Source organism: Mustela lutreola, chromosome 8, assembly GCF_030435805.1.
Source record: "Mustela lutreola isolate mMusLut2 chromosome 8, mMusLut2.pri, whole genome shotgun sequence".
NCBI classification, from domain to species: domain Eukaryota; kingdom Metazoa; phylum Chordata; class Mammalia; order Carnivora; family Mustelidae; genus Mustela; species Mustela lutreola.
Genome location: NC_081297.1, coordinates 19,855,730 through 19,927,818, shown reverse-complemented (window position 1 = coordinate 19,927,818; position 72,089 = coordinate 19,855,730). Strand labels below are relative to the sequence as shown.

General features: G+C 44.2%; 1 long non-coding RNA gene across 1 annotated transcript; it reads right to left on the bottom strand.

Moving 5' to 3' along the window:
- Positions 1 to 13,507: 13,507 nt before the first annotated feature.
- LOC131839891 (uncharacterized) lies at positions 13,508 to 44,045 on the bottom strand. The gene is made up of 4 exons (XR_009357060.1): positions 43,949 to 44,045; positions 23,172 to 23,408; positions 14,197 to 14,329; positions 13,508 to 13,695 (listed from the first exon to the last, which is right to left on the bottom strand). It is a non-coding gene; the product is annotated as an uncharacterized LOC131839891 (long non-coding RNA).
- Between the last annotated feature and the right edge of the window lie 28,044 nt (positions 44,046 to 72,089).

The window sequence follows — 72,089 nt, the reverse complement described above, 5'->3', positions numbered from 1 at the left end:
CCATTATTTCAAACTTACCACAACTGTACGTGTATCCCCAAAGCCAAACTCTCTAGAATTCCACTGAATAGTGGCATCATCTGGTGGACATAAGTGATACTGCAACTCCCCCACAAGTTTTTGTCGTCTTTCTGTGAAAAATGTTAATTTTTTAATTGTGCCACATTGCTCAGGAATGATTGTAAGCTACTGAGATCCCCTCTATGCAGCATCTTCAATTAAGCCACACATCTTTAAACTACTACAGCTGTGACAGAGGTTATAGAAGCTTACAGTCTGAGAGAGTCTAAGCCTGCTTTCCATATTTTTTTAGTGGTTTGGTGTATAGGTTTTATCTCATTCCAAAAGGTCATCAACTCCTCAAGGGCAAGTCTTTCAACTCTGACATACCTTATACTTTCTGCTATCTTAGTAGGTTCTCAATAAAAACATGCAAGGACTGAAAAGTTTACAAGACCATGTCTATATCAAGGCGAGCAGAATCCTGCAATGACTAAGTGCAGAATTTGGAAGCAAAATACCAGGGGTCTTGTTCCAGATCTTCCATCGGGTAGCTATGTGGCATTGTGTCTCCAAAAGGTGGTTTCTATAGCCATAAATTGGGCACGTTAATCACTCCATCACAGCATTATTTTGAAGCCTAAATGAGGTCATCAGAGCAGAACAGCGGCGTAAATGGTTAAGTCATTGTTAGTTGCTATTAGTGTCCTTTATGTCCATCCTCCGTGGACAGTTGAGTGCGCATCTTTGCTCTAAGTTGTTGTTATTATGCCCATTAGGGTCATCTTACCATAAAATTGAGAGATCAATTCTTCCTTCAAGCCCTGGACCCCGCCAGCCATCTCTCTCCTTGAGAGTGCAAAATGGACACATCTCCTTTACCTTCCCTCGGACCAAAACAAAAGCACGCCCAGGTACCAGAGACTGAAGGTTTGACTCAGCAGCTGCTCGCTGAGAACAACCTGAGTCATTTATTGATTGGAGGTTTCAAGTGATGGAATGTGACAGCCAGCCAAAGGGGGTGGGGAGCCCCCATGTGGGCTCCTGGACAAGGTTAATAGAAGGGTGGTTTGTGGGGAGGTGGCCCTCCCACTCACCCTTCCAACATGTGCTCTGAACAGACCACACACAGAGCACCATGTTTAAAACTTCATCAGGATGAAGAATCCAAAGAAGCAGGTTTTTTCTTTGAGGGCTGGTCCTGGGAAAGAGGGAATTGATTTTCTCTGAAGGAGAATAAAGACCAAAAGGAGCTTCAGAGAAATAGATTTCATTTCTGTGTAATAGTGCCGGAGGGAGTGGGCGGGAGAGATTCCCAGCCTGGGGGGCCTCCCTCACACTGAGCTGAGCAGAGAGTGAAGCATCACAGGACTCCACAGCCCAGCTCTGCTGACTGTGAGGAGAAGACAATCCCTCCCTATGCCCAACAGCTTATACCAAGCGTTACTGTGCGGTCCCATGTTCACAATTCTGCAGGCAAACACAAGAAAGACCACCAGGCAGAGATAAGAGCACCCCTCAGAATTCAGACTCTGGTTGTACCCTTGGAGGCTGAGACCTAACAGCTAGGATGCTGCCGAGAGCTGCTCTGCCCAGCCAAGAGGGGGGTGGCCAGGGGAGTCCCCTCTTCTGGGATCAAAGACTCCCTGGGGTGCTTGGGCTACCCACACAGTGATTCACTCCTTCCCCGCCCTCATCAGTACCCCCTTTCCCTCTGCCAGAATGTGCTACCCTCCATAGCAGATGCTGTCAGTCTTCCACACTCCCTCTGCCCACCCTGGCTGTGGAAGGTAGGCTCTATAGCAGCGCCAGTGGTCCTCACCTTCTAATACGTGTGGCCCCATAAGAAACCTGCTTCTAACCAAAGGAATGTGGCAAGGCAGGAAATGTTACTTCCGTGATTAGGTCACAAAATATTCCAACTTCCATTTTGTTAGACGACTCTCTTGTGGCTTTAAAAGCAAGCTGCCATTTTGGAGAGGCTCATCGGGCAAAAAGCTGGGCAGAATCCAGCCAGCAGGTGGCAAGAAGCCAATCGTCTCAGTCCAACAGCCCTCGTGGGCATGAATCCTGCCCACAATCATGTCGGTGGTTTAGAAATGGATTCTTCCCCAGCTGAGCCTTCAGATGAGACCTGTACTCTGGTCCACACATTTACTGCAGCCTTATGAGAGACCAAGAGGCAGAGGGTCTTCAAACTAAGCTGCGTCCTGATTCCTGACTCATAGAAACGACGAGATCATAAATGGGTGTTGTTTTAAACCGTTTAACGAATATCCTGGCATCTTGCATCTCTCCACCTGAGGGTATCTCTGACCTCAGACACAGTCCTGCTCTTGACAGACAACACTGAAGGAGCAACCCTCAACCATGGCAGTTGGATCCATTTCCCCAGCTTCCTGACCTTAGACGGGATAATTCCAAATAAACAGTCTCCATGTGTCCCTAGCAGGTTGGGTCCCTGTTGAGAGGCAACTCACTCAGTAACATATCCTGTATTAGCTCTCTCCCTTTCTTTTCTCATTCCCCAACTCCTGGGATCCCTCTGACAAAACTACTTACACCCACAGGCCTGTCTGCTTTAAGTTAGAACCTAAACTAACATAGACCTTTTGGCTTACCTCCTTCCTGGGTTTATAAAAATCTAGACTTGGAGCACCTGGGTGGCTCAGTCAGTTAAGCATCTGACGCTTGATTTCGACTCAGGTTATGATCTCAGGGTCGTGGGTTCAAGCCCTGCATCAGGCTCCACACTCAGTGCTGAGGCTGCTTGTTGCTCTCTCTCCCCCTATGCTCCTGTTCCTACCCCTGCTCGCACTCTCTCTCAAATACGTAAAATCCTTAAGAAAAAATTTAAAAAACAAAACACCACAGGCCCCAGCCTACAGAGTGTCTGTGAGCAGCTTTCCAAGTCCTGACCTTAAGACCTGCACCCACTTTCTAGAATTTTCCACCGCTCCCTCAGGGAAGCCTTTTCTCACCAAAACTGAGCTGCAAGGAGTTTGGAGGCATGTCAGCAAAACTTAACTATCCATGTGCTGCAGGTACATGGCCCAGGGCCAATGTCCCTATTAGTTCACACAAATCTGAGTTCAAAACCAATCTGTCTACACTAAGCAGAATAAGCCCTACCTTTTTCTCATTTTTCTTCCAGTTCTGCTCATTCGATGATTTATTCAGCTGGGCATGTGTTCCACAGGCATCATGAAGGACCTCAGCACTGGGCGCCCAGCATCATTTCCAGATCCTTCTTTATATCTCACAAGCTGACTCCACGCATCTCAAAGTCTGCGGGAGGGAGGAGGAGGAGGGGGTGGGACCCACTGTCATCCATTCAGACATCTCATGAACCATTACAATGTCAGGCCCTGCCAGTCTCCACCTCCTTGCCTATCTCTTGCAACAGTGTCTCTGCCCCGACTAATGAATCAGCCTCTGATACTTACTTGAGTGCTGACAAATCCTTCTGGGCTCTCCTCAGCGCAAGATTCTCAACTACTCTCATTCTCTTCCTACTTGGACTTGTCACTGAGATCATCTTTTCCCACTGGCAGGTGGGAAGGTATTCTGGTGGTCACCAAATGTCTCATTCTCAGGGCCTCTCTCAAAGGCAGACTTGCTGAATTGGCGCCTTTCTTCTGGGAAATTGAGCCCTTCTTGAACTCTACGGTATCTGCTTATTGCCTCTGACCCTCATTTGGCAATCACACCCCCTCCTCCTTCAGACCGTTACTGCATGTGGTTTGTCACACGGCCCTACCAGGATGTGAGCACCTGTAGGGCAAGAACCAGGCAGCACCATACATTTCCTCTGAACTTCCAGAGCCCTGGCCTGAGGTCCTGAGTACATCCCACACACAAGGGGTATCCCATCTTCCAGCAGATGTTCAGTGCCTAGAGGGCAGGGCCTGCCTCTATCTTTACAGACCTCACTTAGTGATTAAAACTCAAGAAAAATCACAAGCTGATCTCAACCCTCCAGGGACAGATAGCACTATTGGTTGGGAGGCTGGAGACATACTCAAACTGAACTTGCCTCTTACACCCTCAGCTCCCAGTTGTTGAATTGGTTTTCAGAGAAAAACTATGGAGCACAAAACCCCATCATCGTAAGTGTAAAAAAGGGGGAAACAATTATAGGCAGGCTGCGCACAAGTTTTCAGATACCACCTCATTTAATGGCACAGTATCTTGTAAGAGAAGAATTACTGCTCCAGCTTTACAGAGGAGGTAAAAACACAGTTAATCAAGGGTAGGTGCAGAATTTAAGCCCTGATCTTTCAGATGAAAAAGCTGATGCTTTTTCTGTGGCCCTGTGTAGCCAATATCTGTCCCAGCACGGTGGGACTGGTAGTGGAGATGAAAAGGTAAGACACACACACAGAGAACAATCAAGGAACAAGAAGGTATTATTGATAGAGGTTCAATAAAACCAGATGCTACCTTGGCCATTAGGGCAAGTGAAAAGAGTTAGACCCCCTAAAGAAAGCAACCTTGAACTGGGTCTTTCAAAAATGACCTCCGTAAAATCAGTGGACATGACCTTAAAGATGGTCCAGGCAGACTGTGTTACCACAGAAAGGCTCTGAGCCTCGTGTTCAGAGGGACAGTTCACTGGGACTCAAAAAGAAGGCAAGAGGCAGCGGATGACGGTCCGTGATAATAAAAGAAGGTAATGGTTATTGAGCGCTGAGTAGCACCAGGCACTACCTCCGTGGTTTATCCCACTTATCCACACGGAATTATTGATCCTGTCACTATTCCCATTTGACCTACCAGGAAACTGAAGCTTAGCAAGGTTAAGTCTGTGCCCAAAGACACACAGCAAGTGAGTTATAAATAAATCCTCGTATCCATTGATTGAAAAGTAGCCTGAGAGTGGGGCACCTGGCTGGCTCAATCGGCGAGTGGGCAATGCTTGATTTGGGGGTCATGAGTTCAAGCCCCACCTTGGGTGTAGAGATTACTTAAATAAATAAAACTTAAAAAAAAAAAAAAATTAGCCTGAGAGGAATGAGGCCTCCTCTAAAGAGATGGGCTTTGATGTCAGATGGCCTGGGTGTATTCCCAGCCTCTGTACCCTCAATAGTGGAATGTCCTTGTGCAAGGCACTTCTCCAGGGCTGCCTTCTCATTTGCAACAGGGGAATAATTCAAGTACCTACTCACTGGATTGTCATCTGCATTAAATGACAAAAGGCACAACTTTGAGGGCTTAGCCACGTTGGACAGGTAGTAAGTACTCTGTAAATTTTAGCCGTTGTGATTATTAAGAACATCTGGGTGATGATCTTCCCCTGAGGGGAAGAACCCCTGAGGAGTCAGGGGGCTCCTGGACCCCACAGAAAATTCTGGTGGGTTGACCAGAACACGTGGTCTGGAGTGTGTGGGACTGGTCAGCGGGTCCCAACAGACTCTCTACAGACAACTAGTCTGATGAAGCTGTGGGCTTGGGCTGCTGTCGGGGAGAGGGCCTTAACTGGGAGGGCCAAGAGGACTTCTCGAGTTTCTTCTGGGCAGTGCTCCACGGAGGGACCCAGGCTGGTATCCTCCTCTAGTGGAGATGTTCCTCTCTTGGCTGATTCATGTATTAGGGGTCTATGTGAGAACTTAATTGAGTAGGAGATTCTGCTAAGAAGAAGGCATAGGAGGAGGCCAGGAGGGAGAGAGAAAGGAAGTTTGAGAACCTCTGAGAGTACAACACCCCTCCTTCTTTTTACAGATTTGGGGATCTGAAGCCCAGAGCAGTTAGGTGATGGGCCAGAGTTCCACAGCCATGTAGTCCTTAGAGGGCGGGGATCAAACACTCGGGCCTCTCCAGAGGGCAGGGGCCTTTCCACCACACGCAGCTGCTTCCGACCCGGCCTCCTCCAGGGGGCGCTATTCCCATTGTATTTCATTTGAACGGCCTCTCCCTGGGGTCAGGGGACCCCTGGGGTCAGGGGTGAGGGCCCAACAGTGAGAACACGCAACGTCCCAGGGGCGTTCGGGAACATCGCGGCAGTGATAAGAATGTCCTCCGCGTGTACTTGCCTGAGTGTTCATGTCCGAGGACGGCAGGCGTTCTTGTCAAGGCCGGAGAGTTAATATTCCGAATATTCCATTCAGTCTCACACCTTCAGGCTATGGTAGCAAAAAGCCTCCACAGGCAGAAAGGAAAGGAATCAGCATGACTGTGTCCCAATAAAACTTTATTTATGGACACTGAAGTTGAATTTCATTTAAGGTTCACATGTCCCAAAATGTTCTTTTTAAATTTTTTTCAACAGTTTAAAGATGTAAAAACCATTCTTGGCTTGTAGGCTATATGGCAACCATCTGTATCTGGCTCGTGGGCTATGCTATCACCAAGCCGCGGTTCATAGGATTTGTTCATAATCCTGTCTCTCCTGAGCCTTTTAAGAGTTATGAAGAGACTGGAGGGCAAATATAAAATGTACTTTCTGCAAACATATGCAGACCAAAAAAATCAGAGAGGTTAATTTTACACCATAGTGCCCAACCTCTAAAACACTCTGCCTCTCTGGAAAAGTCAGGAAACCCCCTAAAGACTCCAGAAGAAGCCAGTTTTGAATTAACCTTTTGAAATAAGATGCTTAAGCCTGCCTAGTACCAAAGCAGATCTTGCAAGTTCTCATGGGCCGGGTTTGTTCCAGACCAAGTATAATCCAAGTGTAATCCCCGCAATGACTGGTACTAACTACAGATCATTCTACTGTCTTCCTAGTTTGCTGGTCCCAAAATGTTTTTCTTTCTGACAAAGAAATTATCTTATTTTCCAGGAATACTTGCAGAGGTTCAACAATCCAAAGGCACAGTAAAAATAGCAAAAATAAATAAATAAATAAAAACGAAAGTCTCCCTCCTTCTACCAAGGTCTGTTCTTACCCGTTCACATGGACGGGATTCACGACATGTAATCCCAACTGTTGCTCCCTCAGCAAGCTGGCACCAGCCTGAGCTCCAGAACACATGGGCAGGAGGCACACGACTGTCTCTTCCAGATGTGCAGTTCTTGCCTCTATGTATAAAATTGATCCCCCACACACTCTCATAAACACCACACCACAGAGATCAAGAGTTCAGAGTTCAGCTTACAGCATAGCCCAAGGCACTAGAAAAACAAAACAAACCTAAGCCCATACAGAAGTGGAGCACGATGACTGGGGAAGAAGATTCTAGAATTTCCAGCCTGGAGAAGTGCCGGGACAGATAAGACTGGGTGGGGGGGTGCTGGAAAGAGAAACAGACAATTGGTAGGACGCAATGGATGGTGAACTGGGGTCTTCCAGAATCAATTAAAAAGCCCAAACTTGAGAAGGAAAGAAATGATATGAAGAAAGCAGACAAATGCATTTCAGTCAAACAAGAATTATATATAATTCTTACTATTAACATATTGTTATCTTATTATTAATATTTTATGTATTATAATATAAATTATATTATATATCTTATTAATTATTAATAATCTTATTGTTAATATATAATCCTGTATAGAATGATAGAGAAAGAGGCTGAAACATCCAGGAGAAATGTCTAGTTCTGGAAACAGTCTTCTAGAAGTGACCCGAAGGGAGCCTGACCCACAGGGATGGCCAAAGTCAGAGAGAAGGCAAGTACAAGTGCTCTTCCAAAGGAGGGTTGGGGAGGCCTGAGATTCCCCGGACCTGGAGGACTGAGCAGAGTCCGCAGGGACTCCTAAGGATCCAGACTGGGTGAGTGCACGGAGCTGAGCAGAAACAGACTATTTCTTCCTCATATGAATAATCAATCTGTCCACAACGACCGTAAAAACTATTAATGTAGTAAGCCTCCAGAACAAAATCCCAAGCACTCAAGCTCATTACATGCCCTTTTTCTTTTTTTTAACAGACTTCGTTTTTTTAGAGCAGCCTTAGGTCCACAGCAAAACTGAGCAGAAAGTACTGACTCTCCTACAGACCCCCACCCCCACACACACACCATCCCCCACTACCAACATCCCCCACCAGAGCAGTGCACTTGTTACAATCTCTGCATCTCCATCAACGCATCACTATCACCCAATGTCCACAGCTGACATTAGGATTTGCTCTTGGCGTTGTACTTTCTATGGGTCTGACAAATGTCTAATGACATGTACCCCCTCCATTCATGGTACCAGCCATTATCATTTCCTCCTGTGCCTCCCCCTCCGCTCCCCTCCCGCCCCGCCGCCCCAGCAATGACCGGTACTAACTACAGATCATTCTACTGTCTTCCTAGTTTGGCTGGTCCCAAAATGTTTTTCTTTCTGACAAAGAAATGATCTTATTTTCCAGGAATACTTGCAGAGATTCAACAATCCAAAAGCACAGTAAAAATAGCAAAAATACATACATAAATAAATAAATAAATAAAAACAAAAGTCTCCCTCCTTCTACCAAGGTCTGTTCCTACCCGTTCACATGGACACAAAGGTGTGCGTGACCTTGGAGGGGAGACTTTAAAAGGAGGTGCTATCCAGATAATTAAGTAGGTGAAGGGGTTAGTAACTGTCCACAACAGTTAGAAAAAGAATTCCAGTGACAAGTCAGACCAGAATGTGGAGAATCAGGAGCCTCTGCTCAGCTGACGGCTGGGAACAGAGAGTGGTGAGCGCAAGGGCAGAGATCCAAGTTTGGGGGCATTCTTTCTTTCATTACAGTCATTTCTCAGATCCTACTTTGAGGGAGGCCCTGTGGGGAGCACCATTGGCCTAAGGAAAGGTACAGACAAAACAATCCTGGTCAAGATGCTGCCGGAAATGTAAGTACTCAGGCCTCACAGAACGAAGTCAAGGTGAGAGCCAGAGCTGACGGGGATGCTTGGCCTTCTCCCCCGGATCTAGGAAAAGAGAGACAAAGACAAAGCTAGGGACTCTGGCAACGAGAGGCCTTGGTGAGAGCGATTTCGGCCGGGGCCTGGGAAGCAGAACCAGATATTGAATTGATAGGCAATACATAGTGAAGAAACGGAGGCTGGGGGAAAAAACATTTTATGACAGGTCGTAACCCTTTATCCAAGACTTTTGAAGTCTGATTTCAGAATTCAGACCGTTTGGGATTTGAGAAAGGAAATACAGCACACACACTGCATCAGATTAGATGCAATGCACCCAGCAGAGTGGAGGGTAAGACCCCGTCATCAGACATGCTAATACGGCTGCAGTGAATCATACAAACACTCACACTGTGGGAGAAAGTTCAAGATCATAACGTCTCAGCTAGCTCCATCTTCCAGTCTTCCCGGTTTTCAGAGCTGTTTGGTTTTCGGGGGCAGCTGGGGCAGAATGGGCCATTTTTGCCCTGGAATAAAATCATATCCTGCCACAAACAGTGACGGTCCCCCAGTGTGTTTCACACAGGCTTTCTTTCTTTCTGCTGGACTATGTAAGCGGCTTGACCACAGAAGTCCCATCTGATTATCTCTGGGTCCTCAGCGTAGGGCACAGGACCTGGCACGGGGTCCATGCCCGGGAACTTTAGCTGCACTGACGTTTCACTGCTTCTAAGAAGTCCCCTCTGCAGGCCTGATCACTGTCTTGACTTGGCTTTTCCGAACCCAACCTCCAGCCCCTGTCCCCCAAACTCCAGACTTGCTCCTCTATTGATATGCGACTGGCACATCCCATTTCTCTTCTTAAATCCAAACTCAATAGCCATCTGTTTGTTCTGGTATTCTAGCACTAATTGCCATTCCTGATTTTGTTTGATATGTTTGACCTGGTATTTTAGAACTAACTCTTAATTGTGTTTTTATTTAATATGGATAGCACATATAAAGTAGAGCATAAGGAGTGCTATATAAATGCAAATTTTATTGTATTTCACAAAGACCTCAGAGACTTGCCAAACTTGGTTCTTCTCAGAAGAAGTTTCCCTCTCAAGGGCTTAGGGAGATTTCCTGTCTTTCTCTCTCCCTCTTTCTCGCTCTCTCTTCCTCTCTCTCTCTCTCTCTTTCCCTCTCTCTCTCTCTCTTCCTCTCTCTCTCTCTCTCACCTTCCTCAAAGCTGGGTAAATAAAGAGACTGAACACCAATCACATACAAGCCAACATCTGACCAACACTAAGGGCTTTAAGAGTCTCCTGAGTCTGGCATAAAATTAACAAATCTCACACTGGGTTATAACATTTCTTACCCTCACTTTTGTGAACTGACTTTAAGAAGTCTCGTCCTAAATGGGTCACTGTGACCTTATTTAAAGTCTAAGTTTGCCACGTGAAAAGGGCTATTTTAATTTTCTGCTTCTTGAAGAGTAGATTCATCGTCACAAAAACGTGCCATTAACCAGTAGATAATTGGTACAGCTTGTATGGTTCCCCTGAAATTCTTCGAGACAAGCTATTCCACTTCTAAATTGTCTGAACTTATTATTTTAATGAGATTTCAGATCCTGAAAGAATTGAGGAGGGCAGCCACCGGCACAGAGGAGAGTAACTCTTGCCACTTGTGAAAAATCCCATTCAGGGGCCACAGATTCATCATGTTTGCCCTCCATGCTCTCAGCAGCCAAGTGGTATAAGGGTTTAGTGCTCAGGTCAAGGTCTTAATTTTGAACTTCTCGCCCTGATCCATTCCTCAGGCCACATTCCATGCAGCTCTCATGCCTTCTGGCTTTTTACATCATGGCCTATTTTTCCATCTTTGGTTTCCCCCTCCCTTTAGACTTGGCCCTCAGATTATCTTCCTAGCAATGACCTTGGCTCTCTCGGCCTATCTACGACTGGGTGAATGAATGGGTTTTATTTTCTGTTCTCTCTTAGTCACTGATTCCATCCCAGTGCATTCTTGAAAGGGTCCAGTGGGTTATACATGTCTCCAATGTGAACAGCATACTTGGTTTTCATCACTGACAACAGAAAATACTTGCCATTTCAGGAATCTCCATATCTTCAATGGTTTATTTAATAACATTCTTTGTAACCCAGAGCTGGTCATGGAAAATTACTAACATTCTCTGTTTGTGGGGTGTGGCCAAACCAATGAAATGCTACCAATATTATTATGAAGTCTCCATTAATATTATGTCTGAAGAGAACAGCCATATAAGAAAGCAACCCTGTTATTTCAAGTGATCTCGCAGGTGTCACCATGAGGCTGAATATACCCTTACTACAAGCGGCCTTTAGAAAACCAGATGTAAACCATAGCTATATGGATTATAACAATCATATGGGAACCGAAAATTCTCTCTTTGTTCACACTGGGGTGAAGGTAGCAGTAATGACAAGTATGACCAAGAAAAGGGTGGTGGGGGTGCAGAAGGTAAGGACTAGAGGAACACTGGAAGTGGAAACCAGCAAAGGGTCAAGATCTGAGTCATTAAGGTGAAAATCTGAACAGGATTCTATGATGAGACATCAAGGCCTGGTAAGGGTTCTAGAAGCTGCAGAGCCACAACCATAACAGACAAGTAAGCCCGACATCCAGAAAATCATGAAGAAGACCAGAAAGTCATGTCAAGGTCGGGAATCCAGGAAGTCAAGAGATCTCTGTGGAGAGCAATGGAAGCTAAGGGCCTTGGTTAAGAGGCAGATAGAGCCTACCTTCATACCTATATACTCATAGTGATGCTGGCCAAGCTGCTAATCTCTCTGAGCTCAGTTTTCTCACCTGGAAACAAGGAATTCTCACAGTAGCATGTGTCCCCGGATGGTGTGTGAATAAAACGGGTTTGTGCATATGGAGTGCCCGGCCGAGTACCCGGCACCTAGAAGCCACTAAATACGGGGTGACCAACATGACACCAGTCCTCCAGGGGGTGAAGCAGTATCAAGTCATGAAAATCATTGCCATCTGATTTTCTTTTATGTTTTATGATAGAAAGGCAATCGGACCTGTTGATTGGACCGATTGATCCTGAACCTGAAAGAATGAATAGGAAAGGAACTGCCCCTTGGTTGAATGAGGGCCTTGTAGCTATAAGGGAATCCTATCACCTGCCTGAAGCCGGGTGTGAGAAGAACAATTCTATTCATGGGCGACTGTCTCAAAGACAAGCATGCAGCTCATTCCTTCAGCTAAATGGTCTCCATTTTACATTGATGCAAGCCCAGACCACCGGCAACCCAAATCAAATGCCTTATGTTCTCAAATTCGTTTTTCTGAACTGCACCCCGGAATCATCATGCCCTTCTTCACTTAAAGGGATGCTTAGCAGCAGCTCTAAGAAGCTAGCTGTTGAAAATATGATGCTCTATCTTATCCCGTATACCACATAATGCCTCAGGACCTTTAGGAAGATAATCAAAGCCTCAACACCAGAACTTCTTCAGAGCGATCAGTGAGCAGTACTGTCGCGGAGAGCATCATTTTTAAACATCAGCCCAGTTTTCCTCTTTGCTTTGACCTTTAGGAAACTCATACCTAAATGGAGACCCCTCTGATCAATCACGGGGGCCCTTCAGTGATACAATTCCCTGTAATATGCTTATGCCAGCTTAATTATAATATTCTGGGTCTAGACCAGAGGTCAGAAATGACAGCTCATGGCAGAACCAGCCTGCTTCCTGTTTTTTGTTCAGCGAATGCGCTGGTCTTTTTCTGTGTCTGCTGTGGTGACACGGCAGCAAGAACTGATAGTTGAGGCAGAAACTGTGTGGGCAGAAAGGCCAAAAGTCTGTCCAATCTGGCCCTTTGCAGAAAGTCTGTACCCCCTTGCACTAAACGTACTTTCTTCCAACCTTGCTCTCTTGATTTTTACCCCATGGTGTGTTTTGTAAGCTGCCTCAAATCCATTTTGGAATAAAGCAGGTTGGAAACAATCTGACATTAAAGGCCATCCAATTCACTGTAGTTCTCAACACTCCAGACACACACACACACACACACACACACACACACACACGACTGTCTTGTCTGCAGGATATTGAAACCACCGTCCCCAGTATTTGCAGGGATATTCTACCCTAATGCACACAGTTAACGGGCAGAGCAAAAGGAATTATCACATTTCCCTATCCTAGATCTCTGTCCGGGATCTTAAGGAGTCCCCTCTCCTAGACCTCAGGAAAGTTGCTCCTCTCCTTAAGAGCTTTACTGCGCTCCTCCAATCAGTTTTCAGTGGGTCCCACTAGAAGCGGAGGGAAGAATTCCCTGGGAAAGAGGAGGAAGGCATGCCACGGAGGCAAAGAAAGGCTGGAAGAGCTGGAAGCCGCTGTGATCCTTCCCACTCAGCACCAGGCTTGACATGGAAATTGGATCATGACGATGACAATTATGAAAAATAAAAACCTTAATGTTTTTGCATAACTAAATCCACATGTAGATTATAATGACTGCTATGAGCTTAATGCCCAGACTTATTTCTCTTCCAAAAAAGTGAAAAATCAGTCAGGCTAGAACTTAGTAACGCTCTTGAGTCTCACTTAATAAAGCGCAAAACATCTGATTTTCAAGGTATTTGATGTTCAGTTCCCTCTAGCTGAAAGTGGTTTTATTTTCCGCTCCACGCAGGGTATTTCTGGGGCGCCTTTCATCAGAAGCAAGCAATTCAAGAGTGTGTGTTTATTTTGTAGAAGATTTACATGTTTTCCCAAATCAAGTTTTAATGAACAAAGCACGGTATGGTTTTATCCAGCAAAATCCTGAAAATGCACATTGGTCATTAAAGTGTAAACCAGCATCTTACTGAAGTTGCACAATGATGTTCTTATCCGAGGTCTCTCACACTGGATGCTGTCCATGCAAAAGACTGCATTGAGGAAGAAAATGTATGGGTCAGGGTAAATTAAACATCAGGCCCTTGAGAAATTTACTGCAATTTATTGAGAAAGTAACTTTAGGGACGTCTCTTTGGGAGAACTGTCCAAGCCTTAAGTGACTGCAGTGTTACTCTTAATCTTACAGTAAATACTGTCTTTATCATTTCTTTTTAAAATTCCATGTGCCTAGTCTTTTAAAAAGGGAACTTTCCTCTACTTACCTAAAAAGGGAATCAATGCTTTACATTTTTCTGACGAAATCCTAAGAAAAACTATGAAGGTATCTATGTCGTGATAGAAAGGCACATCAGCATCAAACGTAAAACTGTACATTGACAGCATCGGAAAGACATATTGCCTCATCTTGTTTCTTTAGAACATAAGAGAATTTGAATCACTGACATTCTTGGCTGTTTTTCCACCCACACAGGGAAACCAGGAGGAATGCAGGAATCAAAGAGCTGCATTCCCCATTGCCACAAAGTACTCACACTTGGCAATTGGGAAAGAATCCGGTCATCATTTTTTAAGTGATCACCAAGCAGCGAGGAGCTCAGGCCGAGTGCACACATGTCTCCACAGTCCCTTCCCGCCCTGCGTCCACAGCGTCAGCAACAGAGCTTGCTGCAGGGAAAAAAAAAAAAAAAAAAAATCCAAATTTCTGTGTCCCAAGGGGAGGCATTCATTCATTCCTCAGCAGCACCCGTTCTGACATCCTAAGGAAGACAAGAGCCTTTTGCTGGGGAAGGACTTTGACATCCCCTTAAATGGCGTCTGCATCTAGTCCAACAGAGTTGGGCGTGGAAGTGTATTTATTGCAACCACAAGGATGTGCAAATTTATTTATAGTATAAACGGTGCTTTCCGCAAGTCCTAGCTGTCAACAACTTCTTATTTTTCCTGGAGTGCCTTAGGAGCCAAGCATGTTTTGTTTCTTGGGCTTGGTACCTGGAGAGCTAAAATAACACTCTCGTTAATGAGAAGACAATGGGACTAACTGCTGTTTTGCAGCTTTTCCACGGGCCATACCTTTTAATTGCTGAGTGCTGGCATGAGTACATTGTTCCTCTTTTTTTTTTTTTTTTTTTTTTTTTGCACACAGCCCCTTAGGCCCGTTAGGAACGGAGTGTGTTTTGTGTACGTACGGAGCAAAGACTCTTATTAAAAGCTGACGGAAGCATTTGGAGTGAGGAGTTTATTTTGACTGGTGAGGTATGTCTTGATAGTTTGCCTTCAGATGCAAGAGGAAAAAGAGAGAAAGTGGATTAGCCCCAATCATCTGGGAGATGACATTTCTCACTGTGTTTGAAGTATTTTATGAATTAGAGAATGGGACTGATTTTGAAGCCTAAATTAATTTAATCTGTTTGCTTTTGTTTGCTGCCACAGCTGCTGCGACACACCCTACTTCTTTGAAAATCTTCGGCTTCAAGGGTCTGGGCGTGGAAGAGCGAGTGCGGCAGGCAGAGGGGCTGCTGGTGCCTTCCCCGGGTGGGGAATGGAATCGGTTTTCAATTTCCCCCTGTGGACGTCTGGCATTCTCCGATAGGGTTTTGTCTCAGATTTCAAGCTCCACGCTCTCACACTTGCCCATCGTGCTTTTTATTAAAGGAGAAGTTGCCTGCCGAAGCCAACATAAGGGAAAGAAAGGAAATCATTATCCCAACCCCATTCCTCCTAGCACATTTTCATTAGGGAAAAAACCTTCAGGGTGAAGATGAAAGAGGCAGAAAGGTCCCATTGGTCATGGCCCATTAACAGTGACTGACACCTACTTTGCCACAAATTCGGCACTTCCCATAGCGACTCCATTTGTGTTTAGAATCCGGTCTTCTTTGGGGTTGTAGAGGGCTGGACGTTCAAGAGCTCCGTGACAGCCATGCTTGCATGTCCCCTTATTCTCATTAAATCCATTTGGAATGCTCGGGACTGCATTCCCCCAGCAGGACAGACGGAACGGATCTTTACAGTAACCCTGGCTGACTGTCCACAGGTCAGTTCGAAAATTCTCGGTTACTTGAGAGGAGATTAGGTCAACCTGGTTCATTTCAGTATCAGTCAAGGACCAGATCGTGTTGGCTTTTCACAGGTGGACCCACCCATGAGCATTGGGGCTACTTCAAAGTTAAGGGAGAGAAAGCGACGTTTGCCCATCACAGGGCTTTATTCAGGGCCTCGGACAACAGATTTCAGCCCCCACTAGTGTGGAAGAAAAACAGGCTCACTGACTTCAGAAAAGGAAGTACTTGCAACAATCAAGAAGAGGCAAGGAGTATCCAAGGACTGTCCCAGCACCCGGGGCATGTGCTGCTGGCAGAACCTTGTTAGAGGAGCACATGGCATTTATGGATTCACTGCTACGAGGACCTTCAAGGTTGTAAGGTGGGAAAAAGAAAACCTGATGAATTATCTGATGAACAACTAATTTATCAGGGCATTTGCCTTGTATTGCAAGTCGAGCTGGACTTGTGTCCTAACATCAGCTACCTGAGGCCCAGTATTTGCGTTCTCGCCGGGAGCAGCTGTTACAAGTGTCAGCTCTGTCCCTTCTAACCGGGGCCAAAGTAAAACCAGGACTTTAAGTGAGGTCGCAGATGGGACTCTCTCTTCAGAGCAAATTCCGTTCTTCCTCAGAAGCAGTGCCGCGTGGGAATAACAAACACAGTACCTCAGCAGGCTCCCTCTGAGAATCTTCTCTCTGCGTTGTGAAATACTGCCTAATGTTGGCTTTTTTTTTTTCTAATTACTGTTTACATCTTTGAGAAGAAATTATCATTTTCTAGAACTGATGCAGGGGACGGCATGACTCTGTTGGTTAAGTGCTGGACTCCTGACTTCGGCTCAGGTCATGATCTCAGCATCGTGAGACAGAGCCCTGCATCAGGCTCCACGCTCAGCACAGAGTCTGCTTGAGATTCTCTCTCCCCCTCTGCCCCTCCCCCACTCAGGCGTGCTCTCTCTAAAGTAATAAATAAACTTCAAAATGGATGCAAACGTGTTGCCTGTATTTTGAGGTCAAGTCTGTCCTTTCCGAGAGACAGCATACATTCACCCTCTGCTCAGAGGATTTCAGAGCTTTTCTCCATAAGACAACTGGTTCCAACAAATTCATTGACTCACACACACTCCTCCACCTATCAAGTTCTTAATGGTGACCAGTAGCAGAACATGTGTCCCCGAAATATGACCATAGGAGCTCAAGACATGCCACCCCTAAGTTTCATCCATCAGGGAAAACTGACCCCTCTCAAAGAAGAGACTAGAAGTAGACACCACACCCAGACAAAAGAGTTCATCACTTTCTACCATAGAGTCGTCCCACCTTATTTGTAGTTTTGATAATCCCCCCATCACCCATAGGTCCACAAGTAGATGACAGTCACTAGTAGCCTAACATGTCATAGACCTCACTCATCTTATCACATGGGTCCCTTACAAGAAGGGGGAGTACAGTCCAATAAGTATATTGACAGACGCATTCCCATAACTTTGATTACAGTATATTGCTAGAACTGCTCTATTTTAGTATTTGTGGGTTTTTTATTTTATATGTTTATTTTAAGTAATCTCTACCCCCAACAGGCTTGAACTCAAAACCCTAACATCAAGAGTCACAGTAATTTTATATTTTGTTATCATTAATCTCTTACTGTGTCTCATTTGTAAATTAAATTTATCATAGGTATGTGTGTATAGGAAAAAACACATTAAAAAAATTTTTTAAAATTTTTACCTAAAAAAAAAAAATTTTTTTTTTTTTACCTGTGTAAATTTGAAGATCTAATCGGCGTTATTAAGCCAGCCATGAATCCGGCAGCATCCCAGCCAACAAGTGGAGGGGGAACTCCAAGGACTTGTACCAAATGGAAGGTGTTAATAGGAAGGAGGGTGGAGCAAGAAGTTACTAGCAAAGGAAAAGATTATTTCTGGCAAAGTTACCTTCCCTTAGGAGAAGGGCAATGGGGCTTATCATACAGATGAGCTCATCTTGCAGGAGTGGGGGGAGAGGGCAGAGAAGGCAAGGATAAAGAGGACCCCCGTGATAGATTACATCATTGGTGCTGATCAGAAAATTCCAGACTGACTGGCTTAAAATCCCACTCCTGGAGAGGGTGACACTGCAGCTAGAAAGGGCTGGTTTGCTGTTTCTTTTTTTTTTTTTTTTTTAAGATTTTATTTATTTATTTGACAGAGAGAGATCACAAGTAGATGGAGAGGCAGGCAGAGAGAGAGAGAGAGGGAAGCAGGCTCCCTGCTGTGCAGAGAGCCCGACGCGGGACTCGATCCCAGGACCCTGAGATCATGACCTGAGCCGAAGGCAGCGGCTCAACCCATTGAGCCACCCAGGCGCCCCTGGTTTGCTGTTTCTGAGGACAAGTAGCTCCACCTTGGACTTGTGGTTTTCTTTTTAACATTCCATCCGGGAGGTCTTGAAACATCCCCACAGATACGAGAAGACTACTCTACCTCCCATCTATTCCATGGGCCCACTCATCTTCCCTGAAAATCATTCATTCTCCCCTAAGAGACCTACTACATCTCCCCTTCCTCTTCCCTATTAAGATGGTATTAAAGCCTGATTCTAAGCCACCTAAGGTAGTTACTCATTTTTTCTGGTGGGCCCCTCTCCACACGTGAGATGTACATGTTCATAAACCCCTGGTGGTTTGGTTTTTTTCCTTGTTAATCTGTCTTTTATTACAGAGATCTCAGACAAAAACTCAGAAGGGTAGAGAAGAAGTGATTTCTCCTTCCCTACAATGGGCAGTTTTAGAAGAAGCCTGTATTTCAAAAATCAGATAGTCCCCCCCGCCTTTTTTTTTAAGATTTTATTTATCTCAGAGAGGGAGGGCCTGCGTGCATGTGTGCACCTGAGTGGGGGAGGGGCAGAAAGCAGGAGAATCTCAAGCAGACTCCCCCTGAGCTCAGAGCCCCAAGTCCAGTCGGGGCTTGATCCCAGGACCCTGAGATCATGACCTGAGCCAAAATCAAGAGTTGGACACTTAACCAACTGCACCAAAATTAAGAATCAGACACTTAACCAACCAGGCACCCCCAAGATCAGACATTTTTATGCAATGAGGGGAAAAGAGCAAAAACACAAGAATGACAGAAAGAAGGAAAGACAACACGGTATACCCAGGGCACCTAGATGCTAAAAATAACCAGGAAGCTGATTCAAGGATGCTCGGGCCACGCCCTTCCCCTTTTGCCTCCCCATCCTTTCCCTCCATCTTTCCCCTTCAGCTCTTCCAAGGGACCACTGGAGCAGGTTCTCTCTTCCAATGGCGGCTGTGGCAAGTAACCAGACAGAGTGAATGTCCTTGGTAGGCTCAATCCTAACATGAGTCTAAGCCAGATGGCCTCACACGGTGCCACCAGCGGGCCCTGCCCCAGTGCCTTCTCACGGCCACCACCTAACCACCACATCACCACAGACTTCAGGCCCAGCTCCAGGGCGGTCAAAAGCCATCCGTTTTAGAAGAGGGATCCCTACAGCTTGCAGGTCTGTTTGCTGCCAGGCTTCGGGCCAGGAGCCACTTTCTCCGTGATGTGGAGGGCAAGGTCAAGGGGCTTGCATGGGCTAAGCAGTCATTTTATCGCCCAAGAACCACTCGCCAGCTTTCTACAGAGGAGACTCTGGACCCAAAGGGCTCCAAACTAGAAGTAATGTGGTTTGGATTCGGGTTTGGAAAGCTGTTCGTGCCCCGGGGACTTGGAAAGAGTCAGGGCCCCCGACTTTTCTGCACAGGCGCTTTGAGCCTGGAAAGCTTGAAAACAATTATAAATCTCCTTCAGCCAGGCGGCCTCCCTGTGAGATAGCAAAACAATCCCAAATCTGCAGAGAAGGCCCTGAGAGGTTAATGATCTTCCCCCAGCAATAGGGAAAACTCCCAAGGGAGCTCAGCAGGAATTCCAGGCTATTCTCCAGGCTCTGGCTCTGATTTTCATTTAAATCACACAGTCTCTCTGAACCTCTGTTTCCTCTTTGGGTAAAATGGGAACGATAATTCCTACATGACGTTAATTGCGAAGACACAGGGAAAGGATTACCTGAGAGCTTTGCACTGTCTCGTGTTGTGGTGTTAATGTTACACCCCTCAACCCCTACCGTATCCTTCACACTGGGAATTCATTTTTGAGGTCACATCTTGTCTTTTTGGTAAGAAAATTATTTGCAGGCAACTGAAGGACAGCCCGAGCCAACACAAAATGAGAAACAATTCTTCTGGGGATACATATGCCACCACCACTGGATTTTTAGAGCAATACTAAACTAGGAATTAAAACGCTCTGAATTAATAATTATCCAAGATTGTAACTGTTGTCAAAATACACGTCTCCATTCTCTTGGTGTGTGTGTTTGTGTGTTAAGAGTACCAAGTCATCAAAAAGAAAGAAAAAAAAAAACATGTATCAAAGTCATCAATTTTTGTGAGCACCTGCTCTGTGTGCAATGCCATACCAAACGTTGAGGCAAACAGAGAGAAATGTTAGGAAAAAATGATCTTAATTCAATTAATTTGTGAACCCACTGTCAACATCATATAGTCCCTGTACGAGTGGGTCACTGGCAAGTGACAGAATCTCAGTGGAGACTGACTTGAGAATTATGTATTAGCTGCGTACCCCATGGAATAATGGAGAAGTTCACTGAAGGAGAAAGGGTACTCTCCAGAAAGAGAAACCCACTGTGAGTTCACCATACCACCCAACTGATAACATCACCATCATCATTTCTATAAACCACACAAGGAGTTCAACGAAAACGGCATACAAAGAAGAAATTTTTTAAAAACTGACAAAATGATGATACTTGAATCTATATGGAATTAAATCAAAGCAGACAAGCCGTTCATACTACTTGGTCTTTCATAAGGGGCTACATACCCATGCTTCCGCTCAGCTTAATTCTAGAGACCTCGTACAATGAACAGATGGACAGGTGGAAAGCGCCCACAGCAATCCCACGGAGCTACTGGCTCTGCAGGGCTTCCCCCTCCCACACCCACCCCTGCCTTTGGGACCACAGCTCCCCCCTCTCCTGGCACTTACTGTGTCACAGATTCAGTATCTTTTCCTTATCTAGCTCTCCCTCCATTAGTAAGCCCTGAGGAACAGCGACTGAGTCTGCCCTGCTCACCTTTATGGAGTGTAGGACTCTGTGTCCAGTGGGGCTAGAGAAATGAGCAAAACAAAGCCCTTCTTTCCATGGAGTTTTCATTCCCACGCACGCAAACAGGCAAACATATTAGGTGTGAGAGGAGCTAAGAAGAAAGCAGAAAGACAGGACTGGGTTTCCACAGCTTGGTGCTAGAGAAGCCCTGGGGAGGAGTCATTCCAGGGGGAGAACTGATGTCCAGAGACAGGAGCCCACTTGGCCCATGGAAGGAGCAGTATTGGGTGGAAAAACTATCGTTATCTCCCATCTATCGAAGGTCCCATTTATCTTTCAAAAGTCATTTCTTCTCCCAAAAGTGCCCTCTTTGCCCTGCCCTGTCCCCTATTATGAAGGTATATAAATCCCCAAATCTAACAACTGCCTGGAGTCACATTTCTCTGTGAACTCCCATGGCTAAATAGGTAATTAAATCTTTTGTTCTCTTGCTGATCTGTTTTATGTCAATTTAATTTGCAGGCCCCAAGCACAAAATTTAAGAGGATAGAGGAAAAGTCTGTTTCTTCCTGACACTGCCTTCTCCTCTTCCACTTCTGGCCCATTTGTATTTAAGCTGAATATACGAAAACACAGGTGTTTCCGAAATTTGTGAAATGATGTGTTAAGGCATATAAATTCCTGGGGCGCCTGGGTGGCTCATTTGGTTAAGCGTCTGCCTTTCACTCAGGTCCTGATCCCAGGGTCCTGGGACCAAGCCCGCCCTTTCCCTCTGCCATTCTCCATACTTGTGCTCTTGCTCACGCTCCCTCTTTCAAATAAATAAATAAAAATCTTTAAAAATAATAAAGCATATGAAGTCCCACCCAAGAATAAATATATATAACATATATAATAATGTTTAGTTCCTCAGAAAATGTCTTGCATATAGCATAATTTTCTAAAATTTCAAAAGTCCATTCTCTGAGACGCTAACCTCAGAACTGTTGAATTTTACTCTCAGACTGTTCCTCTTTCCTTACAGAGAGGGGAAACAGGACCTTGCCAGTTCCAGCCATAGGGAGAGGGCAAAGGGACAGACCAGAGATGAATGACTCAAGGCTAGTGGGTCAATGGAGTGGTCTAAGATGGATTTTTTTTTCTTAGAATGAAGGTTCTTTAGTCCTATATCAACACATGGTCACTATCACCAGAAACAATCCTTGTAATAATGCTTATACTTTCTTAAGAGAGTACTGAAACACTTTTCTAAAGATGTACTATATGGTCTAAGTTGGGAAACCAGAGGGTAGGAAACTCAAGAAATGTTAAATACTTCACTGAGGTGCCTAGAAAGTCAGCTACTGCCACAGAAGTGGATCAGAGAAGGCAATTCATTGAGTCTGGTTCCCATCAATCACTGACATATCATCTCTGTCAAAGCTATATTCTTAGTATCTCTGTAACCTGGCCGAGTAAAACGGTACACTCTCTTGGTCACACACTATTGACCTACTGGGCCCTTTGATGTCTTAATTATATCTGACTTGCCTAGATTTCAAGTTCAGTGGCCAGAGCCCAGAGCCGGTCCCCCTGTGTTCCAAAGAACTCCGCAGCACAAATGCCAGGAACGCAGAGTGTCCCCGGAGAAGGGCTTCCCCACCAACTCATAAATGGAGGATTTCCCAGGGCGCCGTGCAGACCAAGAAATCGGATCTTTCTCCACCCCACCCCACCCTTTCCTATAAAAGTCTTATTTCTTATTTCTTTAATTAAGTTTCTAAAGGCTTTGTATTCATGCAGCCTTGCAGAAAATAGCCCAGAGCCCCACAATGGCCGCAGTAAACCCGAGAACTCAGCCACCCACCTGAGGGCCCCTACCCTCTCCCCTGCCCATTAAAATGTCGATGTTATTAAAGGCAACAATCAGGGAATCAAACCTCTACCTGAAGTGAAGGCATCTGGTTGAGTCCGTCTTGCCCTCTCTAGTCATTCCCTTACCCCACACGAGGATGGAACCCTAGCTCACCCAACACTGGGGCAGCGGCTTTCTCTTTGCAGAAACAGGCTTCCTGTTGATCCCATGGCCCAGCCTCAGAGATCACCACCTCTTCAGTGGGATGCCAGGCCCCACGGAATAGCGGCTGGAACAAGCTATCCACATCAGCCCCCCAGACAGAGCACACGTACTTGCAAGGAGCACACTGCATTTCAAGGCACAACAGTGAGTTATCACAGGGAAATGATGGCCTTCTGAACGTCTCTGCTATTGCTAACTTGGTCTATTTTGGGCTCTCACTTCCAGAAAAGAGACATTAGCCCAATGCTCTATCAATGTTTTTCTACTCACTCAAGACCATGTAGACCTACCTTAATTTTCAGTATAATCTATGAGAATGGTCTGGAGGTAGCCGCAGTGTTCATCTCTTGAATCTAATCCACGATCCTGTCTTGCGTTTTTCTAATTTCCAAAGAACATTCTAGCTTATGAAGTGCTTCATGTACATTTCTTCATCAGGCCTTCAAGGCAGTGGAGGAATCTGGAACATCCGGGTTTTAAGGGGGCTTTATCGGCCGGTACAGCGCCCTCTACACCATGGCATGTGGCTGAAATGGGAGAGAACATTTAGAATCAGCCAAGTTTCATTCCAACAAACTTGCACAAAATGCACAGCTGCTTTTTTTTTTTTTTAAAGATTTTATTTATTTGACACAGAGAGAGATTGCAAGTAGGCAGAGAGGCAGGCAGAGAGAAAGGGGAAAGCAGGCTCCCCGCCGAGCAGAGAGCCCGATGCGGGGCTCGATTCCAGGACCCTGAGATCATGACCTGAGCCGAAGGCAGAGGCTTTAACCCACTGAGCCACCCAGGCGCCCCTGCACAGCTGCTTTTAAGACTTTGCACACCTCATTCAAGAAATATTCCTCAAGCCCTTGCAATACAGCAACGTCGGGCTTGGCAGGAAGGACCCTGTTCATTGGCAGTAAGGCACGAAGGCTTGACTTAGTCAAAGAGAGCTTCCTGGAGGAAGTGCCCCCTGAGCTGAGGTATGGAGGACTGGGGCATCTGGAAGGAGAGAAGGGAGCAATAGTGCAAGGCGAGCAGGCACTCTGTAAAGGCACAGTCGGTATGGGGCCCCGCGGCATGGACGGTGAGGGGCCCAAGAAGGCCAGCGACGGGGAGCACAGGGCATGGGACGCACAAGACCAGCAGGATGAAGCTGGAGGGGGCAATGGGCACCAACGTGCAGGGATCCGTAGGATGGCTCCCAGCTCAGTCTTTACCTCATGGGTAACAAGCAGCCATTGAAGGGGACTATTGGAGGAGACGGTTATTTCAAATAACATGCTGTGGGGTTGAGAAAGGAAGGAGTCTGGGTGGGAAAGGCAAACTAGCTCAGGTGTGACTGAAGCAATTCACAGGAGAGATAATGAAGCCAGGACTGGAGTGGTGACTTGGAGAGGGAGCAAAATGGGAGCAGTCCCGAACTCGGGACAAAACTGTGGGCACTAATGATGGGTGGGGTGTGGGAAATGGGAAAGAGGGAGACGTCAAGGTGTCACTAGAATTCACTTAATATATCTAACAGGTGTCTGGTCTCATGACTCATGTCCCCAAAAGCGAGTGTGGGCCATGGCACAGCTTCCAGAGTTGGAGTCTGGGACGTGCTCTCTCTGTGTTAACTTGACATTCTGGCAGCTTCAAGATCACCCCTTCCCCGCCCATGTCTGGCGTGTCGGAGGCATAACCACGTAGACCAGACCGGTTCTTCAGCACTCGGAGTGTTGTAGTAACCGCCCAAAGTGACAATGGCCACGATTCACTGCTGAAGACAGAACCAGGTAGGAACTGAGACAGCCTGGCTTCAGAAATGAGGGCAATGCTATTCCCAGGGTCTAGGAGTTAGTCTCTTACCAGTCTACAGAGGCAAAATGAAATAGCATTCAAACCAAAATTCGCAGGAGGGCCAGTGAGTTGCTGCCAAAAGAGAAGGTGCCTTAACAGCTTCACCAGAAATATTTTTTTTTTTTTCACCAGAAATATTTTTATGCTTTAAGGTGTTTAAAGCCTGAATGCAGAAATCATCCCATTTGCAGGCTGGGGGATTAAAAATTGCCTCAAATTCAAACCAACACCATGCACTTAAGGCTTTTATTTCAGTCAACAAGCATCTATTAAGTGAACTACCTTGGGAAAGTGACTAAACACTTTGGGCCTCAGTTTCCACAGTAGTAAAAAATGGATAATAATCATAACACTCATTTTCCAGGATTGCTGTGAGGACCAAGGGAGTTAATTCACGTGAAGCACCTTGGCTCCTCTGACACCTGGCTGCCTCTTCCACACGTTCTTGGGACGCTCTCCACCGAGCAACTAGTACCTAAATTGACCCTTCTCTTCCTCTATTCAAAGCCTTCCCACGCGCATTTTCCTGCACAAAAACACTCTGTGTCTGGGGGCTTCCCCCCCCCCCCCTTCACAAGTTTTTGGGCCAAGAACCTCAGAAAAAGATACAGGGACCAAAGCTGACCACATACGCACACAGTAGGTTAGCAGGTTTGCGTGTGCAAATGCACACATACACACACATGTATGTGGATTAGAGTCTGTAGGACTGTGCTGTTGGGAATAGAGACAGCATCAACACGGAATCAGTGGGTTCCAAGAAGAATAACATGAGACCCTGGTGTAGGAAGAAACCACACCCTTTCCCTCTGTATTAACTTGACATTCTTAAGAATATCTCATCCCTTGGTGGTCCCTGACATTTTGTCTTTTTTAATGCAACTGTGAATGTATCGCGGAGACAGATGCCTTAGCCTCTAAATAAAGCTCTCTTTTAATCCCTTGGTCTCTTGCAAAGAGGCCAGCAGCATGCTAACTAAGGAGTGCCTTAGTCTCCTTACTGCTCAGACCCCAAGATCTCAGGCCTCACATTAGACTTACTCTTAACCCCCCTTTCCTCTCCTCCTGCTACTCCCAATCTCTCCCCACTTTTGGTTCCCTTGAGCTGCTCAGTCCCCATGTACACTGGCCTCCATCAGCAGTTTGTTCTGAAGTCCACAAAGCCAGTTCCTCTGTTTCTGCTTGAACAGCTGCCCTTCTGAGTACTCTACAGGCCTTCACCCTCATCCACACCCCCCCCCCCAATCATGCACCTGCAACCCGTCTCCTACCCTAGGGTACCAGAGCCCCCCAACTCTACCCAGTCCCCATACTAAGAAGGCAACGCGCCAGAGGCACCTGTGTTCTTAACAGAACCATGAGACTTTTCTCAACGTCATCTTTTCTTGCCTTTCTTAGGGAAGGGATCTTTCACCATATGCAAGCAGGGTTCACACTGCCCATTCTGTCCAAGAGAAGTCCCTTTGAGACAACACAGGGGCAAGAGTTCACTTAACAAGTCTTTGAGAGTCTGACAAATATCGGGCACTGTTTTCAGTGCGGATGAGCTGGGGCCTCCCGCTCCTGGCCTGTGGTCACCAGCGAGCCCACTGGTCTCTGCACCGGCCGCTCAGTCGTCGGGCACAGGCTGGCCCCGAGCCACCCAGCCAGGAGGAGAGCCAAGGTTTGTGGTCAGGTGAGCAGGCTGCCGGGATGGAGTACATCTAAAGACCCTTCTGTTGTTTTCCTTCAAATAACTTCCAAAGGGGAATATCTTAGAAAAATCTGAGAGCATTCAAAGAACAAAGATGTGAAAAGGGCTGGAAAATAGGACCCATGAGGAATGGGGGGAAGATTCTTGGTCTGAGGAAGAGAAGGCCCAGAGGCCATTTACCAGTGGCGGGCGAGGTTTAAAGGGATATTCCGCAGAGGCTGGAGACCAGCTGTTCACCGTCTCCGGTGAGGACCGAACAAAAGGAAATGCGCTGGGGCTTCCACAGGAGTGATTTCAGCCAGAAAACAATCTCTGGCAATGAGGGTTTCGGACCTGGGAGAAGTTATGGAGGGCGATCAGTAGGCCTCTCCTCCTCTGGAGTTTTTCGGCAGCAAGGGGGCTCATTTTCCTGGGCAGGTCGGGGCGCCCCGACAGCAGGGGGAGGGAGGAGAGGCCCACCCCGTGTCCAGCGTCCCACCAGCCACACGCCCACACGCCGCGACGATCCCCGCGCCCACCCCCGAGGGTGTCTGTCCTCATAGTGCATCCAGTTGCATAACTGGTTTTTGGACTCTGGCATTCGCACAACTGAGTCAGGGCAGAGGTACAGGAGAAGGCATGCACGGAATGAGAAGAAGGAAGAAAAATGGATTGATTTTCCACAGGAGAGGGAAGGAGACACTGCAGATAACTCAGCGCAGCCCTTAGTAACTGTCCTTTTCCAAAGTAAGAATCTCTCACTTTTTCCACACGAAAATCAGCTTCCATATATATACATCCATTCGCCATTCTTTTGTTTTTTCCCTCCAGGCTTCCTGGTATCCCTTTGTACGCTCCCTTTACGCCTTCAGTATTAGCCTGGTTCAGTTTCCTGCAGAACAGAAGCCAAAAGCAGATTCTTACTATCGACCCCAGCACTTTACAAGTCCAAAGCCAAAATCTTGGGTATGACATTACCCGGCACCTAATTCCTAGATATCTGTCTTAGTCCCTTAAGACCTGTGGGTGTCTCTCCAGCCTTCAGCTTTCTTCATTATATCCAATACTAAAAGAAGACTCCTGTTCCCAGAGCCAGTGTCTCTGAGTCATTTGGCCATCCAGGGCAGCCATGCCCACATGTCCCCTCTCTCATGGACAGCAGGGCCCCTCCTGGAGCTGGCCAGCGGTGGCTGTGCTCCTGGTGTGGGAGAATGACATTGTCTCTGAAGTCCGCTACCCACTCACAGCTAGCCCTGAGGGTGACCGGAAAGAAGGGAAGTTTATCCTTGAATTGTGTCCGGTGCCCGATGGTCTCCTCTGGAGTGGCCACCCTCATGACCACCTTCCTCAGACAGCTGCAGGCACGGGTACCAGGCTGCGAACTCTACCAGGGCTGGGCCTTCTCGGCCCTCTTTACTGTGTGTGTCCCTGGTACCCAGAACAGTGCCTGGCCCACAGTATTAATCATTACAGAACAAACAGATGCCTGGGCAGAAGCAGGCCTTGGAGCCCAGCCACTCTTGGCCTTCTTTCCAGGCTAAGAAAGTTCAGTCCAAGGCTTTTCCCAGACTTGTCATAATCCTTGAAGACCTAACTGCAATGTCTCATTTCCTCACACAGGAATTAAATACCTTTTCGGGTGGATTAGTCCATACTGAAATGTTACTAGGTACTAAAGGGTTAATGTGTGTGTTTTCTCGCATGCCCCCCTCCCCGCTCAAGGACTCCAGGCCTGAGGCTGACCTCCCCCCAGCCCCCTCTAGCACCAGCTCCTCCCTCCATGGGCAGTGGGCATTCATCCCCAGATTCAGAGGAGAAACTCCACCATGCCGGAATTCTTGAGTTGACGCCAAGAAAGAGCCAGCTGGAGCAGAACCGGCTGAGATTAGAGCTTCAGGCAGCTGCCAAGGACAGATTCTGCCCGCCGCCCCGGGAACTCAGGCCCACGCAGCCCTCCCCAAGTGGAGTGAACACAGAGCTAGCCCTCACAAGACATAGGAAGCAAGAGGGGGATGTTCAGGGGCTCCAGGGACCCTAGCCTGGGACCACCAGCAAGCCAGGGGCCCAGGAGCCGGACTGGGCTCCCAGAGTCTGTGCTGCAGGGAGACATGCAGTAGAAACAACCCACAGGTGTCACTTCCGGCTCCCAGGCCTGGCTGTGGGGGCCCCGGGGCCACCAGGGAGCTTTCTCAGAGCAGAGCTGCTGTGCCCAGTTCCACCCACCACATCTGCCCCTCAAAGGGGAGGCTGCAGAATCTGCATTTTTGAAACCTCTTCAAGTGATTCCAGCAAACTGATGACCCAGTTTGGGAATAAGTGCCCTCCAGGCTGAAGGACCTCCATTCTCTCCCCTCTTTTCTGCTCCCCGGGAGGGAATTTGGCTCATAGAGTTCCACCAGCTGATGGTCAGCAGCACTAAGCCTTATCTGTCTCTCCAGGATGAGCCTAGGTCTGTGCTGCGGAGTCCCGAGACCCCAAAGCAGAATCGCTGCTAACTAAGGTGAGTTTGACTTTTCCTCTGTTAGGAAGTAGGGGATGAAGAGCCATTGCAAAACTTCATTTACTCAACTCAGGAAATCCTAGCACCCTCTCTAGCTCAGAGAGGAGTAGCAACGGTGGGCAAGCCACACTCCTCAGTGTCAGGAGCTGGGCTTTTGAGGTAGGAAACGGGACACGTAAAGGGCTGAGCGGGAAGAGCATGTGATGGAAGCCGCCATTCCTGGGGGGAAGCCATCTTTGCTGGGACTGTGGGAGGATTATGCCCAATCAGAACCTGTGAAGTAAGGTTCTTTTTTTTTTTTTTTTTTAAAGATTTTATTTATTTGACAGAGAGAGAGAAATCACAAGTAGGCAGAGAAGCAGGCAGAGAGAGAGAGAGAGAGGGGAGGAAGCACGCTCCCTGCAGAGCAGAGAGCCCGATGTGGGGCTTGATCGCAGGACCCTGGGATCACGACCTGAGCCGAAGGCAGAGGCTTTAACCCACTGAGCCACCCAGGCACCCCCCCCCTTTTTTTAAAGATTTATTTATTTGAGAGAGAGAGCACGTGGGCAAGAGGAGGGAGGGTTAGCGGTCAGTTATCTCAATCAGATTCCCTGCTGAGCATGGATTACTCCTCCTCCCCCTTTGCAAGGCTCCCTCCCACATCCCATGAGATCGTGACCAAGAGTCAGATGCTTAACCAACTGAGCCTCCCAGGTGCCTCTTCCGGTTTGGGTTTTGTTTTTTTGTTGTTGTTTTTTGTTTGTTTGTTTTTTGCTTTTGGGGGGTTTTTTTGCTTTTTTAAGATTTACTTATTAAAAAGTAAGGTTCTTCCTACTGTACCTACAGGCTCTGGTCCCAGGCATGTGTCCGGTAAGGGGACATTTCAGGATTTCTGGGGTTAACCTTGTGTTCCATTACTTGGCTGGCCCCAGCCCTCTGCAGTGCTGTTCACCTGAAGCTGGGCCCTTGGCTGATTCCACGGGATGGACAGCTCATCACCTCCATCACCTCCAGTCTAAAGATCTGAAGCCCCATCTCTTTTCCTGCCCCTGACTCCAGTTTGCTCTTTGGCTTCTCTTTGCCCCGTCTCCTGCTCCTGAATCCCCATCCCTGTGTGCACGGTATCTGACCCACAGCGAGGCCTCATCTATTCCCTCTGCCAGCTCCCTCTGTCACTGCTCTCCCCCACTTGTCACGACCCCACCAGTCGCCTCTAGCTGGCTCTCCATGACCCTGGCCCCCTGCTCTCACAAACGTCCCTCTCCCCTGCACCCCCACCTCCTAACACCCACTCTCTGCCTGACGCACTCTCTCTCTCTGCCTGCCTCTCTGCCTCGCTCCTCCCCCGTCATGCTGTCCCTAACGGGAGCATCCAATAATACAAACTGTAAAGTGAAAGGGCACACTTAGATTTTATGTATAACTCTGTGTTTTCTTTATTTACTGTTACTGCCGTGCAGTCAGCCGCCCTTTGAACCAATGATTTCTCCCAAAACAATGTTCTTTTTTTTGTCTACAATACTCTTCTCGTGTTTTTGTCTCTATGAGATTTCTGTTCCTTGATAATAATGGCAGTTGTTGCTGCTTTTATAGACCTAAGGAGGTCAAGGCGTTCATTCATAGCAATTCTCAACCTTCACTCAGCCTCGTCATTACCTCCGATGCTTTTTAAAAACGCAACGCCTGGCCTCCACCTCCAGACAGCTCAGTTCAATTGGTCTGAAGTTGGACTCGGCATTAATATTTTAAACATAATTCCCAGGAGATGCGAATGTGCAGCCAGACTTGAGATTCACTGATTTATAGGAAAATCATTCATGATAGATGTACATTCGAATAGTCAATTCCTGGAAGTTTTGATTTAAAGCAGTGGCTCCCAACCACATTCTTTTGAGCAAAGGGAAGGATCTTAAAGCCTGCCCTACCTCAGCCTTTCCGAATTACCTGTAGGAGAGAACTCTGTCCATATAGAGTGGAGAGGCAGCAATCACGTGATTTCACACGGCAGCCCAACGCTACCTCTACCTGAAAGGGGACCCAGAAATGTTCCAATTGGCTAAGTGTTATACAAATTATTTAAAGAACACAAATGGATTGGTAGCAGATCAGCAGTGATCTGTCCCTGCACAAGTAACTGTTAGGAAAATTACATACTACGGACTTTGGTGAAAGACACATGGATGAATCGTACTAGAACAATAGCCCAGCCATGTGTGGATTCAAGATGAGGTATTGGAAAATAACCAAAATATGCCAAAAACAGTGTTCATGAAAATATACACCATAACCACTATCACCATCACCAAACATCACTCAAACTAACTGGAATTTGTTATGTAAAAGCATGATTACCAGCCATTTGAAAGCACAGCCACATGTACCCAAGCACTGTACGGCATCTTTTCCCCCAGTTTCCAGAAATTCCTTGAGCATCTATAGAGGACCTGCTTCATAATGTTACCAAAATTATGCACATGGCAGCCAACATCTTAGAATATTGAGGTAGTACCATCCATAAATGCTGGAAATGAAATAGATCAAATATTAAATATAGCTATTCTTTAAGTTTTTATCTTCATTCCATTCAGTCAACTTACAGTGTTATATTAGTTTGGGGCATACAGTATAGTGATTCAACAATTCCATACATCACAAGTGTCCTCCTTCCTCCCCATCGCCTGTTTCCCCCCTCCCCCAGCCACCTCCCCTCTGGTGACCATCAGTTTGTTCTCTGTAGTGAAGAGTCTGTTTCTTGGTTTGACTCTTTTTTCGCCCTTTGCTAGTTTGCTTTATTTCTTAAATTCTACCTATGAGTGAAATCATACGATACTTGTCTTTCTCTGATGGATGTATTTCACTCAGCATTATGACCTCTAGCTCCATTCATGCTGTTGCAGATGGCAAGATTTCACTCTTTTTATGGCCGAATAATATTCCATTGTGTATCTATACCACATCTTCTTTATCCATTCATCTATTGATGGACACTTGGGCAGTTTCCTCAACTTGGCTGTTGTAAATAATACTGCTTTAAACATAGGGGTGCATGTATCCCTTTGAATTAATGTTCTTGTATTCTTTGGGTGACTTATGCAATGGCGCAATTACTGGATCATAAAGTAGTTCTGTTTTTAGTTTTCTGAGGGCCCTCCATGCTGTTCTCCAGAGTGGCTGCACCCGTTTGCATTCCCACCGACAGTGCACGAAGGTTCCTCTTTCTCCACATTCTCACCAACACCTGTTGTTTCTCAGGTCGTTAATTTTAGCCTTTCTGACAGGTGTGAGGTGTGATATCTCATTGTGGTTCTGATTTGCATTTCCCTGATGGTAAGTGATGCTGAACATATTTTTGGGTAGTTGTTGACCATCTGTATATCTTCTTGGGGAAATGGCTGTTCATGTCTTCTGCCCATGTTTTAATTGGGTTATTTGGTTTGGGGGTGTTGAGCTATATAAGAAACATAGCTATTCTCAATTACTCAATAGGTTAGTGGTTAAGTAGCTCTATAAATTAAAGACAAAAATGAAAATTTATGAAATATTGCCTCATTCACCTGGAAGAATTCCCCCAAAAGTACCTTTTTTTTTTTTTTTTAAAGTCTGTGTTAGCCCATAAGGAGAACACACCTGGTCAAAGACCACAGTATGAGATTCCTGGTTTTTTGAGGGATATAACTGTCTGCCTTTTGAGACAGATAAATACTTTTTCTTTCAATACATATTCAGGTACAAATCTGACCTGCCTGGTTACAAATACCTCCAGAAGCAAACATTTTTTATTGCAATGAATGTGTTTGTTTATTCACCTCATCTTTCAGACAAAAAAAAAACAAAAACACAAACAACAACAACAAAAAAACCACATCTTAAATATCAGAGAAGATGTAAATACCAAGTGAGGAAAAAAAATCAGTTTTGCATAGGAAACTTTCCGAAGGCCAATTTGGCATAGCTCAAATGACTTATCCAAGCCTTTGATGGAAAACAACTCTTCCCCAAAGTGGTAATTTCTTAAGATTGAGAAATAGAAAAAAATTAGCTGAACAAAAATAGAACCAGTATATACCAGTAGAAACTCAAATATCCAGACCAAACAGGAAAGATTAAGAAAATCCAGAAAACCTTACAAAATCTAGAGTCTCTGAGTCCCTCTGTAAAGGTATGAGAATTTTTGAGGCTTAGCCAAAATGGAAAAATAAAAGCTCCTTTTTTTTTTTTTTTTTTTGGTTCTCATTCTCTCAATTTCCAAAAACAAAAGAGCTGCCAGTTCCTGGAACTTTAGAAGCTTGCAATTTGCCCATAATTACTTTAATACATATAAAATGTGTCCTATAAATACAATATAATGTAAGATAATTTTAATTCTGCACATCTAAAGCGAAGATGAGAATAGCTATTTTTAAGTTTGTGCAGAGCAGGAAGTTGGTGCGGTTTTTATCTCAGGACCGTCCAATACCCGGCACTGTACTCTCTGCACTACCGGGGTTACCGAGCACATAGCTTCAACCTTCGGGTGTGCCGTGGTGCTGGCAGAGCAGGGAAGACCCTGAGCATCTTCCAGAAGTCACCACAAGCACAACCGCTTGGCAGCACCCTCATCCCTTTCCTTGAGTAAGAGATACTTGCCATCAGTGACCAGCTTTGCCTCCAGGTTCACCGGCACAAGCAACCCCTCCACCCCGCACAGGCATAAGCAAGCCCAGTAGAGGGGGGACGCATCCCAACTAGCGTTTTCCAACAGAGGCTCTGTGGAGCAGCAACAGAACCCACATTTGAAGAAAAAAAAAAGCCTCAAGATTTCCAGGGTTTTGCTCCTTGTAGAAGGTAACCAAGCCTGCACTCTGACCATCGTGAATACTTCCCAAAGACAGCTTTGGCTACTGTAATAAAACACCACAGAGCAGGTGGCTTAAACAACAGAAATTGATTTCCTCACAGTTCTGGAAGTTGGAAGTCCAAGATCAAGGTGCTGGCTGATTCAGTTGCTGAGAGCCCCTCTTCTTGGCTTGCTCTCTCACCGGGGGCTATCATGGCCTTTCCTTCATGTGTGTATGTGGTGAGAGAGGGTGAGCTCTCTGGTCTCTTCCATACACAGACCCTTATGGGATCAAGGCTTCACCCTGATGATCTCATCTACTCCCTAATTACAGCCAAAGGCTCATCTCCAAATACCATCACCTTGGGGGTTAGGGCCTCTTGAATGAATTTTGCTAGGACACATAATACCAAACTTTCCAGATCATTAGGAATCCCCTAAAATGCTTGATGAAGAAAAACCCAAACAAAACCAGATTCCCAGTACCTGTCCCCTGGACTTTCTGATTTCAGAAGCTTAAGGTAGAGGCTTGCAATCATCCAGAAGGGTTTTGATGATCCGGAAAGTTCAGGAAACTGTGACCTACCCTACGATGTCTACAGCATGAGTTTACTTTCTCTCTCCTGGACCTTTTCATCACCATGCTTTGGCAAAGAGACCAGACTGTTTGGACACCAGCACACTTGACTCCAGCACGATTCAGAGCCCGGCACGGGTCTTACACGTCGAGGACTGACTGCTACGTCCCTGCGAAGGGCCGGCCATCTTCGTGCACCACCCCACCTTCCGGTTTCCTGCGTGGACTGGAGAAGGTGAAGGCTAAAGCAAGCCCAAGTGAAGAGGTGGCCCGGCAGGCTTTGTGTTACTAAGGTGGTCTCCGTGCTGTCGGCAGCCCACTAGTACGGGAGAGTCACTGGAAAGGCTGCATTTTGTAAAATCACAATGGACAAGCCTTTCTTTTCCATAACATGAAATTTCCAATTTTGACCATCTTTAAGCATACAGCTCTGTGGCGCTTAGTGTATTTCCATGGTTCTGCAAACCACCAGCAACACCCATTTCCAGAACTTTTTCTTCTTCCTTAACAGAAGCTCTGTACCCCTGAGCTACTGGCTCCCCCTCCCTCCCGCTACCCACCCCACACCCCGCGACCACCCCTGTACATTCTGCTTTCTGTCTCAATGACTTGGATGCCTCTAGGCACCTTGTATAAGTGGATTACACAGTATTTGTCCTTTTGTGATTGGCTTATTTCCATTTTCATCCATTTTTTGGCATGTATTGGAATTTCCTTCTTCTTTAAGGCTGAAGAATATTCTATTGCATCCATACACCACATTTTGTGTCTCCATTTATCCATCAATGGATACTTGACTATTGTGAATCATGCTTGTATGAACATGGGTGTGCAACTATGCATTCAAGTCCCTACTTTTAGTTCTTTGACATATGGTAAGTCAATGTTTAATTTTTGAGGAACCACCATACTGGTTTCCACAGCAGCTGCTCTATTTTGTATTCCCTCCAGCAATGCAGAAGAATTCCAATTTCTCCACATCCTCATTGGCTTTATTATTTTCTGATGTTTTGGTTTGTTTGTTTTTTTTAATAGCCTTCCTAATGTGTGTGACGAGGTATCTAATTGTGGTTTTGGTTTGCATTTCCCTAGTGATTAGTGAAGAGTCTCTCTTTCAGGGAACCAAAAGAAGAAGAAGAAGAAGAGGAAGAAGAAGAAGAAAGAAAGAAAGGAAAAATACAGCTCCAAAGATTTAGGCGGGAAGACAGTCCCAGGAAATGGAGGCAAATGCAGAACCACAATAGAAGAGAGAAGGATACAAAAATGCAGCTCTACACATGTTAATTTCCCAAACACTTTTTCAAAATAAATGTATTGTTATCTTAAACAAAACAAAATCAGGAAGGTATCAGTGCCCCCAAGGTATAGCAAGAAATTGAATTGCCACGAATAAGTTTACAACATACGTACACAAGCTATATGCAAAAAATCAAGAAGTAACTACGGCAACCGGTTCTCTGACATTAAAAAAAATAAATAAATAAAAGGATCAATTTATTCATTTACCTCTCCAAAAATTCAGAGGAAATTCAATCTACCATGAGACCGCTTTCACAGTGATGAATCAAATTGATAAAAATCTTTTTCAGCCCGCTAGAAGATAGGATCGCATCGGGCTCTCTGCTCAGCGGGGAGCCTGCTTCCTCCTCTCTCTCTGCCTGCCTCTCTGCCTACTTGTGATCTCTGTCTGTTAAATAAATAAATAAAATCTTTAAAAAAAAAAAAAAAAATTCCTTGTGTCACTTTAAAAATCTAAGCCTCGTGCTTTGTCAGCCAACATTCTTTGCCCAGAAGATTTACAGGTTTGGGGTTAAGCAAGACTCCCTAGGAGAGGGATCAGGATAAGGGATTAGCAATAGGAAATCTGGCATCAGGAGAGGGAATGTTTCAGAAAATTGCCAGTGTCTAACTTCCTTCCCCATGTACACAGACAGGAATGTACGTCCATCCACATCACAGAGGCTTTAAAAATGTAGACTAATTTAACCTAATAGATAGGTAAACACATCTACAGTCAGCATTTTAAAACTCACTGTGAAGGCAGTTAATCCTCCTAATTCTGTACAAACTACATAAAAATAGTACTCTGTTCACCATGATAGACACAAAATCCACATTATTTTTTGTTGCTTCTTTTATTTCTAAGGTGCAGCCACCTGGCAGAAAGATGCTACATTCTTTGACCAGAAATTTAACTCTCACGTTTCTCCCTCCCTTCTCAAATCACATTATTGTCTTAAGAGGTCAAAAGTAAAGCCTTCAGAATGTTCTGGGGTTTGCATTTCCCCGTGAATTAAGAGGCAGACGTTCCAGAGGAATCGTCATTAGTGATGCCACTTGGTTGCAATCTGACGTTATATGAAAAGTCTGTTCAAAAAGGCTGTCGCTGGGGTGCGAGGGTCACACTCCTGAGACAGCTGGGGATGCGCACTGTGTGCAAGCCGCTGCCGCTGACGTGTCCCTCTTTGTCAGTAAAATCAGCCTGACGCCTGGAGTGCCTGGGCCAGGGGCTAATTGTGTAGAGAAGAGATGATAGGAGGATGGGACCCTCCCCGTGGTCAGAGAGATGTGGGTGACCGTGAAAAGTCAGGGAGAACCAGAGAACCATCCAACTGCTCTCTAGGCAAGCATTAGAATTCATTTACCCTCATCAGAACAAGCATAATGTTTTCCGAGCTCCTATTGTGTATTCCCTATTGTGTATTCCCTCCTGCCACAACCCAGATTTTCTGTTGGGATAGATTTCCTTCAGCCAATGAATAATGGTTTTTGTCAGAGTTTACCTGGGATGCCTGGGAGGCTCATTTGGGTAAGCCTCCTATTCTATTCTTCTCCTGAGTCTTTTTTTTTTTTTTTTTTTTTTTAGATTTTATTTATTTATTTGACAGAGAGAGATCACAAGTAGGCAGAGAGGCAGGCAGAGAGAGAGGGGGAAGCAGGCTCCCTGCTGAGCAGAGAGCCCGATGCAGGGCTCGATCCCACGACATTGAGATCATGACCTGAGCCCAAGGCAGTGGCTTAATCCACTGAGCCATCCAGGCGCCCCTCTCCTGAGTCTTTTGACTCAGGTCATGACCTCAGGGTCATGAGATCAAGCCCCCACCCTGCCCCGCCCCCATCAGGCTCCCTGGATAGCACAGAAGCTACTCAAGATTCTCTCTCCCTCTGCCCCTCCCCCACTCACTCACATGCATGCTCTCACTCTCACTAAAAACAAATATAAGAAAAAAAAAAAGAAAAGTGCTTTCCTCGTGCATGCCTCCAATGGTCACCCTTAAAAGATAAACGGAAGCATATCAAAAATTTTAGGAGTTTATTGAGCATAAATCGATGGGAATCAGGCAGTAATAAACTGGAAGTCGTTAGGAGAGCTCCTCTGACAGGAGCCAAGGAAGGGATTTTTACAGAGGAAAGACAGAAACAAAGAAAGGAGATTATTTGACTGGCTGCAGCTTATAGCCTAGTTGGCTGTTTGTGATTGGCTGTCCTGAGATTTCAAGTTCATAACCTTGAGGCATTTCCGGCTTAGATTTTGGTTTGCTCAGGTAGGCCCCCATGGCATTAGAGCTGCCTCAAACCTCAGGCCTCCTGGTTTAACTAACTTAACTTCACTGCTATTGAGCAGGAGGAACACAAAATAAATAACAGCCTTGTTTAGTATTTGAAATGCTAATCATTTAAGAGCCTATGCCTTTATTATAAGAAACAGTTAATAAGCTATTTTGACTGAGGGTGGTTTCCAGACAAAAAGTAGCCTCATTAAGACAGAATTGAAGAAAAGGCTATAAACCCAGTTTTGCCAACTCTGTGCAGCAGAGTCATGACTATGTTGATTAGGTAGGATCACCCCATTCCAGAATCTTTTTTTTTTTTTTAAGATTTTATTTATTTATTTGAGAGAGAGAGAGACACACACACACCATGAGCTGGGGGAAGGGGCACAGGGAGAAGCAGACTCCCTGCTGAGCAGGGAGCCCCATGCAGGGCTCGATCCCAAGACCCCGAGATCATGACCTGAACAGAAGGCAGACACTTAACCGACTAAGCCACCCAAGCACCCCAGGAATACTCAGTAGAGTTTTTAACCCAAGACATAATGAACATAGCAAAAGGATCACTGGCACCAAGAATTCCCATAAGCACCTGGAGATAAGATGGCCCACTCTAAGATCAACTCATAGTAGACAAGAGACAGGCAAGGTCACCCCCAAAACAATCATCCTCAAACTTTTTGCTCATCAGACTCAAGTGGTATGTCGATTTAGAATTCACATTCCCAGGCCTGGTCCCCAGAGACCCTGACTCAGCCCATGTGTGGGGATGAGACCCAGGAATTTGCCTGGGTACCTGTGCCCCAGCACATACACAGGTGATTCTGATGCAAGTCTTCAGGCGCTTACCCTGAGAAGATGGGATGATTCCCAGACTCCAAACTTGACCTAACCTGGCAGTCAGTATTCATAAGACTATGGTGGGCCATAGGTTTTTTTTTTTTTTGGAAGTAGAATGTCAGAGGCAAACATTGGCAACAGCCCCTCAGCCTGGGCCAACGGAGAGCCAGACAGGCAGGTGAGAAAAGGATCAACGTCAAGTTCTTGCATCAGCTCTGCTCCTCATTCGGGATCAGAAGGAACTCCAGGTCCGTGGCTAAGGGAAAAGAGCTATTGCAGGCACCACCGTTTCCCAAGGCTGTGCCCTCTGGAGCTGGTTGCCGCATGCCTCAAGCACAGTACCATGGGCATAGGCTGGAAATAGTACGTGTATGTGGAGAAGTTACAGCAAGCTGTCATTTACTGAAAGCACCGATGACTTCAGGGTGCATGCTGGGGGGCGCCTGGGTGGCTCGGTGGGTTAAGGTCTCTGCCTTCAACTCAGGTCGTGATCCCGGGGTCCTGGGATCGAGCAGGGAGCCTTCTCCCTCTCTCTCTCTGCCTGCCTCTCTGCCTACTTGTGATCCCTGTCTGTCAAACAAATAAATAAAATCTTTAAAAAAAAAAAAAAAAGTTTACATGTTGGAGTCTTCTCTCCTACATAATGCCCTGCATTCCCCCCAGGTGCCCTCAGGGTGACTCCCCAGTGGTCAGTCACACCTCCCTCGTTTGACTCTGATCTAGACTGAGGTGGGGCTTCTCAGTGAATCTGGACTCTTTTGCCTTCTCTTCACCTCCAAACCTTGGAGGTGGGGGATAGAGTATGTGCGGTGGAGGGCATGGGACAGGGGATTTCCTCCCTAGTTTCTGCCTACTTTCTTGCCAACTGTCCATAGCTTCTGCTTTGTGTGTCCATGTTGGCCTCAAGGCCCTCTCGGAGGTTGACCCTTCCATTCAGTCTCCCTTTTGTGGCCTCCCCCATCCCTCCTTTCCTTCCTGTTCTCCATCCCACAGACACCTTTACTCAGAGTCATCGTAGCCAACATGCACTGAGAGCTCATCATGGGTCTGGCGCTCTTTAAATGCTTTAGGTGCATTAACGCATTGAACCCTCATAACCCTTGGAAGACATTCACTATCACTTCTCCATATTAAAGATAAAGAAACTGAAACACACATGTGCTCAGGCTCTTGCTTGAAGCTACACAGCCACCTGTTCTCAACAAGACAGAAGAGCTTCCTTGTCCACACGAATTAAGAGTTGATCACAGAAGGGAAAGACCTGTCTACTGACTTGTAACGGTTCCAGCCCACGACTCCGCAGTTTGACCACTGTTGGAATAAGTCATTCTGAGTTTTTGTTCGGAGGCAAGTGAAGTGGAAAGTGTGCATGGGTTTTAAAGTTGAAATCGCTGTTAAGCCACATGCTACCAGTGTGAACTTTGATAAGTTAAGTTGGCACTCTGAGCATCCATGATCTGATCTGTAAAATGGGGACAATAGGGCAATACTTAGCTCACTGAGGTATTTGTGACTTCAAGAGATACTGTACATAAAGCACTGGGTACAGTGCCTGACACATGGAAGGAACTCAATCACTAAGAGGGACTTTTTCCATAGATGCACACCCCAAGAAAAACTCATGTAATTCCTTTGCCCTTTCAAATAGCATAGCACATCGTGCTTCTCCCTCGAATACTACTAATCATATACTCTAGATTTTAGGTCGTTCACGCTCCTGATTTACCTGCCCCCTGCCATACTCCAAGAGGCAGGAAGTATGTTTACTCATCTCTGATCTTTCAAGAATATCCAAGATATATTATTGTATTACTGTATAAAAAGTGCAAAGAGCAAGGTAAAAAATAATGAAATACCATTTATTTGTATTTTTAAATTTTAGATATACAGCAAATGGTGTGTGTGTGTTTATGCATTCAAGATTTTTGGAAGGATAAACAAGAGACTATTATCACAATTTACCTTTAGGGATAGGTGAGGAAGAAAAAAAGGAGACTTATCTTTTATCTTATTTGAGATTTTATTTATTTGTCTCAGGCAGAGAGAGAGCACGAGCAGGGTTGCAGGGGGAGGACTGAGCCATCTGGGTGCCCCACCTTTTATTTTTCCTGTTTTGCCTTTACCATGTGGTGCATTAATTTTATAATTAAAAAGAAGTAAGCAGAAAGTTATATAATATATAAATTACATATAATTTATAAATTATAAAATATATTATAAATATATAATAATATATAAATGTTAAGATCACTAATCTGAATATATAACTCAAAAGAGAAAATTTGGGGTGCCTGGTTGGCTCAGTGGATTAAGCCTCTGCCTTTGGCTCAGGTCATGATTCCAGAGTCCTGGGATGGAGCCCTGCATGGGGCTCTCTGCTCAGCAGGGAGCCTGCTTCCCTTCCTCTCTCTCTGCCTGCCTCTCTGCCTACTTGTGATCTCTGTCTGTCAAATAAATAAATAAAATCTTTAAAAAAAAAAAAAAGAGAGAGAGAGAGAGAAAATTTGAGGGGCACATGGGTGGCTCAGCTGGTTAAGCACCTGTCTTCAGTTCAGGTCATGATCTCAGGGTCCAGGGACTGAGCCCCTCATGGGGTTCCCTGCTTGGAGGGGATCCTCCTTCTCCCTCTCTCCCACTCGTGCTCTCTCTCTTGTACTCTCTCTCTCTCTCAAATAAATAAAAATATAAAAATAGGGAGAGAGAGAAAATCGGAGACTCTCCAAATCTAATCCAATCCACCAGGACTCAGGGAGTGTGGTAGGATGTGACTTGAGCTTAGACCCCTCCGTGATGATGATGTTTAGTGGACAAGGATACTCAGCACAGAGGCTGGAAAAATCCAAGCCCCACAGAGCAAGAATTGTCCGTGTTTATCCAGGACTCTCCAGGTCAAGAGTCCCTAGCTTTGAGAACACAAGCCCACCAGTTTCTGGAAAGCCGACTCCATGGTGCAGGAGGGGTAGTCCGTCAGATTTACTGCCATCTGGACGCAACACTCTCTAGGACTACCCAAATCCCCTCACTCTCATTTCATGCTCACCAAATGTATTTCTTAGTGTAAGTTATGCTGTGTAATGGATAACCCTGAAATTGCATTGGTTTAAAGCAATAACATTTATGTCTCTGCGGGGCTGCATTCCAACGACCATCAGTTGGGGCACAGGTAGGCTCTGCTCCCACAGTCATTCAGAGACCATTTAATATTTTGGCCTCCCCAAGTCCTTAGAGGATTATCCATGGGGGGGGGGGGCGGGGGGAGGGGGAGAGGGAAGGAGAGGGTAGAGAAAGTACACCCACTCTTAAGACTTGGTGGGAGGTAATTCCTAGCTTTTGCTCACATTCTCACATGACCCCCGGCCAAAAAAGGGGAGGAGAACATGGGCGTGGGTGAGTTACTCTCCCAGCAAGCGATTTCCTGTGAATAATTTAGTTGGTCTAATACTCTAAACCTAGAAAGGAAGAGTCTTGAACAACGAATAGGAACATTTCCATCACTACGGAGCTATGTTTCCTATCTCAAATTACAAGCCATCTTTTTAGTTTATAATTCTCTGCAACTTATCCCCTAAGAATGCAATCCACTCTAGGCACCCTATAAAGAATAAATGTCTTTGAATCTGCAAACCTGAGAACGTAACTTTGGACCAGGGTGGTCTCACCAGGTGGTCTCACGAGGACAACTGCAAACCGTCAGATCCCTTCTAAGGGGCCAGATGGCCAACTCTATAATCTGTACGCTGCTTCTCTCTAAAACCTCAGCCATTCCAAGAACTATCAGCATCTGTCTGCAAAAAGGTATGATTTGGGGCTTACCTGAACAGGGAAATAATTTTTCCACATGAAGTTCCTTACAAGGGGTATGAGGGCAGGCAAAGACTAAAGTCTTCACATAGGCCAAGCGTGTTAGCCTCAGCGGCTGCAGCAACTTCCCACAAACTTGGTGGCTTACCACAATGGGAATGTATCGCCTCACTGTTCTGGAGGCCCGGAGTGAGATCAAGGGGTCAGCAGGGCTGCACTCCCTCCAAAGGCTCTATGGGAAAATCCTTCCCTGCCTCTGCCATCTTCTACTGTCCAAGGCATTCCTTGACTCCTGGCGCCATCGCTCCCATCTCTGCCTCTGTCTTCACCTGACCTTGCCCTAGTGTCTCTCTGTGTCCCCCTTTCCTGCCTCATTCAAGGACACTCATTGGATTGTAGCCCACTCTAAAGTGGAGCAATTTCATCTCCGGGTTCCTACCTTGATTCCATCTGCAAAGGCCCATATTCCAAATAGGGTCATACATAGTCTGAGGTTTCAGGTAGATGTGTATCTTTTGGAAAGATACCCCATAACCCACTAACTAAATAAAAAGCTTCCTTGCCTAATATCATGTTCCATTCAGATATGCCCTTAGCAAAGACTGACTGAGGAACCCAGAGGTGCTTGCTTAAATGACACCATGCGGTATTTGGCGCTTGGAGGGGGAGTAGGGTTTGTAGGGAGTCCTGCCAGAACACGGGGCAGACTTCAGATCACCAGTGCTTTCCCTTAGGTTCTTGATATTGAAATTATTTTTCAGTCTCTCGAACTTAAAAGACTGCCCTGAGCTTTTTACATTTGGCCACGGTGTCCCAACCCTACAGAGGACATGGCAACCAGCTGTCTTGTAACTAAGAGCTTTCCCATTCACTTAGGGCAAGAGATGCCTAGTAAAGGACTTGAGTGGAACAAGGGAGGGAGTCCTACATCAGACCATCCCAGGAATTCGGGTTTGTAAAGAGAACATGGCGGCCGGCAGGCAGATGGCAAGGAGACCACCAGGACAGAGTCTGTAAATTGGCTAGCAATCTTTAACTTGAGATTTCGGGGTCTGTGAGTGCAAGCTGAGAGGCTCGTGGTCTCTTCAGACATCATATTGTCACCTCATGCAATATAGTTTCTTGTCCCAAGTGTTCTTTTCCTGCCATTTTGCTGTTATCACCCCACTGGGGAGTGAAGAAACTGCTAGATCTGTGCTGGTACTCCTGGTTATTGGAAGTAGTAATGAAGAAGACAAACAGAGTAACCTTAATGTGATGTGACACTTCTAATTGAATTGTATTGCTTCTTTACACCCCTCCTTTACCATTTAGATCCAGAAACCTTGGTATATGTGCAGATAGGAAGAGAATATCGATCTCCACATCCAGTGAATTCATGCCTTCTCCCACATGTCACGAAAGCTTGTGTACTTCTAAATTCACTGTTACGGCCACCACCCCAAGAAAAGTTTTTCCAACCATTCTTATACAGGGCTTTCTTCCCAAGAACCTTAATTCTTACCTCGTGGAGCATGTCATTTCATTTTCATGATGTCCTAAAGATAGAACAGATTTCTGTCACCCCTAGTTTTCAAGCAGAAAAATGAAGGCATGCTGGGCGTGGGGGGAGGGGCAGAGGTGTCACAGAAGCAACGTATCCAAAGTAACACTATCAGTAACAGAACTAGAACTCACAGCTTGTTCTCTTGGCCAAACTAAAATGTCTGCTAAAAGATCTGATACAGAATAAGTTAAATGATACCACAACAAAGAAATCTGATAAATCTGAGGTATATTTAACAGATTGGACAAGTAACCTGGTTTTACCAAAAAAATCAATGCAAGTAGCGAATGGGAGATGAGAACTGATAGAGGAAAAACAACACGTAAGAGACAAAAATCAAATACAATGTGAGGACTTTGGATAGTAATTTGAAAAGCCCAACTGTAAAAACACATTTTAGGAGGGACACCTGGGTGGCTCCGCCAGTTAAGCGTCTGCCTTTGGCTCAGGTCATGATCTTGGGGTCCTCGGATCGCATCCTGCTTCTTACTCAGTGGACAGCCTGCTTCTCCCTCTACCTGCCACTCCCCCCGCTTGTGCTCTCTCTGTGACAAATAAATACATCTTTTAAAAAATACATTTTAGGAAAGACCAGAAAAAATAATATGGACTGACTACCCGATAATGTCAAGGAATTCTTATTAATTTTAATAGATGTGACAATGGTATTGTGGTTAAGAAAACTTAATTTTGAGAATAAAATGATATTGTGCCAGGGCTTTTCTTTGAAATTAATTTCTTGCCTAGGAAAGCTCTGGTGGAGGAGCACTTTCCAGGCTGGAGGGGAGAGGCATGCCTCCAGGCTGAGCAAATGCCACGGTCCTTAGCTGGGAAGTGACTACATCAGGTTGTCATTTATGGGAGCTCACTCAGCTGTCAAGCTGCTGGGGGCGGGGGATGGGGGGCGAGGGAGGGGAGCGAGGGGTTTGAAGAGAGAAGTTCGAAAAAGTGGTACCCAATGGGAACCCAAAACACACATCTGGATTAAAAAGTGGGGCAGGTGGCGCCTAGGTGGCTCAGTGGGTTAAAGCCTCTGCCTTCGGCTCAGGTCATGATCCCAGGGTCCTGGGATCGAGCCCCGCATCGGGCTCTCTGCTCTGCGGGGAGCCTGCTTCCTCCTCTCTCTCTGCCTGCCTCTCTGCCTACTTGTGATCTCTGTCAAATAAACAAATAAAATATTTTTTTTTTTAAATGGGGCAGGTCCAACCTCTAGCAGCAGTGTTAGAGGAGGATACTAAAAGACAACATATTTAGGGGGGGAAAAAAAAAAAAAAAAAAAGCACTCAGTGACTGATTATCTTTAGGTCTTGCTCATCTAAGAGTCTATCTGGGGAATTCCAGGATGGTTAACCGTGTTCTTTCAACACATGGCCTGCAAGGCTGTCTGAGGTGTAGGCAAACCAGACTGCCAGAAAGAGGGAATGAGAGGAGTTCAAGGCCAGAGATCTCCTCCGAGGCAAGTGAACTGGAAGTTGTTCCCAACATTTCTGTGTATATTCCATGGCTGAACGCTGACTGGTGTGGTCACACCTTGCTGCAACGTTGGGAGGAGAACAGGGACGTGCAGTCCCTGGAAACCCAGGCAAGATCCCACTACCATGCTAGCTCTGACGAAGCATGGAGAGAGTAGCATTTGGTGGATGGCTAGTCGTTTTTCTACACCTGGCGATACCTTTATGGGTAACAACTGACTCCCCCTTTCTGCAAAACAAAGTGCCCAGTTCATTACCAGTCCAGATTAGTATTTATTCCAAATTGCAATTAAGAACTGATTACTTACCCTAGCTGATAAAAACGACCATTATCTGTTAGCATCTAGAATCCGTTGGCTGAATTCATTGATACCACATTAATATTGAAATAAATAGACATCAAGAGGCAATGCACATACTTGATATGCTTTTGCCTTTCTTCTGTTTTCAGGTAGTACTTAATTCTTGAAATGTATATGTGAGTGTAGGAAGCAAAAAAAGTAATAAGCCAGTACAATGCCATGTAAGAAAGAGAAATGCAGGAAAGGATTATATTTCATCCATTATAGTCCTACCAACTATTTTCATAGAGGTAGCACACATAAAACAATTTTTTTAATTACGAAAAACACTCTGATAATGACTCATTTAATTACACTGTAGATTTTTCCCTTATGGCAATTATGATGTTTTACAATTTATTATAGTAATTCTGTTCTTCCCTTTTCCTTATATTTTTCCTTTATATTTTTTTAATGTATTCTCAAATCATTTTCTAGGGTAAGATTACTTTGTAAAAAATACCTACATCCTGATTGAAGATAACCGTTATCTTTTTTCTCCACTATCTTCTCATCAAATAAAGAAAGCCAAGAGTGATGTGAACAGTTGCTAAAACAACAAAAGACATCTCGGTTATTTCTGTGCTGCAATGGCTCACCCCTTGCTGTCGCTAAAAGCAAATAAGATACAGCCAAGAAGCTGTGTTGTTGTTGCTTAGTCAGAGGGAAAGTTCAGGGCGCATATAAAGTTCAAGATGACCTTCTAGGAGAGCAAAGTGTAAGCATCCTGCCCTGTCCCTCACAAGGGAATCAAGTGTACAAGGACAGTTAGAATCTGTCTTCCTGAGTCAAAGGCGCTGCCTCTATCATCAACAGAAACAATAGCACAGGAAATGTTGCTCCAACCCAGCTAACTGACTGAGCTTCTGGAAAACAAGGGATGTTCTAGAACCTTTCTGATGAGAAGCGGTATCTATCATTTACAGGTCAATGAAGCAGACGCTGTGCAGGCCCAGATGTGAAGAGAACTCTGTGGCAAGTGAAACGGGCTGTGTCTTATCCTTTGGAGCAGATAAGAATGGCCCAAGCTCACTGCCATGCTGGGAGGCTCCAGAGGGGACCCCTGGGAGAAGAACATGGAACCGACATGGAGGGAGACCTTAACCCTTAACCCACAACGTTATTATTGCGGTGTGACGAGACAGAGTAAATACTCTCTACACCTACCCTCTCCATGAAACTTCTGCACAGTTCATTGAATTAAATTCCCTGACACACCGTGCCCAGTGCCTGGGATCCCATCATGAACAAGACCCCCGTCTGGTGGGGGGCTTACCCATCCGGATGACGGCAGTGCCTGGGGAACCGTGTAGGCCAGATTTCAGAGGAGGAGCCTGAACCTGAAGATCCCTCCCGGAAGACCAGGAAAGGCTCGCAGACACAGGTTCTGGAGCTGAGACAGATGGGGAGCGAGGGAATGCCTCCAGAGCACTTGCAACCCAGCAAACAATGGACAGTTTGCATGTTAGGGCTTCACTGAGATAGTTGAGGAGTTATCAAGAATGGTGCCTTTTATTAAGCCAAGCCCTGTGCTAAGTAATATGCATATATAGAGACATATATTCATCTGCTTGGAGAGCTATAACAAAAAAGTTTGTATATCACAAGGGAAGTTTTTTTCTCCCATTTCTTGAGGCGGGAAGTCCAAGGTCAAAGTGCCAGCAGGGGTGGGTTCCTCTGAGGCCTTTCTCCTTGGCCGCCTTCTCATCGCCCATTCACAGGGCTGTCCCTCTGTGTAAGCTTGCCCCTGAGGTCTCTGTCTGTGTCTTAATCTCTTCTAAGGGCACCAGTCACATTGGATGAGGGCCACCCTAATAGCCTCATTTGAACTTATTATAGGCCCCATCTCCAAATACGGTTGCATTCTGAAGGAATGGGGGTTAGGGCTTGAGCATGTGAATTTTGGAGAAACACAATCCTGTTTATAACACACATATAAGAATGCATGTATTTCTTTTTTTTTTTTTAAGATTTTATTTATTTATTTGACAGACAGAGTTCACAAGTAGGCAGAGAGGCAGAGAGAGAGAGGGAGAAGCAGGTCCCCGCTGAGCAGAGAGCCGGATGCAGGGCTCGATCCCAGGACCCTGGGATCATGACCTGAGCCGAAGGCAGAGGCTTTAACCCACTGAGCCACCCAGGTGCCCCAGTATGCATGTATTTCTATGTATAATTTAATCTTCAACAACTCTGGAATGATGCTGCTATTCCGTTTGACAGATGAGGAGCTGAAGTTCTTGTCACAGTCATGTCAGAACTGTGCACCCGGGACTGTCTGCTTGCAATACAGACCGTGCCAGACTGTCTGCTCAGGCCTCTTGTGCCTTCCTTTGAAGGCAGAGAAAATAAGTAGCAGTTATGAAAATTATTCTGTTACCGGATATCCATTCACACACTCAGTCGTGGCATTAATCGAACCAACGTTTACTGTGCACATACTACGTGAGCCAGGTAACAGTGGAATGGCTTGGAAGTTGTGACTCTTCCATTGAGAAAGCTGCAGAATTAAGCTGGAAATGATTTTTATATCTGCACAAATTGTCTGCTTCTCCCAGACAAGAAGCCCATGGATAGGAAATGCAGAATTCTGTCAAGTTCGAGGGGTTGTGCGGTGAGGAGAAAAGATTAGCATGCAAAATCCAATCAACGAATGTAGGCTTATGTACACTGTTAACAGAAGATTTGGTAATAAGTTGAATCTAAACAATATGGAATTATGTGGCCACGTTCTTTAAGTTTTGGAGTTCCTGACAAAAGAACTAGGCTAGGGCAAGGGTCCTACCATGTTACAGACATGAATTATGTCACATTAAATTATCTTGGGAAGGCAATCCCTAACCATGACTATTACATTTAGTGGGTAAATGTATTTAACTTCAGGAGGATTTAGAATTAAGTATAGCAATGTTTGAGGGTATGAAACTTTTACTACTAATATCTTGATATTAAAGAATATGTATCTATTGATAGTATAGTACTCAAAATACGTCAAAGAATTTGGCCTTTTAGTTATTTGTCAAACTTGCAATTCCTATTTAACACTTATAACTAGATTAATTTAGACAACAATTTTTTCTTTTTAATAGAGTTCTCTTTCTTGGAGCTTATTTATTTAAGTAATCTCTCCACCCAATGTGGGTCTTGAACTCACAGCCCTGAGATCAAGAATCTCATGCTTTTCCAACTAAGCCTCCAGGTGCCCCTAGACTTACGATTTTAAATTGGAATTTTATGAAGTTTGTATATCACATCAGCACTTAGAATTAAGGTTAGCTATATTTATGTTTATTTATCAGGTTTATAGGAACTAAAAATTTAGGAAGTTTTAACAGCCAGATATCTGAAGTGTTCTGGAAGGGAATCAGCATAGTTACTGGTCATAAGTGCAGTTTCAAATATATAAAAGTTTAGAGCTATAGATGAGGCAAAATATTAAGCAAAGCCTCCGTTTAAAATGTTGAGATTTGCCAGATTCATAAAAAGAGTCATAATATTTCTAAGTTGACCTCAAAAGAAAGAACTTGATTTTTTTTTTTTTTTTTTTACTATGTAACCTAAATGAATGAATGGACAAGGGTACAAAAGAAGTCAGATAAGTACACAGAGGCCAGATCACAAAGGGACTTGTATCCTGGGGGAAAGCGTTTCTGTTTTAACCTGTAGGCACTGGTGAGACATTGAAGAATTTTCATCGACTTGATCTGATGTGTCATCAAGGAGCTCACACTGGGAAAAAAACTAAAGTGAACCATGACGAAAGACAGGAAAACTACTGAAGTTCAAGTACGAGATTTTAGAGAGTGAGAAGGAAAATGAGGGCAGAAAAAATACGATCGAGCTGAGGGCAAAGTGAGTACCTAAAGTACATTCATACCTGCCTATGGTAGGCGGTGGAATTTATCAAAAAGAAAAACTGAGGGGAAAAAAAAAGGAAGAAAGGGAGGGAAGGAGGAAGGAAGGGAAACTGAGTCAAAAACTGAGTGAGAGGCTTAGGCTAGAAGGTGTTTTAAGGCATCAAGAACAAATAGGATAGGGGCACCTGGGTGGCTCAGTGGGTTAAGCCGCTGCCTTCAGCTCAGGTGGTGATCTCAGGGTCCTGGGATGGAGTCCCGCATCGGGCTCTCTGCTCAGCGGGGAGCCTGCTTCCCCCTCTCTGCCTGCCTCTCCATCTACTTGTGATTTCTCTCTGTCAAATAAATAAATAAAATCTTTTAAAAAAAAAAAAAGAACAAATAGGATATAAATGAGATTTTCCAAAGAGAGCATGTTCAAGGTAGGAAAGAGAATAGGGCTAAGGATAAAATCAGGAAGAAAGTCAACAGTGAAAGTGGAAGGAACAGAGAAGGAATCAGGTCGAGAACACGCAGCGGGAGGGGTAGGAGGGAATCGGGACAGAGGAGGGTCCTGGTCTCAGCCCAGGGAGGCTTTCCAAAGGAAGAAAGTGAGCTCCGATGTCAAAGGGAAAATGAGAACAGATATGGCACGGATCTGCCTAGCCAGGTGTGGGAGGCGCATCCCACGCTTACCTCTGTAACATTTATGATAAAATAACGAAAGGCAAGGGGTTTTCTCTGCCTTCCGATTCTCCCCAGAGAGATCTAGTAACTCTGACTGCCACACGGTCATGCGTCAACGAGCCTTTCTCTAGCATCTGACCCCCAGTGACCACCTCAGCCTTTAAGAAACTCTGCCCTTTTTGGACTTCTGTGATTCAGCACGTGTGTGGCTGTCCCCCCCCCCCCCCATATCTCGGCGCCCCCTCCCGTCCCCCACTCTCTTCCTTTTCTTCTCTCTCCCCTCCTCACTGCCGGCTTTTCTCCAGGCTCAGTGCTCATTCCTCTGCCAGTCTTGTTCTCCGCTCCTGGAATAATTCTGCCAGAACTGATTTAATTTCTTCCTTCAGTTATAATTTCTCAGCTGATGTTTCCTAGAAATTACAAAATGTTGCTATTGTAGTTGTTCAATACAACTTATCCAACTGCAGCAGCAAATCCAACCACATAACCACTATTTCTGTGAGAGAGCTGAAAATTGTGTACAGCCCTGCCTGCTAGACCTCACCCCAAGAATATACTCCATCTGCTGAGAAGTCAAAGTTTGACAAGTTTTATTTCTGGCATATCTGTTAATGTAGCCCAGTATTTAATAAGTTGGCCTCCATCATCCATTGGTGGCCTTTGCCTTCTAAGATAAATCTGGACCTGATGTGACATCATTACAGTCAAGGACTGTCCCATAGTGAGCTTTGAGGCTCTTTTATAGGAGGGCTGTTCCATGCTTAGCTAAAGCATCTGTTTGCAATTGCACCTCAACAGAGGTGGCCTCTAGGATAAATATGACTAAGGGATGAAACCAATAAGAAGACCTTTGAGTGGTCCAGCCTTAACAATATCCTGATTACAGAGGATCATTGTCAAGTGGGAGAAAACTTGTCAAGAGATAAGGGGAGCCCCCCATGAATCATCAAATCCACTCATAAAGAAAGTGGGGTCATCCATTATCTTCACAAGTCCATAGTTAATCCTATGGAGTCGATAGGTTGGCTTTTAGGCAATTTCATTATCCCAGCCACACATAAGGTGTTAGTTAAGTTATACAATTGTAGGGGAATCAATCCCATTTTCCAGTTGTTTAATCATGTGCTGTGGGGTCTGCTAATATCCCCACAAAATAATAAGATCGACTAAAGAAGCTATTGTGCAACTTCTCTGAAGTTTACTTCAAATTGTTTAGCTTAGGTAAACAAACATTTAAAGACAATCAAATCTATAATTTAACATCCATAAAGGTGTGTTACTAAAACAATTTTTCTCTCTAAAATAACCCTCATTTCCAGAGATAGCCAAATCAGGACTAATTCACTTGTGAAACAAGTCCAGTTTTAACAAACTTGGCCCATTATTTACATAAGCTCAGCAAGAACAGTGAGTGTGATCAAATAGATCTTTTAGAATCTGCTTTGCTGGGACTTTGTATAAGGAATCTCTAGGTTGAACTTTTAGTAGCCTCTCCGGGCCAGAAGCCAAGCCCTGTACTTGCCATGAGGCATGCCTGCAATACCTTTGGGCGAATTCCTCATCCCAAGACTGCACCTACCAAGGAGTGACATTCTTTACTCACCTGGTGAGGCTGCTGGGAACTCTGTAAGCAAGGTATCAGGCCAACAGTCCCAAGGGGCTTTATGGCTCCAGGTTTCATAAAGTCAACCTTAGTTCCTTTAAACTGTCTGGTCATATCTGAGTCTTTTCAAATATGACATCCCAGTCAAAGCCTTGGTAAAATAACCCGTGTTTCCAATTCTTTCCTGTTACAAGGAGAACAGATTCTTATTGAACTTATGCAAATGACTGATTGCCATGGAAGAAAGAATACTTACTAAGACCTTTTGGTTTCAGAGGGTTCAGATAAAGAGAAAAGGTGAATGCTTTGAGCACTTTTACATCTCTATAAGTTACACATAACTAGGAGGGAGTATCCCTAGTCTGGAAGAGCAAACATTAAAGAGAACCAACAAAGTTTAAAGTTAAGATAAAGCATTAAGAGACACAACACTATAATCTTTTAGTTCATTTAGTCCCATGTTACTAATTCTGGTGAATGCGGCTTTAGTCAGTTCTGGAAATTCTTACCCATTTCAGTTTTAGGATTTTCAAGTATATCAAATATCTGTATTTGTCCTGAAAGTCCTTCATAGGAATATCCTTGAAGATAAAACTCATTTTACAAGAGAATTAAAACAATTATAAATTACAAAAACTCAGAATGGATATGGTTAGAGCTAAAGAGACATGGGAGTTTACAATTTAGCTGCAAGGAAATCAGGTTATTTCTGTGATACATAACATTTCCATAATTACAGTATCAAGCAATGATCTCTCAAAACATTAAAACTTTAAGAAGTGCATAGAATCTCTAGAATAGTTATAGTATTTTCCCAAATGTAATCCAAGGTTTATCATTGGTTCAGTAGTACTTCATGAGCAACTTCACATACCAAGGAAAAGCCTGAGTTAAAGAGATTTACAATTTAAATCTTGTCAACATTTGCTAAAATCTTAGAAAGTTTTAAAGCACATGCTTAAATATAATTAGGGATGTTAAACACCTGATAAAACTGAACATAGAAACTCGTTTTTCTGGGCAGGCAAAGAGAAAACCATTTACATTTTCTTAACAGATCAGTTGATCTAAGAAAACATTGTCCTTTTGAACAGAGAATTTCAGTCTTGTACCAATGTACCTTTAAAACCCATTCATTTCAATCTTAATCCATTCTTGACCATAGCTAAAATTCCTTTTCTGAAGATTTCCCTTCACAAACCTTCTACAACTTTCCTTTGCATTCAGGTTTTGTCCCAAGCCATTTCCTTCTAAACAACCATCTCATTTAGGACAAAATTACCTTCCTTTACCTTCAACAAAATGTATTCCCATTCCTTACATCTTTCTTACATATCTCCTACTTTCCTACATACAGAGTTTCCCTTTATTTCCATCAGTTTTAGTTACACTAAGCAGAACTTTGTATTCTTAGAAACACCTTTAGTTATTAACCAATTGTGAACTGCTACAACAGAATTCTTCAGGTGGCAATTTATGAATCAGTTAAGTGGAAAACAAGTTTACCAACAGATTTAAATACTCTTAGTTTCTTTGCAGTAAGAAGTCAAAAGCCCAACCCTACATCCAGTAATTAACGACTTAGCATTTTATCCTGTTTGGTTAAGACCTAGATGTCCACAATTTAATTCCATTTGTCATCCAAGCAAAACTTTAAAATTTTCAGGTTACCAAAGACTTTGAAAGCTACTTCAGCAATTACCCATTAGAAATTTGAGACAGACAATTAACCATCAGTTTAGTCATTTCTTTGCTAACAAATTTTAACAAGTAACACAAGCTTATTTGACCTTCAGTAAACTTTGATAGAATAAAAGCTTCACATTTACTGCTGTTACTTCAAAGACACGTCTTAATTAAACCAACAAACTTAACTTAGTTCCAATAGTGATTTATGTTCCACCTGGGCCCACTCCACTTTGAATGTTTACCTGAGACATGCGTGGGAAGATCTGGAGTGGGGAGTGTTAGGTCCAGGGGTGCTCTTCTTGCTCCTTTACAGTGGAGAGAGAAGGAGCCGTGGTGCATGATCTAGAGGCCAGTCATGCAGGCTGCACACACGTTGATACAGAAACACGTAAGGGGGAAACAGAAGAAACAAAGTGCTGCCACGAGGCAGAGAAGGGATTCCCGGTTTCAGAGCTCATAAGCCCCAACAGAGGAGCAGATGCCATGCTTTCCCACCAGCCAGGGGGGAGGGGTTAGGCAGTCCAAGTCAGGCCAGAGAACACAGGGAAACTTCCCCGAAACAAAGATAGTTTCGGCAGCTGCTTGGGAATATTCCTTATAGTCTCTGTCTCGAGTTAGACTAACCCCAGTTGGCTCCAGTTATAGCCATTAACACGGGAAGGGAGTGAGGGAGAAGCCCCCACATCGATTAGGAGAAACAGAGAGAAATAAAGCCAGAGTCCACTTTGCTAGGGATGGCCCAGCAACCTGGGTTTACTAGAAGAAGGCTTATTTACGTAATTATCATCGAATATGTCAGGAGAAAGTTTACTAGCTGACTCATTTGGGCAAACACATTCCGCAAAAGCCCCTTAGTCTGGGGTCCTGGTATAGAGCAATAAAGGCCTAGGTATGAGCAGTGAAGGTATCCTAGGTCCATTTGCCCTGTTTCCTGCAGAGGAGATCTAACTGATAGATCCCACTGAGGCCATGCAGTGTTACAGCTCCGTCCTTTCCTAAGTTTTGCAATCCAAATTATTTCCAGTGGGTTAAAAGGCATCCCAAGGGAGAGTCCTTGGGTACAGAAGAGGAGGATCCCATGTTCCTAGAAAGTAAGGAAGGTCCATTACCATAAATTCCCCCAACTCCTGTGTGGCGTCCCACACAGGGTATGTCAGAGGTTTCGGGTGTCAAAAGCGACCGGAGGCGTCCCTCAACAAAAAATCGCTATTGATCACCGCTTTGCCTTCCCTGGGAAGGCGTTCCTGCCATTAAAGGCCCTGGAGGGGTGCCGGCATCCCTCCACTTCCCCATCGCATCCTAGGCTGCTGATGGGTGCCTGGTGAATGGACTAAAACGCTTGTGCCATGCTATCGTATGTCCTGAAGACTGCATACTGTTTTGCCATATTAACCCATGGAAATGCTAGAGAAGTTTTGGCAAGGGGAAATTACTCAATTTCATAGCTTTAGGCGGTTTGCAGAAGACACTGACCAGAAACAGTAAAGACTGAAATCCATCATGGTCTATGTGACATTCCAACACATGTGGTCCTTACAGCCAACTTCCCTAGGAAACGGTCCCTGGTTGCGTTTTAATTCAATCGGGTGCTGGTTTCGGCCGGCTCCCAGTGGAGGTCTCGCGGCCAGAAGTGGCTAGACCGGGCATGTGGAGGGGATCACATTAGATCATTCAGGAGGAAACCTCACACGGGAGTCTTAAGATTGGCAGCCGTCCTGGTGACTTAGGTGGCTGTCCCGTGCCCAAGAGAGACAACTTTCTATAAGAACAGGAATAAAGAGAGGCCATCAAGTTTCTGGGTCTTATTGCCATTCCGGCCAGGGTACTAGCTTACAGCCAAAAGGCAGACGCTCTCCTCCCCATAGAGTAGCCATGGGCTAGAGGATTACAGCCTGAGCAATTGACATGCAAGTGTTCCAATAAGACCATACTCCTTGAAAAAGCCCTGGAATGAGAGTAAAGGAAAAGGAGAGAAAGTACTCACCAATTTTGCACCGAAGCTCAGAGTCCAAATGTAAAGACTCACAAATCTCCTGGCTGGCTCGCCAAAAATGATGAAGTCCCAGAACCTAAGTCAGGTTCGGTGGGGTGAGGAGGTTCGGAGCCGACGACTAAAGAAAGAATTCTTAAGACGTCATTGGTGCAAAATGGTGGTTTATTAAAGCACGGGGACAGGACCCGTGGGCAGGAAGAGCTGCTGCTGCCCCGGGTTATGAAGGTGGGCATGTTATATACCCCACGGTTGGGGGGGAGGTGGTGAAGGAATGGGGGATTTCGACAGAGTTCTCACATGCTAGGGAGGGTCTACAAGGTGCCGGGGCGGGGGGAGTCTTTGCCATTATGGCTTGATCAATGTCGTCTTTAGGTCAGGCACTAACATCAAGATAATGGGGGATTCTTGGTGGGGCATTATGATCCGGCCATCATTTACATTCCTTTCTACCCCAATCTCCTCCAGTTTATGGTGGAAGGGGGACATTAGGGCTTCAGGAACCAAGAGTTATTTGCCTCTGGAAATTTGTGCTATTGATAAGGTAACCTCCCTGTTTAGGTCTCTAGGACATCTTGTAGAGCAAGGGAGATTCCTGTTCTGCAGGATTGCGATCCCTGCAAGTTAACCATTTATCGCTTTATGGCAGTCAGGGGTGCCTGAGGAATGCCACACATATGGAGGGGAGCGGGAGAAGAGGGGGTGCAAGGCGCCAGCTTTTGCTTTGTCCTCAGCCAGCCTCCTGCTCCCTCATCAACATGGTCAGCACAGCCCATGCAGTGGGTTACACACCATTAGCCACTTATTTCGACAAGAGATGGTTCTACAATTTTATCATATTGCATCGATTCTAAGACTTACATGCTTTCAGGTTGTCACTTCTCAGAAACTGAGATGCATCTCACAAGTACCCTTAGTAGCACATCTCTGTGTTATTGGAACATGAAATAATGATATGTCTTACAATCTATAGTATCCTAGATTTAATGGAGTTTGGGTGTTTCAAGAAAAAGATGCAAAAGTAAATTCGTCTCAGTCTGGGAGACAACGAGGGACTGGGTTGAAATGTCAGCGCTGACACATGCTAGCTCCAATAACCTGGAAATTTCCTTAGTCTCTCCGAGCCTCCAGTTTGCAATGTGAAAAATTTGGTTAAGGGACTAGCACCACCTACCCCATAAGGTTTCATGGGGTTTAAGCGTTATTGTGCGACGCGCTTACACCATGCCTCATGTGCAATAAACACTCCTCGTCCTCTTGCTTTTTCTAAAGGAAAAGTTGTAAGACGTAGAGGAACAATATCAGATTCTTACTTTGAATGAACTTGGCAAACAAGTATTTTATCACCATAATCAAAGAGAAAGAATAAAGAAATAGCTTGCAATCCAGAGTTGAAGAGAGTCCTACAAGAGGCTGAGGGAATTCTCATGCTTGTAGATCAAGAGTGACATTTCTACAGGTGATAGGTGGGTCAGCGCTGCTCGTTCCTCCCTACTTCACACCGCTCACAAACAGACACAGTTGGGCGGTAGGTCGGGATTCACCCCTTAGGAGGTCCGCCTTCCCTCTGTGAGAGCCCAGTCTGTCTTCTCAACTAAGGTAGTCACCTTAGTCGGTCAAATTTAGGTGTTTACCAAAATACTTGTGGTTTTTGTTTGGTTGGTTAGCTGGGGTTTTATTTCTTTTTTTGGTTTTTCTTTTTTTTTTAATTTTTTATTTTTACTTATTTATTTATTTATTGGTTTTTCTTTTAAAAAAGAAATTCTAAAACTGTATACAATACAGTCTGATTTTAGTCCACACAAATAAATTCATAGAAAAGGAACTGAAAGGGTATATGTCAAGTTGCCAACTCGATGGTAGGATTGTGAGACTTTTTTGTTTTCTTCTTTTCACTCCATTTTTTTTATTTGTCAATAATTGAAATGAATTGCCTTTGAAAAAAATGTTTTTAATCTTTTCATTGTATAAAAGAAGAAAAAGTGGCTTGTTTTCAACAGTGTTTAAGAGAGTTTCTCTTCAGCCCATGTCCCAGAGGTTATTTTTATTAATTTAAACATGCTTAGGAGACATTAATTCCATATTTCTAATAAGTAGTCCCCTGCAGGCTATTGCAGGACAGACACAGAGCAATGGAACATTCATACTCACTAACAGAAAGTTCCCTCTAGCAACTTAGAGTGAAACAGAACTTTCTAAGTAGACATTAAGTGAGCCGAGGGTAGAAGAGAGGAAATAATCAGCTTATACAGACACAACTTGAGAAAACTATTTTCCTTTGGAGTACACGGGGGAATTGTTTTTTAAAAATTGTTTAGCAATGTGCCTGGGTGGCTCAGTGGTTTAAGCCTCTGCCTTCGGCTCGGGTCATGGTCTCAGGGTCCTGGGATAGAGCCCCGCCCGCATCGGGCTCTCTGCTCTGCAGAGAGTCTGCCTCCCCATCTCTCTCTGCTTGTCTCTCTGCCTGCTTGTGATCTCTGTCAAATAAATAAATAAAATCTTTTTTAAAAAATTGTTTAGCAGCGCAAAGCAATATAAATCTGCCTTCCAACATGTCTTACCAAATAGACACCAGTAGCTGAAAACAAGAAATTAACTTCTTTCTTAATCTTGTGTGTGTATCAGTTCCTGCTATAACAACAGGAACCCACAATAAGGACTCAGATGATACAACAAATTCCCCTCTCCTATGGTTCTCGAGGTAAGTGTTGGTCGTTCAGGGTGGTTAGAGCAGCCATCTGTCTCATCACTCTGCCAGCTGGGAGGGGGGCACCCTTATCTCTGTGGTCAGACTGGCTCACCACCTCATTGGCTTCCCTTCCCAAAGGAAGGAAAAGGAGAGGAAGTAGATGGCAAGCAGGTTCTCATTAAGAAAATGATGGAGGGGCGCCTGGGTGGCTCAGTGGGTTAAGCCTCTGCCTTTGGCCCAGGTCATGATCCCAGGGTCCTGGGATCGAGCCCCACGTCAGGCTCTCTGCTCAGCAGGGAGCCTGCTTCCTCCTCTCTCTCTGCCTGTCTCTCTGCCTACTTGTGATCTCTGTCAAATAAATGAATAAAATCTTAAAAAAAAAAAAAATGATGAAAATTGGGGCACCTGGGTGGTGCAGTTGGTTAAGTGGTTGCCTTCAGCTCAAGTCATGGTCCCTGGGTCCTGGGATGGAGCCCCATGTTGGGCTCTGCCCTGGGCGCAGAGCTTGCTTAAGATTCTCTCTTTCCCTCTGCCTCTGCCCCTCCCCATCACTAGTGCTCCCTCTCACTCTTACTCTCTCTGTGTCTAAAATAAAAAAATAAAATCTTTAAAAAAGAAGAAGAAGAAAAGACAAAGAAAATGGGAAGTTGCCCACATCACTTTACTCACAACCCAGGAGTGAGAGCTCAGTCCCACACCTTCACAAAAACAGACTGAACACTCTGGCTTCTACCTGGGCACCATCATCTCTGCCTGGGAACGGTAGTGACTACCTGTTAAAAAGCTTAGGGAGAGGGGTACACACAAAAAATGATGGGGGCACTTGGCTGCTAGTGGACAGTGGCCGTTTCTGCTACAAAGAACAGGCTTTTGGATTTTTTAAAGATTTTATTTATGTTAGAGAGAGAGGAAGAGCATGTGTGAATGCAGGGAGGGGCAGAGGGAAAGAATCCCAAGTAGACGCCTCGCGGAGCGTGGAGCCTGATGCGGGGCTTGATTTCACAAACCTGAGATCGTGACCTGAGCCAAAAGCAAGAATCAGACGCTTCACCAACCGAGCCATCCAGACGCTCCAGGATGGCACAATTCTATCTTAAGACTTTGCGTTCTTTTCTGTCCACCCACTTGCAAAATTGGATTGATAAAGATTTTAGGGCAGCAGGTAAGCAGTGCCAGAAGAAGCCAGAAGAGGCAAGGAACAGATTCTCCCCACAGCCTCCGGAGGGAGCAAAATCCTGCCACTGCTTTGGTTTCAGCCCAAGGAGAACGATTCTGACTTCTGGCCTCCAGAACTGGGAAAGAATAAATTTCTGTTGTTTTAAGCCACCCCGTTGTTGTAATTTTTATAGCAGCCACAGGAAATGAACACAATGTCAATGCCTTTGACTTTAGTCTCAGAAGTTTTTCCCAGCTATAGCCCTCGGCCAAAGTGTTCTGATTCTAATATTGCCTATAAATTGGAGTTAGCAATTTGAATTTAGCTGAGCATTTACCTAAGAAAAATAAATCTCTGAGTCTCTGTAGACAAAAGGAGTGGGCTCGATTCAGTATTCAGAGTTTCATAATACCAATATAAACAAGGGTGCCTTATTTGGGGAATTTGGGGTTGGAAAGAGGACCACACTCCATTTTCACTCATTAACTCATTCAGTAAATATTCACTGGACACCTGCCATCGGCCAGGCACTGAGCTTGGAATTAGGGAAACAAGGATGTATAAAATAAAGTTCCCCCCAGGGAGCTTGTCTAGCTCTGCTTTCAGTGACAGAGAAAAAGAAAGACCTAAGATGGAATAAATACGTTTGAGAAGCCCACTTTATAAAAAGATTCAGGGTGGGGAAAAAAAAAAAAAAGAAAGCAAAACAGGTGAAATACTTTGTACTCTCCTAACATTTTAATACTGTCTAGGAACAAAACAAATGTTTTATGAGGAAAGGAAGCCTTCCTGAGAGGGGAAATCAAGCCAGGAGAAGGTCGGCACATCACCTGACCCAGAACAAGCCCCCAGGGCACACACAGAAAAGGAACTTCCCAAAACACAAGATATTATGAGGGAAACTGAAGGCAGAGCCGATGCATTGGCTTCCTACTACCTTGCAAAGGATCTCAAAATCATATAAAAGACCAAAATATGTATAGAGCTTCTTAATTTCTAAAACCAAACCCTCGTTAGCCGCCGAGCCCAATGACTTAAAAACTAAATTTCCATTTTCATCAATGTCGATAACACAATTTTCCTCTATTTAAAGCCTACCGTAATCCAAATTCTACTGTAGGCTTATAAAGTCTGAAGCTGACACAATTATCTTCACATACAGAGGGGAGGGAGGTCATAATCATCTAGGGGGCAAAGCCGAATTGCCCAAGGGAGCTGACTACATAATCAAATTATCCCGTTTGAAGGGCAAGTTGGATAATTCAAGACCATAAAGGAAAAGAAAAGCCCTCCTGTATTGCCCAGTAAGTTTCCGTGGCTTAATACTTTTGTGCGAAATTGCCTGGATTCCTCATTTCATTTTGCATTTTTAGACACAATCAGTGGGAATTTTTTCATTGGAGAGTGGCAAAGTGACAAGCATCTTTGCTAAAGAAATCTAATATCACACATCCTGACAAATCTCTTTGGACTCTCCTCACTTCATTCAAAGATTCAGAAGTGTCTGACAGACTGGTGGGCAGGCCAGCAGGAACCTGATTTGCCTGAATAGCTTCCTGGGAAATTCTACCACCCAAGGGAAGCTCAGAAAGGTCAGGCATGAGCTCGGCCCAGTAACAATGCCTCCCTGGTCCCAGAGGAAGGGTGATTCTGAGTGCAGCCTGGTCTGTGAATTAGATTTGTCCCCCAGCCCAGCCCCCACAGACTCAGGTCAGAATCCTAGAGAGAGACATTAAAAAAACTACAACAGCATTTTTTACTAAAATTTGCTGATCAATGGTAACATCACTAAAAGAGGACCGCCAGCCATTATGAGTCTCTTAATGAGCTGTGTTAGGAAGTACTCTGCACCACCTACAAAGTATTCTTGTCCCCCCCATGCCCGACCCACAAAGCATAACAATAACTGAAACACAATCTTATTGAGTCTCTAGACCTCATTGGTACCAATTTCCAGGAAACACAGGGACCAGAGAAGCACGATAAACCACACGATGATGACATAATCAGCCAAATACAGAATGTGAATAACCCCATGGCATGAAGGGCCAGCTTCCTTGAATACATACTTGTTAGAAGGAGTAGTGGGATTTATTACAGGTAGCAACAGACTTAGGAGATACAACCAAGTGGACCTTCTTTAGATACCGATTCAAACAAACTGTCTGTACAAAGGAGAAAGTTGGAGAAAACTGAATGTGACTGTGACTTTAATAACATATTAAGAAATTATTCTTCTTTTAGGTTATGATAATATTTATGTGCTTACAATGGGGAAAAATGTCCTTACTTCTTCAATATAATCATGAAATACTGAAGGGCAAGATGGAATGTCTGGGATTTGCTTTAAAATATTCTGGTGGGGGGGGGGGGACACCTGGGTGGCTCAGTGGGTTAAAGCCTCTGCCTTCAGCTCAGGTCATGGTCCCAGGGTCCTGGGATCGAGCCCCGCATCGGGCTCTCTGCTCCACGGAGAGCCTGCTTCCTCCTCTCTCTGCCTGCCTCTCTGCCTACTTGTGATCTCTGTCTGTCAAATAAATAAAATCTTAAACAAACAAACAAAAAAAAGGAATCCAGTGGGAGAGGGAGGAAGATGATGAAGAGTCAGGTGGGTAGAGAAAACAAGAATGATGAAACACTAATTATTGTTGCATCTGGCTAATGTCTGCAGGTGACTCGTTATACTATTCTCTCTGTGTCTGGATACGTTTGAAGTCTCCATAACAGAATTTTCAGAATTTTTTATCTTTCTACTCTTACTTCCCACCACACTGCAACAGAAACCTTCCACCCTCCACATCCCTGCTGCATAAGGGTTATCCCTCATCTTAGATAGCTTGTGCTAGATAACTTTGTAGACAGGCAGCCCTACGCATGCATGGCTCTTATCCAACACTCTCTTGAAATTCTCTCCAGCACTTTCCTGAACTGTCCTTCAATTCCCAGCTCAAATCCGTGCCTCCTCTCCAAAGGTTCCTCCCTGAGGACTCCCAGATATCATGGGCATTCTCTCCTTTCTCTGGACTCTCAGAGTACTTCAAGTCTCTGTCACAGTTTGCTTTAAATCTCTTGGTTATGTTTTAGTATTTTGCACACCTGATTGGATGTGAGCCTCTCATAGGGCAGGGGGCATGTTTGTTTATTAACCTCTTGGCTCAAACAATTTACCCCAGAATCTGTCCTAAATAATCTCAACTAATCGGGAAACCATGGGGATGTCTCTTGAAAATCGCTGACCTAAAGAATTAACACATTGGCTGGGGCGCCTGGGTCGCTCAGTGGGTTAAAGCCTCTGCCTTCTGCTCAGGTCATGATCCCAAGGTCCTGGGATCCAGCCCTGCATCAGGCTCTCTACTCAGCAGGGAGCCTGCTTTCCTTCCTCTCTCTCTGCCTGCCTCTCTGCCTACTTGTGATCTCTGTCTGTCAAATACATAAATAAAATCTTAAAAAAAATAACACATTGGGATAGAAGAAGAAAAAAAGAATAACACATTGAAATAGGATCTGGAAACCTAAGTTAGTCCTTGCAAGTACTATAGTCTAAGTCCAGGATTGCAAATAACAGAAAATTAGAATGTATTAATTCAAATGACTGGAAAGTTGAGGTATAGATTCAGTCAGAGACCTAATGGTTTTTTCAGACATGTCTCCCCTTTCCCTTTTCTTCATTTCTAAGCTATGCTATTTGTGAGACAGCTGTTATTACCTAGCTTAAAAATACTGAAAGATAGGCGCCTGGGTGGTGCAGTGGGTTAAGCCTCTGACTCTTAGTTTCATCTGAGATCATGATGTCAGAGTCCCAGGATGGAGTCCCACATAAGGCTCACCATTCGGCTCAGAGTCTGCTTGAGATTCTCTCTCCCTCTCCCTCTGGCCCTCCCACTCATTCTCTCTATCTAAAATAACTAAGAAAATTTAAAAAATAGAAACAAAGAAAAACTGGAAGAGAGACAACATACAAACCTCAATGAAGAATTCTGATTGGTTCAGATTGCAATTCAGTGTCCATCCTTCAGCCAATCACTGTGGCTAAGGGAATAGGGCACTACAATTGGCCAGATCTGGCTCACACGTGTTCTCTGTGACCAGTGGTTAGACAGACCAGTGAGATCTGTTTGAAGGTCCTGGAAAGTGACAGCTCCCCAAGGGGAAGGGAAGTACAGCTGCCAAAAGAATGGGGAAAGGAATGCTGGGAAGAACCCATTTCCACCTCCCCAAAAAAGATCTTCACCACAGTCTTATTTCTCCCCAAAAAGCCCTGAGCCAGCTATTTAACAACATAAAAATTGTCACACTTTGTTACACTCTTACTGTGTATCAGATAATGCACCAGTGCTTTGTAATGTAATTATAATTACATTTATAAAGTAATGTAATGTAGATAATTTATCTCTAGTTCTTTGGACAGCCCAATAAGGTATTATTAGGCCTGTTTTACAGATGAAAAACTAAGACTTAAGTAGTCCAGTGCATCTGTGTCTTAGTTTGGACTGCTACAACAAAGTACCATAGACTGAGTAGCTTAGAAACAATAGAAATGTATTTCTCACAGCTCTGTAGGCTAGAAGTCCAAGATCAAGGTGACAGGGTGATTGAGCTCTGACGAGAGCCCCCTTCAGGCTTGCAGACTGACAATTTCCTATTTTATCTTCACGGGGCAGGAAGAGAGAGAGGAAGCAAATTCCCTCCTTACTCTATCAAGGCCCTAATCCCATCTGAAGGCTCTACCTTCCTGACCTCATAATCACCTCCCAAAGGTCCCGCCTCCTAACAGCATCGCACGGGGAGGTAGGGTTTCAGTACATGAGTTTGGGGGAGGCACATTGAGTCCGTAACAACCTGTTCAAGGCCACCTATGCTTTTTACCACAACTGTATCTGTGTGTTTCAATTTCTCTCTCTGTGGGGATTCCTGATATCTCTCAACCTCACAGAGATGTTTTAAACATGAAGGAAAAAGAACTACGGCAAGGTTTTGAGACTTATTCATCCTTCCCAGTGGGCTTGGCCTTGCATCTTTTTGCAGGTGGCCTTCCCTGACTTCAAGGTTATGTCCTCCCTGGAGCCCTCCTGACCCTTCCAATTACACCAGCGCTATCTCCTTGCTCTGGATTCCCTGGCACCATACACACAGCGCTCCCGGGACACCTACCATCTGCTCTTCCTTATCATAGACATGGATGTTAGCTCCCCCACTAAACTGCAAGCAATTGAGAAAGGGGACTGGTACTGATTCAATTTTATATATAGCATGTGTTTAGCCTGTATATAATAGGTTTTAAATAAACATTTTAATTAATTAAAACATTAGTTTAATTAATTACTGTGTCAGTGAGGAATTCCCCTGTAAATTCAAGGTACAGCTATTTGGGCTTCAAATAAAAACACAGAATGTTGGGACCATAAGAGGTCACTGAAATAGAGAAATCAGTTTGCAAAGTATTTGCCACTAATCCACAGCAAACTGGGTCAAGAAATTGAGAGTAGCATTTTTGAGTGACTTTTGTAGCAATTTGGCAGATTAGATTTATGTGTTGATTAATAATGAAAAAGTTAGATTTATATTTTGTATGCCTTTGCTTTTTAAGTGTATCTTTCTAACTATTTACTTACATTGTATTTTACCAAGAATCAGACCCAAATGAATTGGAAGTGAAAAAAGTGAATTCTTTGCCAGAGATCATTTGAGCAGCATGGACCTCATCTAAACTCCTACTCAGAGCAGGAGCCTTTCCTCTATTTCTGGCCAACTCACCTCTTTTTAACACTTTCCAGTGGAATATTCACACCATTAATTCCCACTTGCAGATTGTTTCATAACTTAACTATTTCTATTCTGACCTTGGAAGGTTCTCTGTCAGAGAAGAAAACAGACCTTCTCAGCGGAGAGTGGAATTGGGGGGTGGGGATGGTGACAGGCTTCAGCAAGAAGTGGAAATTTCACTGACCTGATTTCTCAGGCTCAGTTTTCTCATCTACAGAATAAGAACTTTCCATTTCTGACATTTTATGATCCCACTATTCCTTCATGCACTTTTCTATCATCCTGAGATGTGAGGCAAGCTCCTGCCTCTGAAGAACAGTTTACTGCAGCCCTGTCCCTTGCAAAAAGCTCCCTCTTTGATATGTAGGGACATGATTATATAACTAAGGTACATCCCATGTATCATTTACATGGGATAAATATTATATTATTCAAATTCCAAATAAAATGGGCTTTCTGTAGGAAACAGATCTCTGCTCTCCTATACACTATAAATTTTATAGCAGTCATAATAATATAGCTAACAATTATTGAACACCTACTGTATGCCATATACTGGGTTAAGTGCTTTACATAAATTATCTCATTTATCTATCAAAGTAACAGTTAAGAAGCTAATGTTACTATTCCCCTTGTACAGATAAGAAAACTGAGGTATGAGCTAGGTTAAGAAACTTGCCCAAGATATGTAACTAAAAAGTGAGTGGACCAAGATTAGAATCCTGCTGATGTGAACCCAGAGCCTGCATTCTTAACCACTGTAATAGTAGAAGGTAGGAAATGAAAGGCATAAACAAATGAAAAATAGTGAAGCATGCTAACTCTTCAATACAGGTGTCATGTTTATTACATTGCAGCTCAGGATCCCAAAGGCACAAAAACTGAAGACTCCTAGCCTTCTTAAGATGTAGGCCTAGAACTGACAGAGCATTGATTCCACCACATTTTACTGATTAAAATGAGTCACAGGGCTATCCCTAATGAAATGGGTCCACACAGGAGTTATGGTTCACAGGGGTCATCTATGGAAATGAGCTACTTTGTGAATAAGCTAATAGAACATAAAGGATATAAAATGGGATATAAAAAATATCCCATTAAGCCAAAGAAAGCAATAAAGGGAGGAAAATAATTTAAAAAAAGAATAGATAGAACTAAAAAAATGGCAAGATGGCAGATTTAAATTTAAGCATATCAATAGTTACATTAAATATAAATGGACTACACACTCCAATTGTAAAACAGACACTGTCAAACAAGATTTTTTTAAAAAAGCAAAGCCCTACTACATGTAATCCACAAGAAATGTACTTTAATATTAAGACATAGATTTGTTAAAAATAAAACATCAGAAAAAGATATAGAATGCTAGCAGTAGTCACAAAAAAGGAATGACCATAATGATATCAACCAAAAAAGTCTTTAGATTAAGACATATCATCAGAAATGAAGGCAGACATTTCATATTGACAAAAGGTCAATTCCTCATAATGACAAAGTGATTTCAAATGTATATCCATTTATAAATAGGGCTTTTAAATAAATAAAGCAAAAAGTGACAGAACCAAAGAGATAGAAAAACCTACATTTGCTATATGAGATTGCAACGTTCCTTATTCAGTAACTGATAGAACAAGGGTCAGAAAATCAGAAGAATATATATAACATGACTAACAAAATCAATCAAAATTGCTCAACCAACATTTATAGAAACTACATCTAACTGTAGGATACAGTTTTTTAAATGGACATGGAACAATCATCAGTAAAATTCATATGCTAGGATATAAAATATGTCTCAATAAATTCAGAAGAATTGAAATCATAAAGAGTACATGTTCTGACTATAATGGAATTCAATTACAAATTGATGGCAAAAAGAAATATGTGAAATATCCAATTATTTTAATACTAAGAAACATACTATACAATTAAGTATGGCTCAAAGAAGAAACTAAAAAAAAAATGTTTAAATATTTTGAACAGAGTGATATTGAAAGGCTAGCATATCAAAAGTTGTGGGATGCAATGGTACATGGGAAACTAATATAACACTGTATGTTCAGTATACTGGAATTTTTAAAGATTCTAAATAATTTTAAAATTGAACATTAAAATTTTTTAAATAGGAAAACCAAATTCTCTTGCCATTATGTGGACTTAAAATAGCAACAGATTTTTTTTTAAGATTTTATTTATTTATTTGAGAGACAGAAAGAGAACACAAGCAGGGAGAGTGGCAGGCAGAGGGAGAAGCAGGCTCCTTGCCAAGCAAGGAGCCCAATGTGGGACTCGATCCCAGGAAAAGAGAGAATCTTTTTTTTTTTTTTTAAAGATTTTATTTATTTATTTGACAGACAGAGATCACAAGTAGGCAGAGAGGCAGGCAGAGAGAGAGAGGAGGAAGCAGGCTCCCTGCTGAGCAGAGAGCCGGATGCGGGGCTCGATCCCAGGACCCCGAGACCATGACCCGAGCCGAAGGCAGCGGCCCAACCCACTGAGCCACCCAGACGCCCGAAAAGAGAGAATCTTAAGGCCGACACTTAACCGACTGAGCCACCCAGGTGCCCCAGCAACAGTGTTTATATTAACTTTTAAGATAGCATCAGTTTTGGGGTGATAATGTCTATCTGCCTTTATTTGTTTTGGATCATTGCCAAGCATATGACATTAAAGTTACAAAAAAAAAAAAAAAAAAAAGTTGTAAGATATAAACTAAAGCAATGTTTAGGAAATGTATAAGTTTAAATGTTTATATTAGAAAAGAAGTTTAAAATCAGTGATCTAGAGGTGCCTGGGTGGCTCAGTGGGTTAAAGCCTCTGCCTTCGGCTCAGGTCATGATCTCAGGGTCCTGGGATCGAGCCCCACATCGGGCTCTCTGCTCAGCAGGGAGCCTGCTTCCTCCTCTCTCTCTGCCTGCCTCTCTGCCTACTTGTCATCTCTGTCTGTCAAATAAATAAATAAAATCTTTAAAAAAAAAAAAAATCAGTGATCTATGCTTCCACCTTAAGCTAGGAAAGGAAGAGTCACACAAAAGTAGTAAAAGGAAAAAATTAATACAAGAACAGAAATCAGTGAACTAGAAATCAGCACAGAAAGAAGTGAAAATCAAAACTTGAGTTCTGGACAAGATAAGTAAAATTGACAAACTTCGATAGACTGATCACAGATAAAGAAAATAAAATACAAATTGTCAATATCAGGAATAAAAGAGTAAACAACACTATGAGTTCTACAGATATAAAAAGGAAAATAAGGGAATATTATGAAAACATTTATGCCAATGAACATAAGGAAGTTATTTAAAAAGGAAAATTTTCCTGAAAGACATTAATTATCAAAACTAACACAAAACAAAAAATCCAACTAATTTTGCGTCTATTAAAGCAGTTAAATTTATAATTAAACATTTTCTCATGAGAAAATTCCAAGACTTCACTGGTGAATTCTACCAAACATTTAAGGAAGAAATACTATCCACTTTTAAACAAAATCTTTCAGAAACTAGAGAAGGAGGGAACATATCCCAGCACATTTCATGAGGCCATTATTACATTAAAATCAAAACTAGGTGAAGACATTGTAAGGGAATGCCTGGGTGGCTCCGTCAGTTAAGCATCTGCCTTTGGCTCAGGTCATGATCCTAGGGTGTTGCGATCAAGTCTTGCATTGGGCTCCTTGCTCAGCAAAGAGCCTGCTTCTTCCACTATCTGCCGCTCCCCCTCTTTGTGCACTCTCTCTCTCTCTATCTCTGGCAAATAAATAAATGAGATCTTTAAAAAAGAGAGAGAGAGAGAGAAACATTGTAAGAAAAAAGAAACTACAGATTAATATCCTTCATAGACACATAGGGATCATAGATACAAAAATCTTCAAAGACTGGCATGCTGAATAGTAAATACTAAGGGATACAATAAAAGAGTGATAAAACCAAGTGTAGTTTATCTCAACAATGTAAGATTATTTCCATATTTAAAATTCAATCAAGGGGAACCTAACTGGCTCAGTCAGTAGAGCATATATGATTCTTGATCTCAGAGTTACAAATTCAAACCCATGATTGGGGTAGAGATTACTTAAAAATAAAATCTCAGGGGGCGCCTGGGTGGCTCAGTGGGTTAAGCCGCTGCCTTCGGCTCAGGTCATGATCTCAGGGTCCTGGGATCGAGTCCCGCATCGGGCTCTCTGCTCAGCGGGGAGCCTGCTTCCCTATCTCTCTCTCTCTCTCTGGCTGCCTCTCCGTCTACTTGTGATTTCTCTCTGTCAAATTAATAAATAAAATCTTAAAAAAAAAAAAAAAATCTCAGGGGTGCCTGAGTGGCACAGTCAGTTAAGCATCTGACTTAAGATTCTCTCTTTTCCTCTCCCTCTACCCCTCTCCCCCAGCCCAGTTCTCTCTCTCTCTAAAGAAAAGAACTTTCAGTTAAGATCTTATTTAATGGGGGAAATGTTGAATGTTCTGTCCACTCTCACCAGTTCCATTCAACACTGTATTCCAGTTCTTAGTTATTGAAATAAAACAAGAAAAATAAATAAAACAAATACAGATTGGAAAGGGAAGATCTGCATTCACAGGTGAAATAACTAGTAATATAGAAATTGTAAAGAATCTATAAAATTTGAATTCTCTCAGTTCAATGTTCCTTGGTTCTAAGTAAGTGGAGTTTGAAGTGTTAGGAAGGTAACGGCAGGTATAAATTTGATTTTGTCAGGCACTCTCATCTGGAAATTCTATTCTGAAGTGCAAGCCAAGTAACCATATAAATATTTTTAACCCAAATATCTTTATGCAATCATCTGTATAGATTAGACTAATATGCAAGTGAATAAACAAATATAGAGAGAGAGATCAATTTTGAGAAATTCCATGCAAAATGAAAACAATGTCACAAACATTAACTCATTCCATCTTCCTACTAGAAAAGTCCTTTCATTGTCCTGTTCTTAGAAATGAGAAAGTTGGGGCACCTGGGTGGTGCAATCAGTTGGGCTCAGGTCGTGATCTCCTGGTCATGATCTCATGGTGGTGAGGCAGAGCTCCACATCAGGCTCCAAGCTTAGTGAATGTTTGTTTGAGATTCTCTCTCCCTCTCCCCCTCTCACTCGCATTCTTTCTAAAATAAATTAATCTTTTTTTTTTTTTTTTTTTTTTTTTTTTTTTTTTTTAAGGAAGGGGCAAGGAAAGAAATGAGAAAGTAAGGAGTAGAAATGTTACTGACTTGACCAAAGTCACACAGATACTAAGAGGACGCTGGCATTTGAATCCAGGCTGTGTGACTCTAGAGTCTGCATTTAATCACCCTATTAAGTAGAAAATAAAGGATACAAAGAATAAAAGATAATCTCTCCTACATCTTCAAAAGGGGGAAAGGATACAAAGGGGAAAAATACAACAGAAGGTTAACAATGGCATTCCCTAGATAAGGAGATCATGGGTTTTTTCCTTTTTTTACTTTCTGCATCATCTAGTTTTTCAATAATAAAGTCATCTATCACAGACATTTATTTTAATCCCCCTTCTAGTCCTTTCTTATGCTTGGTCTTTTGACCTTAAAATGGAGATTGTCCTTCCCCAAATCTGCCCTCCAAGCCCACCTGGGAGGGTTGGCTTGTCACCTCAAAATTTACACTGAGACAATATTAGAATGTAGTTCTCAAAGCTGAAGCCAGTTTGCCTGCACAAAGCTCTTCCCTCTTTCTGTGGTCCTCTCCATCGTCCGGCATTCCAACCCTTCTTCAACTTAGGAATCCCTTTGAGGAAAACCACCTGATGTAATTCACCTTTTTATCCCTCTTCAAGCCTAGATCAGTGTTTCACATATAACTCCCATATAATTTAACAAATAAAAACTTGAAAGCCAAGACGTTATGATCAGAAGAAAAAATTTCTTAGAATAAAAGATGTGACTATACACTTCACAAGAGAGGATGATTGCTCTGACCGGTTGCATCAGATCCAGCTCCAAGAAGCCATGAGAGTAAAGCTTTAGCCCTGTAGCATCCTGTAGTAGCCCTGTAGAATCTGGGTGCCCACCCAGATTCCCACTGGTGAGGGGGATGGGGGCACAGAGGGGAGGAAAGCACAAGCATAACTCCTCCAGCTACTGGGAGTGTTGGCTGCTAAAGGCTGAATCTATCCCCTTTCCCCAGAGAAGGACCACATCCATTGACTGGTTGGTGACCTGATACAAAGTCCCAGCCACCATGCCTCAATTTGGAACAACTCCAAAGATCCATCCCAGCTTCTGAGCTCTCTTGGGATCAGCTGAGGCTTTTGCTGTTCCTGCTCAGCTGTTCCCTCTGCTCAATCTGCTTCCTTCACTTAGAGCTGTCCATACCAAGAGCACTCCTCAGTAGAACCTCTGCATACACATCTCCATCTAGAGTCTGTTTCTCAGAAACCTGATCTAAGAGAACCTCCAGAAAACAGCAGGTCCCACCAGGGCCGGATTGTTAATATGATAAGAATGACTGGAATAGGGTGCCTGGGTGTCTCAGTGGGTTAAGCCGCTGCCTTCGGCTCAGGTCATGATCTCAGGGTCCTGGGATCGAGTCCCACATCGGGCTCTCTGCTCAGCAGGGAGCCTGCTTCCCTCTCTCTCTCTCTGCCTGCCTCTCTGTCTACATGTGTTCTCTCTCTGTCAAATAAATAAATAAAATCTTTAAAAAAAAAAAAAAAGAATGACTGTAATAAGTTGAAGAAGCCAGGAATTCAGCCAAGTGGGAGGACTTGCAACAGCTTTACAAGTCTTAGGAAGGCGAGAAGCACATTGAGGAGGGCGGGGAGTGTTGGGGTATAAGTACAGGGACGAGTGAGCAAGCACTGATAGATGTGGGCAGATAAAGTCTGCTAGGTATGGCGGGTGAGGAATGAACAA